The sequence below is a fragment of the Amblyomma mixtum genome, chromosome 5, assembly GCF_055824585.1.
Source record: "Amblyomma mixtum isolate Tamu chromosome 5, ASM5582458v1, whole genome shotgun sequence".
In the NCBI taxonomy this organism is placed as follows: Eukaryota; Metazoa; Arthropoda; class Arachnida; order Ixodida; family Ixodidae; genus Amblyomma; species Amblyomma mixtum.
In genome coordinates this window covers 26,672,405-26,744,493 of record NC_143016.1, presented here as the reverse complement: position 1 = coordinate 26,744,493, position 72,089 = coordinate 26,672,405, and the positions used below count along the sequence as shown (strand labels likewise).

Genomic DNA, 72,089 nt, shown 5'->3' with positions numbered 1-72,089 from the left:
AATGGTGCAGTAATTCTCTGCCATCTCGGTGGACACCCGAACCGCCCCGTAAAGGAAGGGAGGAACGCCACCACCCGTTCGGCGCGATGCCTTGCCCTTTGAACGCAGCGCTTCTCCCCCGGGCCCCTGTGCGCCTGCGCGGCTTTGCTTCGATGCGCGAAGCCCCTAAGAGATCACGTATGACAACGAAGTGTAACATGGCATTTATGTGCTTTTTGCACGCGTTATTAGAAATCGGAAATTATAATTCCGTGCATTATCAAACCCACAGCTCCACTGATATCTTGATAAACATTGAGAAGGCACTGGCAGCAGTTATTTTTTGTCTCGTTTGGAGACCAACCGGCGCTTGCATGCCGGTCGCGTAGGAGGGCTTAGAGAGTCTCGTTAAATCTCGTTAAGTCTCGTACGGTGCCCGGATGTTCTCGTTTCAGAGCCCGGATGACTGGAATTCAGTGCCCGGATGATGGCTCTCGGTCTCGGCGTGACGTCACCCCACTGCCGACAACGGGAGCTAAAAGCATTTCATGCTTAAAAACGCACTTCCAACAACCTGAAGAAAGGACTCCGCCATGCCAGCGCGATGGTTTGGAATGAACAAAGGCGCGTCTAGTGAATACGATGTCTTCGCTCACTCCCATCCTGCTACCTTCCCTTCCGGCGAGGTTTAGGCGTCCACCGAGGTATGAGAGACAGATACATTTCCTTTCCTCAAAAACCAATTTGCCGACGAGCGAGGCGTAGAACCGAATGGGCGATGGTGTTCTATGGACTCCCTGGCAGCGTTGCAAGACGCAGTCGCGTTCCACTCTTAGAGGCGAGGCTTAACATCTTTACCACACATCAGTGACCACACTTTAGGTCAAAAAAGTGCCCCCCTGAATTTTGACGGGTGTCCACCGAGATATGTGAGACAGTTACTGCGTGATTTCCTTTCCTCAAATACAATTTTCATTTTCTTCATTACGGGCCCTCTTTGTCTTCTTTCACTCCCACTTCCTCCCCTCCTCTACGGTGCGGTTCAGGTGTCCACCGAGGTGACAGAGAATTACTGAGCCATTTCCTTTCCTCAAAAAGCGTTGCGTTCAAAGGGCAAGGCATCGCGCCGAACGGGTGGTGGCGTTCCGTGGACTGCCTGGCAGCGCTACAACACGCTGTCGCGTTCCACTCCTAAAGGCGAAGCTTAAGCGTCATTAATTAGAGGTTAATTATTATTCAGGCATTAATCAGTAATTAACAATTAATTAGTGATTTGTCATCACTGAGTAATTAATACTCAATTATATGTGACGCCACCAGTGCCACAGAGGCAGTCAAAGTGGTGCGGAAAACGCTTTCGCCTCTACGCACTTTAGAGAGTCAAAGTGCCCCCTGAATTTTTTCGGTGTGCTTCGTTCGCTGTTTTTCGTCGACTATAGTATATTGCATCGACATTGAACTGCGATGGAATAGAGCTTTAACTTACGGCGAGCGCTTGACAGAGCTTGTGAGAGAGCTTTAGCCTCAGTCATATTAAGAAACCACGTTTTATAATGACATTAAGTTGAAAGCGGGCACTTTCATGTCAGGCTACCTCCGGTTCTCAAAGTTTTCAATGTCACCGCTTTTAACTTGTTCTTCTCTGGTTTTTCATCATATTGCATAGTGCATGACCTCGAAAATTGCTATGACGACCCTTTTCAGTTTCGTAGTATTGGTCGTAACGTTGCATCGCTTCAGTTACGACAACATACAACCAAGCGAGCTCGCAAAGCACTAGCAGACGACTTCGGCCGTCTCCGCCTATAGGCCATCGCTGGGATTGCAGACGGCAAAAAGAAACAGTGACGCAGGGTCATTTGAAAGCAGCGCAGTTTCCCAAGATTGGTTAGCAGCTGCCTGTGCATTCCATCTCCGTTTCCGCTGCCGGTACTACTGTAAGAATGACCCTGATTGAGGATGCAAAGCATGGCGCCATGTTTGTGCTTCATTTTCTTAGGTAGCAAAAATTTTACTTCCTTACACTCCTAAATACGTCCTTTGTATGGGGGACAAAAATCAGGTACTCCATATATATGGAGTAATTGAAAACTCTTTATGAGTGTGCGCTAGAGGACGAAGTATTTACTCGCATTTATGCGTTTTTTTTTTTTTGCTAACAATAAAGCCACCAAAGTGCGAATTGTTGCGTTTCTGTAATGACGGATCCGTAAGATCGTGGTCTCATCAAGCATGCCTCTCTTTCTCAAACAATTAACAGCTTTCAGGGGAAACTGTTGCTAAAACTGCTGTCCTTATGGACAATCTTTTTGAAAGTCAGTAATGGCAATAAGAATTGTTTTCACTGCTGCGCTTTCTCTCAGGATCTTACGCTAACGCCCAACATTTATCTTGAGCGACGAGTCTACTAATGAAATATAGCTCACTTAATAAATATTTCGACGTACACTAATATCGACTTTTTTCGGAATTTTTTTCACGTACGGCTCCTCCTTACTTGCCTGAGTTAAGTGTCCAGTTAACCTCTACGCCTGCTGCTATTGAGCCGCTAATAATTGCTGAGTGGGCGCTATCGAAAGGATTGCGGAGGCAACCCAGAAGATTGTCGGCACTGTGGAGCCTCCCACGAGTGAGTTCTCATATCTGCGACGTCAGACTCGGTGCGACGGAGGTTCCGAGTCACTGTCACGCATTGCGCTCGCAATGGCTTCGCATACGTGCTGTCACGAAGCAGACGGATAAAGTCGCACGTTAGTCGTGGTCTCCGCACGCGACAGATCGATATAGGAATGAAAAGCCTTATCGCCGACCACTGGTCGACATCTATGAAGCTCAATGCAATGTGGGCGTATAGCCTTCCTGATGTGCTACGCATTGCAGTTGAAGATATTTAAATTAGCCAAATGTCATGCTATAGATCATCAGTAGCGCGTAGAGTGAAAGAAAGATTAAAGGTGTAACACATGAAACGTATATCTCGAGGCACATCCCCGTCGTCAGCCCCATTTCGAACTGATCATTTGAGGCTGATTCCGAAACTTCAGGCAAGCTCACCATATGCGTTTTTACACGGGGCGTGGTTACACACGCCACTTACAGTCACGCATGGTACCACCCTCTGCGCTTTAAAGTCGCATTGAGCGAGGTCAGCATGCGTGTTAATGGAAGTTTTTATCCGAACATAACAGATAAGTAAAAGTACAAAAGGCCGCTGCCGTCTGTTGTGGAGCCGGACGCAGGAGCGCTGCTGTGTTACCTAGGGAGGCCTCCAAATCCTTCTCGGGTTTGTTTGACTCTCTTCACTGGTTCTGGTCAAAACCCTCAGCACAGTTTACAGCGACACTTAAGCCCTCTGACTTCGACGTTTATACGGTACCGCTAAGTGATTAACACTGGCCGTGTCGGTTATCCAGGCGTATGCGCCGTGAGGGCCACGTCTTGATCATCAGACGCCCACTAACAGAACTATTCACGAAGTCCTTCTTTTTACCATATGACTCTCCACCATTTCTTTCATTAAAGTTCTTTCTCTCTATTTCTCTCATGTTGCTGACCACGCATGCCACCTATTTTATTCAATTCTGAGGCATCTCTATTCATGCCCAAATTCGCACCGTCCCCAGCGAATTCGAGGTCGATGCTGTCGTTGTCCAAAAGCAGCAGGCCCAGACGCCTGCTCCCCATCGCCGAGCGAAATTACTCTATCACTTAATGTGAGTGTTCGGGGCATGTGTGGACTGTCACCTGTTTCACCTCTTACGTGCTCAGTCGGCATTTTTAATAAGTTACCAGCCACCGTAACTTTCGCTGCCTTTTCTCGGTAAACGATACCACGGACCGACTTGGTCGTTGGCCATGTCGCCTGTAATGCTGCGATGCGTTCATCGTACATAACGTTCGAGCCCGGGCAGCTTCATCGCGACGCGGACAAGTTTTCTCTCCATCCTCTGGAGCCGACTGACTCGAGTGATGACGACGTTGGGCCTCGCTTCTTCTACATTTCAGTCTTCCTTAATGCAGTCGAAGAACAGTGACATAACCCTTCACTACGACCGCTCATTGAAGGCCTCGATTCTAGAAACGCGATTGCCTCCGTACCACTGTTTGTTCCCCTTGATAGCACTCTTTAGTGTCGCAGTGTCCACTCTCAAGGCCCCAGTTGCTGCTATGGTGTCCGAGCGGCTCCGTACCGCTGTCCGAAAAGAACTCAGTGACCTGCCCACCGCTGGCCATCTGGGCGTGTCACGTGTGTATTATCCAACGGGTGCGCCACCGTTTCCTTTTTGTTCGGGTTGTACCGCACCGCGCCGCTACGTTTCCTCTTGTTACCTGTGCCAGTGTAGGAAAAGGCCATCTACGTTGCCTGTTGGTCCTCTTCCGTTAAGAAAACACGTTTTGGGGCTAGTTGGTGAAGCATGGTTTCTTGGAGAAGTTTTTTTCCGCACACCGCCCTGTCCTGTGTACTTCTTTCTGTGCCCTCGTTTTTGTAGCGCCGAAAAAACTTCGTCAAGAAACCATCCTCTTCAATTTATTGATATTCCCTCCAAACCTCTTTGTTCAGTTTGTCTCAACCTACAGGGTCGTTTCCCGACCTGCCCTGATTATGCCACCATGTACGCTAAACGCTTCATTTACGCACATGTTCCTGTATCGAAGTTGTGAAACTTTCTTCTGCAAGGCGTTATTCTCATCATGGCGTTCCACGTCAGTTATCTAACGAGGCCGCTGCTTTCGTCAGAAGTCGTCGTTGACGTGCTGCGTTCATGTTACGCTCTTCAGAAAGTGACCACAGCCCAACAGCCTTACCGAACACTTCAGCCGCACATTGACCGATATGTTGTCTTGTCTGAGGAGGCCGCAGTGATTGGGACATCGCTCTACCTCGTGTTGCGTTCGTGTACAGCTCTTCCCACCGCGACATCAGCTTTCTTTCACGTTATCTTTTCCTGGGCAAGCAACCTACACTGTCCTTGTACATACTGCTACTGACTGCTCCCGCCTCAGCCGCATAGTAAGCAGAAGATGCCATCGCACAAAATTATGTGGTGCGCCAACTAGTCAAAGCCGGCCTCGCGCCAAGAAGCCTACCAGAATTCGATTCACGACCACCGCCATCGGGCGGTCCACTTCTCTCCAGGGTGGCTTTCCCCGCTGTGTTGTGCATTTGCCTGCGTCAGACGTTCTGAAATTTCCCGTACATTCGCATGCTCTTACTGCGTGCTCCGTCAGGTGATCGAGGTAGACGATGAAATCTCCCCGCTCGATCCTACATTGTCGACCACCCGACGGGTAACTGACGTCGTTCACGTCCGCTTTAAGTGGTAGCACACAGCTAATACGCGTCCTACACAGTACCGGGGCGATTCTTTTGTCGCCAGAGGTTCAGGTCATGGCGATTGGTTCGTACAAAGAGGAAAATGGGGAGTTTCTCTCGTGCTGGCCGCCGCTTGCGCTCAGCTCTGCGCCTCTGCTGCAGATACACCGTCCTGTAACATAATTTTCGCTAAGAAGATTGATATTGTGATAGTTTGCTGAAATATCTTTCGTATGGCGGAAAGCGAGCAACAAAGCGAGGCAAGGCATCAGAATATAGTCAGCAGGAGTTGAATGACCTCTAGGCCACCGCACCGGATGTTCTCCGAAGGCACTGCGTATAAGTGGAGCCCTTGCGGTACCCCCAAAGGCCAAAATGTCTGGAAAAGTGCGAACAAATATTTTTCTTACCTTAAGCAAATTTATAGCTTAACGAGTGCCATAAGTGTTCTATAGATACTGCAGAAAAAAAAAAGAAAACCGTGACTTGGTTCCTTTCGGCAAAGGCGGTTTAAGGTGTCATCAATCGCGAATCATCACCGTCTGACGGCTTCACTTTTTCCTGAAGTCCTTGTTTTCCAGCTTGACTTGCGGGTATCTTTGGTATTTCCTTGCGTTTCTACTGCTCTTTCTTCAGAGCTGTTGAGGTGTGTGTGAGCTCAGGCACGAAATCACGCGAATCCTTCGCATTCTACAGAAAGCCGCCACTTGTGTACGTTGTGAATAATTTACGTGTTCTACCCAGGTTCTCCTTGAAAATGGGGTCATTCTCTCTGTAGATCTGGGCGACGTTATGTGCCTTACATAACGCAGAAATAAAGTAGGCCGTTGCTGTCATCAAATAAAGCAACAAAATAACCTGAACGACATTGGCGTCATTGCTAATGCTCATTCTTTTTTCTTGTGTTCACCTATCACTTACGCACGAAAAGTGTTACCAAATCTTTCCCTGGGATTGGCAAGGAAAACTCTGCAACGACGATAAGCTATATAGCATTGTTCGCCCCGTGCTATATCGGGAACTTCAACGTCTGTCCCTAGGCTGACTTCCAGGTAAAGGGCCATTGGCGTTTCTCTTTTGTCTGCTTTTGCACGTTGCAGGCTGGGGCACATCAGATTATCCGATGGGTGTGTCCTTGTGACGTCAATGAGAAGAGTGGGCGTGTGTGTCCTTGTCATGTACGACCGGCTGTCTATCAGGTGGTTATCGTGCCGCCTATGGATTCGAGAAGACCACCGGCCTCTCAAGTTCCAGGTGTCGTTCACTTCTAGGGGACACTCCAGATTTTGCCCTCCGACGCCGCTCGGTAGGCGTCTTTCGATCGCGGTTCGAAGTTTAGTAGTACCCGAATAAAACTTATGGGGCTTCTTGAGCACATTCTTCAAATAAATGCGATAGTATTTAGGTTGCCTGCTATGGTGTCTGCAGTGAGTGTCTAGAGTTCTTCTGGTAGAGATAGGGTGTGGTAGATGGTCCTTGGCGATCACAAACTGAACAAGGGAGGGGAAAACCTCAGGTTGCTTGAGCCAACGTTTCAACAAGAGGACTTGTCTTCGTCTGGGCAAAGCGTTCATCATTGGCAGGGATTAAATAGGGCCTTCGCTCCGAGGAGGAAGGCCCCGGGTGAGGGAAAGGCAGGGATTAAATAGGGCCTTCGCTCCGAGGAGGAAGAACAAGAGTTCTTGTGATTTTCCCACCAAAATTCATGTTGGAACCAGTTCCATTGCCCTTATATGGTATTCTTTAGTCATCATCTTTTAGAATGTTTGATTAACTTCCATTGGATTATCATATGGAATTATAATAATCCGACCCCAATCCACCGTAACCCACCCACTGATCCCCACTAATCCCCCCAGTTCATTTTATCGGTTAGGCCTACTTGCAAATTTTTGTGATTGTTAGATTTTCAAATTTGGAGGTGCCCTATGATTGATCTACTGGTGTTCACGTGGTGTTAATGATGTCACGACTCTCTCAATCGCATTCATAGATCGCGGGGAGTCCTCATACGACTACTGGTGCAGCGGTTAAGCGTTGCGTCATTGGCCTGGCAGGTGACTGTTTCAAACACAGCCATCGGTGCAGCTTGTGAGACCCATGTTCCCCTCCCGAGCTCCAATAATACGCAGCCCCTCGGTGGCACCTGGCAATGGCACTCCATTTATTTGAATTAATTTCATTGCCACCTGAAATTTTGGCCGGGTTTTGATGACGTCTAAAGTCACGTGATCTCTGGACCAGTTATTTAACTGCCACCTGCCACGGCTGGCACGTCGTGATAACTTCACAAGGCCACGTCACCTCTTGCGACCAATCAGGGCATTTCGTGACAGAAAAGCCGGGAACTTTTTTGTGAGATGGCAGCCCAAACACGATCTTCATTTTTGTTTAAGCGTGACTACACCAAAATTCCAACGCTAGCTCGAGCCAATACTTTATTCCAGATATTCAGCGTTCAAGTGTCGTCAGCATTTTCAGTGTCGAACGTTATAAACTGCTACAGTGGATGCTAATGGCATCGCCGCTGATTAATTTCCACGTGTTAGATTTGGGCCCTTTGTTCGCCTAAGTCGCCTCACCCAGGCCGAAAGGCGGATTCACACTGGCGAGTCGCTGAGGTCGCGCGACAGGTTTAAGCCGATTCGGTACGCTCCCTATCCGCTTTCCTAGTGCTCCGGAACCGTAATTAATCAGCCGAAATCGATCGCGCGACGTCTGAGAATCTCCAGTGTAAATCTTCCTGATGTCCCTGAGTCCGGTCTCTAAAGGCTGCAGCTGCGCCGTCGTGAGGTGGGATAGGCTTCGAGGAGAGCAGATTAAATATGGTTTATTTTACATATTTACCGGAGTTTAAATAAAGCACATCAGAAATAAGTAAGCCCGCTCTACACAGCCCATCCGACTGGTTAAATAGTGCTCGGTATCCCTAAGTCGAACGACATAGCCTTTACAGATCGCGAGAAAGCATTGTATTTCAGTAGTCATGCAGGAGTTGCGGAATCAAAGTGTAAGAGAACTTTATGTAAATACGGGAAGATATCTATATATAATGGCTGCACAGCCACCATAGTCTTCAATAAAGTCAGTAATCAAATTCCAATAGGGTGTCAGGCATATGCAGACAATCTCGCTAATGCTATTCATCGCCTGTTTACAATGTATTCAGCAGCCTGGAATGGGAGCTGTTGGGGATAAGACTTAACAGAGAATCCCTTGCCAATCTGCGATTCGCTGATGGCACTGCCTTGCTAAGTAACTCAGGACGTGAACTGCAAAGCATGGTCAATGAGTTGGACAGGTAGAACAGAACGGTTGGTCTAAAAATTAATGTGCAGAAAACGAAAATAATATTCAGCACTCTCGTAAGTGAACAAGAGTTTACAATTGGCAGCGAGGTGTTGGAAGTGGCAAGGGAATACGTCTACTTAGGGCATGCAGTGACCGCTGATCCGGATGAGAGAGAGGGAAATAACTAAAATAATAAGAATGGGATGGAGCGTATAAGGCAGGTTCTCTCAGATAATGAATGGCAGTTTACCAACATCACTCAAGAGAAAGGTATATAACAGCTGTATCTTACCGGCACTCACCTATGGGGCAGAAACGTGGAGGCTAATGAAAATGGTTCAGCTTAAGTTAGGGACATCGCAGTGAACTATGGAAAGGAAAATGATACATGTAACGTTAAGAGAGAAGAAGAGGGCAGAGTGGCTGATGGAACAAACGTGGATTAATGACATCCTTGTCGAAATTAAGAGGACGAAATGGGCTTGGCATGTAATGCGAAGGTAAGATAACCGCAAGCGTGGAAGGGGCGGCAGAATGTTAGGTGGGCGAATGAGATTAAGGAGTTTGCAGGAAAAGGGTGCCACGTCTTTAAGTAAAGAGATGTCGGAGAGGCCTTTGCCCTGCAGTGGGCGTAGTCAGGCTGAAGATGACGATACCCAAATCCCTAGCTGCGGAAATGTAGTTCATTAAACACTGTCCATTCAGCTCGGAATTTTCGAAGTCTTGGTGATCCGACTGAAGGGTATTTGTCACGACTCTTCATGCTAGTGTAATTTTTCTCACTTGATCATCCAAACTAACGAGCTGTGGTGTTCGATTCATGTGCGTTTATATATAGCAGGGTAGGTCATTGCTGCTGGTATGTTTCAGCACGTCAATTAGCGAAATTATGTTTTAATTATTTTTTTTTCTAAATTGCACTTCCGCTGAAATTCAGGGTACAAGGGGAAGAAAGCGGGGTTTCTTACAGGAAAATATTTCCTAGACGATGACTGTTTTCGGGCCGCAACCTGCTTTCCTCCGGCTCTGCGGTGTTTCTCAAGGCTCGTTGCAAACCCAAGCAGAAACCGGACACTTAAATATGCCCTTGAAACCTTCACCGAGAAGAATTGTGCAGGCTGTGAAACACGAGCTCCCAAATCGTTCGAGGGGAAAAATTATTCACGTGGACTCGATCAACCGACAAGGCGTCGTTTTTTCCAGCGAGCGCACCGCATGCGCGAAGTTACACGTGCGACAGATTTCTCTCACCCGTCTGTCTCACCGGAATACGTGGCTGACGCTGTCGCTAAGGCAAACAAGGCAAACATGGGCTGTAGATGTCTGGTGTATGCACGCCTTGCAACAACCGCGCATTTATCTGCTTCGTGTTGTTTGTTTCGTGTGCCAACCTTGCCAGGGGCACTATAGACTGGAGTGCTTACATAAATTAAGAATAAACAACATGCAGCGCAGCAAAGTAATTAGTAATACAGAAATTTTGGCTCCTAGTAATGCAATATTATCTAATGGGTTCTTGATGTGCTGGTTAATAAAATATAATACAGTACATGCAGTGCAGCAATACAGTGGAAAAATTGGCGGTACAAAATAAAAGAAATAGATGCTCCTACTTTTGCATTGTTCTCTAATGCGGTCTTGAAGCGTTGGTTGTCAACAATTTTTTTATTTATTTATTTCATATACCCTCAGGGCCATTGGCATTAGAGAAGGGAGTGGTTACAGGAAAAAAAAAAAACATCACAATACAATAAACGAAATGGGGCTATTATCAAAAAAGTTAGATATATAGCTAATCATGCAATGTTAGTTAAGGAGTTGAAGTTGAAGTTTGAAGTTTATTTCAGTATTATGAGTACTGAGGACACGCAGACAAAAAGCCATACTTGGCTTGACGAGGTCCGCGCTCCGTTACAGGGCATACAGCGTTCTTGAAAAGCTGGTAATCTTTGATGGTTGCTGTTGGTGCGGGAAGGTGATTCCACTCAACAGCTGTGCGCGGAAAGAATGACTGAAACATGGCATTGGTTTTGCATAATGGAATTCCGACTTTGTTATTGTGATCCAGCCTTGATGAAATGTATTTGGTAGGGGAGATCAGTTCGTTGCGAAGGGAAGGATGATGAATTATGTTGTGAAATCTCTCATTTCCTCGTTCTTTTTTTTTAGCCATTCGCTCTCTTGGCGTTGCGGACATCGGCGGGACTATACGAGTGGCTAGGGGGACATCACTAGCGCTTTCTGCTTAACTTCTTTTTTGGACGCCGGGTTGAGCATTTGCGTGTCTACAGGCTGCAAGACTGTTGGCTGTAGAGTGGAGAAATCCCATTATAATGTCTCATGTCGAAACTGAGTGACTAAAGCTTTCTGTAATCAAAAATATTCTTTGCACATAGCGAAGTGCACAGAAGAAGGTTACAGGGTTGGAGAGCGCGCAGGTGGTAATTGCTGTATTGAGTCCGGAAAAAGAAGAAAGACGAACACAATTTGTCTGCCTTCAAAGAAACAGGATGTAGAGTGACATAAAAATATAGGCAAACAGATTCCTAATTCCAGATTCCTAAGCGGAATAGATCACATGCACGGTAAGGCAATTATGGTACTGCAGAAATAATATTCACTAATAATGATTAACAGCTGATATATAATTATGTAAAGTGACCTAATGTGTTTTGGTCATTTGGTCATATTTAACATTTCTATTACTAAGAGAGCACGTAAGGTGGGAAAATATCTATCTTATTATAAGTGCAATAATATAATACAATAATATAAATATTATAATATATACCTATATTATAAACTCATAATGTGGCGTGACAGGGGATTAGATATTGAGATTTATGCTGGTATAACTGAGGACTTTTACCGTGTGTTTTATACATTGCTGTGACATACTAAATCTGATGGAACGTACATCAAATACAATTTTAGAATCTTATGCGCAATGGCACATTCATTAGGGGTACTGTGGGCTTTTTTGTGCTACCTCTTGATCATTGCAATATTCTTGGCATAGGTCATATTGTGTGTTTTCAAGTCTAGGAGCGTGAAAAATTCTTGCATGCATATTTTGCTCTGTTCATTATAACCTTTCGTGATTTTCTTCGCAGTGTGGTTAGACTCTTTCTGCTAGTCGCAATATTAATGCAGTGTCTGCAGCTTTTTGTTAATGTCCTTGGAGGTAGTATAGTTTCGCCATGAAAACTTGGGAAGCAGTCAGGTAAAAATTAAACAAAAAATTTCATTACACCCCTCCTCGGTGCTCTTTCAGGACGCCGGCAGTGCTGTTCCATGCATAAGCAAACGTTTCCTTGGACCCCAAAAATCTCTCTGTAGTGCATCTTTTTTCCTGCATGAGGTTGTAAAATCCCTGCGATATATTATACCAGTTTTTTCATTAAGCTTTACTTTTTGTGGCGATTAATGAAGGCTGAAGTGCAGCAATTTGCCAAGTACTACCTGTACCACGTATGACAGAAGCCAACAGCCACAGAAACCAAGGGGCACAGGCGCTGTTGGCTTCTGTCATATTTATAACGAGCCCCTCATCCCCTTCCCTTGTTTTCTGTACCACGTATGTCTGTTTTCTTTTCCGCTCCCGACCATGTATTTCAAGCACAGGTAACCCTTGGAAAAAATCGACCGCCGTCACCACCAAGGTTGCTTGTTAGAAAAAGTTGTTCATGAGCCAGCTTCAAGCCATTTTCATTTTAAAAATCAAACTGAATTGAAACAACGGAAACAAGCGTGTAAATTACTAGCATCAACTCCTATCTTGTACAAGACTTTTACAGCTCAGGCTAGTGCTAGCTTGATATGACTACCTTATTTACTTCCAAATTAGTCGATCCTTCGTATACACCATTTTACGAGGAGCGGGCAGGAGAGGGAGAAATACTCTCAAACACGTGCGCCGCGCGACGCCCCACTGTTGCCGGCCTCCCCTGGGCTGATAATCCGGCGCGCGGAGCAACGTCCGCGGCTGCTTAGCTACCGGTCAAGCGCGTGTTTGCGTCTGTACAACAAAAGCAGCAATGTTGTACGGAACACCAACGTCTTCTAGACATCATTGTTTTATTGTCCGTTGCGGAAATAGTCGACGAAAGTAGAAAAAAAAAACAAACGCCGCCAGTATGTATACGCGCACCATGATATGCGAAGGTCTCAGCACGTCTGCGGTGTGCATTTCTTCACCGCTTTTCCACCGGTCCCGAGTTGCACTGGCAGTGGACGTAGTTGGTGAACAAAAAATACTTGCGCCAACAAAAAGCTTAAACGTTAGCGCACTTTGTGAACGAAATGCGGACAGAAACAAACCCACTGCCTGCGCCTAATATCGGGCGCGGAACGAAGCGCAGCGCCTGGGCTACCAAACTATACTCTGTGCATAATTTTAAGAGATCAAGTATTTCAACGGCCTTGGCAGAGCTCTTTTAATTCAGCAGTAGACTATGTGAGGACTTCACAAATTTGGCCACAACTTCGTTTCGCCGCCCCATATGATCGTCAATATCGGGAGGATGTGGAAATCGCCACCTGAAAAAAATAAACATGTCATTAGTGCAAAAATACTAATTTAATTTGCACAACATGGCATGAATAGAAGCGGCGACATGAACTTTTACCTAACTGCAAAGTGAGGAAAAATGCAGCCATGGCAACGGAAGATGAAGAAATACATGGCATGCACAGGACGGTAAACTCTGCCATGCTTTGGAATAAATTATTCGACTGAAATCGCATCGAATGCACTGTAAAAAAAAGCCACACTATGCATAACCGTGCCAGAGATACAACAAATGCAGCGACTGGAGCAGTGCCCCTACCCGATTGAGATTGGAATTCTCAACACAGGTGAGGCGATTTTGTCCTGTCAGTAAGTGGTAATAGCGTTCCATTAGCGTACCAACCTATTAGATCGTATAATTGCACATTTTCTGGTATTTGTGCACCAGTGAGTACTGGCTGGAGCGGAGAACGCGAGAACGCGAGACTGCGAATTGCTTTCAGTCAACTGGCTTGTATTGCTCTTAGTACGAACTGCACTACGCAAGCGGCAGGACGGGCCGAATTTCAATTTCATCGCGCGTGTCTCCGCAAACAAACATTCTAATCATCAGAAGTGAATTCGTTTCGGTCATGTACTCGTTGTTTCCAATATGTTCAGTTTGTAAACGGGGTACTCTATAGCAAGCTCAGCATCTAAACTGTCACACTCGCCATGTCCAAGCAGGCAGCGAAAGCGTTCATAAAAAACTGCGCTCCACGAAAAACTAGATATTCACTGCTGTCCGCGACCTTGTGTTTCAACACATTTTGCTTTCGTTTTTTCTAACATGCAACACCGTGCCGCATTCGCCCTACAGGCAACCGGCGACAAAAAAGCACGCGTGAACTGCGAGCATGGCACTCACCGATGATGATCGTTCGCTGCGTCGAGGAATGGTCGCTTGCTCCCAGCAATGCACCAACTTGCCCAACAAGAAGTTCTTCTAAACTCCCAGTTGGTTATTGCAGGAGCTAATGGCATAGCACACACGAGGATGGACACGAGGCGAACGCCCACCCAAAATTTCTAGGCTTGGCAGGAATAAAACGGGCGAATGACACTTTCAGAGATCGAACGCTGCTTCGTCTGCAGCCCACCGGCTGCAAATTATCAGTCCAAGATGGCGTCGGCGGTAGGCGGCGCTCGAGTAAAACAAACATGGCGGCGCCCAGGTATCGAAACTAAAATCATGTATAGGCCGGCCGAGCTTTGAGAACTACAGAGAAAAAATTGGAGACGGAATGTGTCCAACGAAAGCTCTGAGACGTTAACATGAATTTGAGGTGACCGGCGCATTTTATCGCGTATCGCCGAAGCAGCGGTGCCGTTCGAAACGCTGCCCCGAAGGCAGCGCTGTATTTGCATCCAGCACAAAGACAAGCCTAAAGACTCGATATATAGGAGAGCGCGAGAGATGGCGCGAGACATAACATACTTTTTTTATTTACTAATGCTCGGCAGACAACATAAATGTCCGCAGCGTCACCGATATCGTACATTAACGGCAGTAGTTTATCGAGCCAGTTTGGAAAATCTCAAGGCGGAAAATTTCCCTCAGTTACGAACCAACTCTCAATTTAAAAATTTCGTGAAAACGGGAAAATTCTCCTAAAGGATGCTAGATGCCAGCGGAAGCTCTTAATCCTGAGAGCCGTTTTACGATTCTTATGACAGACGTTAGCTAGCTCGGTAAGAAAAAATTCGCTGTGGCATAGCTTGGTTAAGCCCGGTAATTGCGAAAGCAATATCCGTACCTACGCCATGGTACAGCTGGTAGTGTAGCTGGTGGTGGTGCTTGTGGTTAGACTTGTGATGATGCGTCTGTTATACAATCCAATCCAATCCAAACCAATCCCATCCAATCCATTCCATTCCATTCCAATCCAATTCAATCCACTCCAATCCAATCCGCTCCTACCCAATCCAATCCAATGCAATGTAATCTCATGTAATGAAATGTAATCTAATCCAATCCAGTCCAGTCCAATCCAGTCAAATCCAATCTAATCTAATCCAATCTTATCCAATCCAATCCAATCTAATGCAATCAAGGTCAAATGAAGGGCAATAGTGGTCACCGTCGCGGCACGATGGTGGTCACCGCCGCGGCACGGCAAAGGCGTGAAAGTGCAAGTAGTATTGCTTTCGCAATAAAAAACTCTGCATGTTGGATGATGGTGTGGCAGTTGCTTACGGCCAGAGCGGCGGGTTTTGCGTTGCACGTGCTGCCGGGAGTCACTGGCCTCTCTGCTTTTCCCCGAACCCGTACCCCTTTGTCCCGAAAGCGGGGTAGAAGAGGGGTCGGCGAACGACGCGTAGGAAAGGCTGCAGCGAGGCCCGCTGATGGGAGGCCGACGAGTCGTAGAGCAAGACTAGGAGAAAGGAGCCGAGTGGACGAGGAAGGACGCACAAAGACGGGGGAGCAGAGGAGCGGGACACCGCTGGAGGAGGCTGGGCCCGCATCGCTTCCAGGGACAGCTAACCGCCGAGTATAGAGATGGTTCCGAGTCCTGCCAGCCGTTGAAGATAGCTAGCCTTGTCGCGTGAACCATCGTCATCTACGCTGCAACAACTGTGCTCATCTCCAAGCACCAGATCACCGAAGCGGCTTCCGAACGCTGCCTCAAGACGTTCGGGTGAAGGGAGTCATCCCTATTTTGTTTGCGTGATTCCTGCTCTTCAACCCGAAAAGTGGGGGCACCACAATACTATTGCGCAACAGTGGTGTTGCAAAAAAATTGGCCAAGAATGCTCCACGTCGGCGCTTGCGCAGCGTTACGCACTGCCGTATTCACCTCCTGAAGAAAAGTTATCAATCTACGTCTTTCGTAAGATTAGCTTAAGCGAGCTGGCCAATTAGTGCTACCGCGGTTGCGTAATTCATAAGTTTTGTTTTATTTTATTGACATCACTGGCAACCTTATACTTTGCCCAGTTTGGACGCTCCACGTAATTTGGTTGAAGGCGATGCAACTGCTTTATGGCTTAGAATATAGCTGTACTCAAAGGGCACAAAATGCAACAGCCAAATACACCAAAACGCGGTGATAAAGAACCATGAAACTCATACCGATCACCTTTGCAGGCCTTGCAGATTTTACGCGCGAAGATTCCAGGCGTTCGCGTACGCCGCTTATAGTAATTGGGTGGTTAGTATAAATGGTTATAATCAGGACCACGCCAATAACAGAAAGACCTCGCCCTATTGTGAACTCCAAAACGCTAGAATGAGCGCGAGAGAGGTTGCAAGAGGTAAAAGGAACGCTTGTATGAAGCCGAAAAGAAAATAATTTATGCAGATATTTTCTCTGCGACAAAATTTTTTTGTGCACAAGTCCTGGCCAATCACGAATGACATAAGCACAGTAAGCAAATAGAAAGGAGGCCGCCGACCGAAAACAACTCTTAGGTAAAGAAAGCTTTTTGGACTTCACTCCTGATATTAGGTCTCCTTCGATAGATATAGAGAATACGCTTATTCTTATATGTTCAGGGCACGGCCGTTAAAAACGCTGGTATACAAACGCATGAAAGGCGTTTTCAGCCGAGCACAAGTGCTCACCGAGGCCAGAAGAAATATGATGCACGAAATAGCATGGCATTCCAACAGCGACTCCGTTACAGTCGAAGAAAGGCTCTTCCCTTTTGTCTTTCCAAACTCGCTCATTTACGTTTCATCAAGAGCATCCTAATCTGTATCTGTTGTTTCGCTATGCGAAGCTCCTAATAATGAAGGACACAGCCGCGGTTGCTCAGTGATTGACCCGAAAGACGCGGGTTTGATCCCGGCCGCGGAGGTCGAAGTTCGGTGGAGGCGAAATTCTAGAGGCCCGTGTACTGTGCGATGTCAGGGCACGTTAAAGAACCCCAGGTGGTCGAAATTTCCGGAGACCTTCACTACGGCGTCTCTCATAGCCTGAGTCGCTTTGGGACGTTAAACCCCAATAAACCATAAATCTAATGATGAATGTCCTTTAGAGCACAAGAAATGCTTAGACTCAATGCACGCTATAACCTAGCTTCATAACAATCGGCGCCGTGCGTGTAGTGATATGGGGCGACGAAAGCTGGTGCTGCGCCGCGATAAGTCCATGACTACAGTGGAAACTGCCCAGAGCGACAGATTAGGGTCAGTGGAACCAGGAAAAAATGAAACGCATTAAAAAAGGACTGTGTCGCACAATAGGCTATGGAAACATGCCTTCTAGATAACCTGTAGGCAGTGCATTGCGAGCTTTACGTCCGAAAAGGCATCGTAATGTTCTATGCATTTCCTTGTTTTCTTTCAAGGAGGTGAAAATATTTTTGCGGCCTTTTATAGTTGTTGATCACGATGTTCGCGACCACTATGGGCACTCCAGATTTTGCTGCCATCAGTAACTTCAAATAAACGTATCAACAAGAAACCTTTCGAATTGAACTGCTCGTTTTTTATTCAAGGGCTGAACCGGAATTTAACTTTGTTCCCTGACGCAGAACAAAATTCAGAATAAAAAATCTGAGGGCACAGTTAAGCATCGCCTTCAGGGTATGACGCGATAGCGTAACGGGTTAATTCCCCTGATACCTGGGAGTTTTCATACCCCTCCTGGCGCAGTGGTGCAGCGATTAAGCGATGCGCCACTGCCCTGCGATGGCAGGTGCTCCCAGCGGTGGGCCTCGTGCGACCCAGGTTGCTATTCCCGGGCGACCAATGATTAATTTAAATAGCACCTGCCACGGTGCGCAGTTTGCTCACAAACCGGTGGGTAGGTTGTGATGACTCCGCAAGGTCACGTGACCTTGGTGAGCGACCTGCCTCCTAGGCTAAACTCTGGGCTCCACCTGCCAGAGCCATGCTCGTGATTTTTCTCTCCGATGTGATTGTTTACAGAAATCTGGGACATGCGTTGATGCGGAGGCTCTCAAAACATATTTTTACACAGCTTGCCCACGGGTTCTTTGTGACCCTCTGCCTCCGGGCATCGAGTGCTGCAGTATACGTAACCCTGAAACAGAAAAGCTACTTTATCTCCGGAAGAAGCCGAATCGCCTTTCCCCGCGTTCAGGCCTGTCCGGACGGTACAATGACTTTCAGCGGCCGATAGCACCCCTCCCTCCGAGCCACTCTCGAACATTATGGCCTGCGTTGTTTGCCTTGGTTTGCCGCCGGCATGCCGGGCCGAGGCCCGTGAGGGGAAAACAAGCAAGATAAAACGTCTCTCCTTTGTAGGAGCAACGGCTGTAGAAGCGGCATCGCACACACACGAATGGCCGCCGGTTCGCGCCGTTCGCGGTTATCCAAGAGCGGCGAGCCAGTGCGAGGTCATGCACGTAAGTGCGTAACGCGCTCTACGCTCAAGGAGCGTCCTCTGGCGTTACGGCTTCACTGAGGACGTCATCAGACGACGTCATCATTGTAAGTCGAGTGGCCGGCACGCAGGGTGCTTGACCGTTACGTTGAGCCACTTGTCATGGCAATTACTGCGTGAAGACAGCTCTGAGAACAGCTTCCTCTCGTGACCAGTGCCCGCTTATTTACTTGATCCAGCCCTTTATTGTCGGTTTCATGGCAGACTCCAGAAGACTGACCATTGTGGGTGGAACATTAGCCGAAGTGTCTTCGTCGTTTTCTTATTTCGGAGAGAGAGACAGAGTAGAGCACGTTATTTAAGCACCGTTAATTACTTGTGACCGATGTCAGTTACGAGCCTCTGAACAAACGAATATCGGACACAGGATAAAGCTCTTCTAAAAGCTCTCTTCATGCAGTAACTTCTACGAAGAAGGCCCTGCCTCTGGCTATCTCGTTTTCTGTAGGGGCCTTGTGGTGCATGTGTGAATGGCCGTTTTTAACATTTGAGACGCAGTTGGCTGTTGCTGCCTCAGAATTTGTTTTCGAGGTGCATAAAGCTTCCACATGTTTTGAAGTAGTTTTGGTATTCCCTGGCTGCAGTGACGGGCACGCTTAGCTGCCCCCTGTATAAAGCTATTCAGACAAGTACTGAGGCACTCAGCTTCCTCGTTCGTCAGCTTTCACCACGTGGAGGCAATGCCACGCTTTTTGTTTTGTATTCTAAATTAAAACGTCGAAGGCTATAGTGTGCGGCTTTCGTTTCATCCCTTGCTTGCGCCGGCGCTGACTGGGGCGTAAAAACAACGGATGTTATTAAGTTCCTGCTACCAGATATCGACAGGGATGCCAACCACGACCAGGCGGAAGTCGGAAGTTAGTCCGGAAGTTAGCAATCGTCGCCCTCTTCGGCTGTAATTTTATAAAGTGAGAGTAGGGTCAGCTGGGTCGCTACTTTGTAAGGCAGTGCTCTAAAAAACCAAAACAAAGAACAAAACCTCTCCGTTTAGCTATCTGACTGCTCTTCGTTCAATGCACCGTTATAACTGCGGGTTCAAAATACTCAGTATCCTTGAAGGAAATCTTGGCAGTGCGAATCTGAGCAAAGGAGCGAGATCGGTGTGTAATGTGTACCATGCTGAGATAACTCGACAGGACGGGTACATTTCTGTTCAAACAAAGTATGTATTTGTCCCTTGTCACAGGTGAGTGATCTCATCACCTGCGACTTACATCTCGAGGTAAGTGCACAACTTGCACAGCTTCCGTGGAACAGCTTCCGTGAGAGGAAACGCATTTCCATTGCGAGTCAGAAACGGCTGAGGTTTGCACATACGCTGTCTTTTTTTTTTTTTTTTTTGCAAGCTGTGTGCAAGGAGTAATCGTTTCAGCTCGCCGTTCGTCACGTGTGCGGTTTCATAGCTTGTAGCTCAGTAGCCATGTTTACGTTTGCATTTTTCTTGCGAGCAAATAATCACGTGACAGCACGCTGAAGTATTAACCCACTCGTTCGGCATTCTGACTAAAAAAAAAAGTAACCTTGGCAAAAATTTTGCCGAAGAATAAAGCTGGGGATGGCTGGTTTATTTAAAGTTATTGTTAGGGCTGAAGCGGCCGCCCCTAACTAAACGCCCTCATAAATCAATCAGCTGACGCCACTTCTCTTACTGCGGTGCACTTACCTGATAACGCGTGGCTAGTGGCGCTATCATGATCTCGCATTAACTACAGCCTAAACTAAACCTGCCTTCAAGAGTCGTAATGCCATTTCAGATAAGAGAGCACTGCTAAAAACGCAAAGCACAAAGAGGAAGAAGCGGCACACACGGTGCTAGAAGCGTGTCGCTTGTCCTTCCATTTCGTGTCTTTGCACTGTTAATTGTAACTAAATGAAGACAATCTAGCTCAACTCTCCATCGTATAAGACACGATTACGTACGGTAGTATATTATTCGGTATATAATATTACGGTACGGTACTATAATATTCAACTAACCTACATACTAAAAGCGCAATCAGGCGTTTCCACGCGTAATGAAATACCAATCAGGAAGGATACCATACAAGAAGACTCTCTCCAGTCCTATTCAGCGCGCGTTTACTAGAGGTGTTCAAAAATTATATAAACATTCCCTTATGCCCCTTGGTTTCGGAGACTATTGGCTTCCTTCATATGTATGCCGTAACGAGCCCCTCTTTTCTCTCCCCTTGTCTGCTTAATAGCTTAACGAGGGACTTAGTTCTGGCAGTCTTGATTCCGTAGGTAGCGTAAGAGGGTTCGCGCACAGCTTCCTCCCTCACCGTTCGATGACGTTCGACGTCACACTCAAGGTAATACAGGGCGTACTACCGCCGCTATGGATGACGGAGGCGCTGGTAAACACTCTCAAGGTTAGACTACACGCAACGTACATACATACCACCGAAAGCAGAAGAGTGCACAGCCGTCGCTTAACTCAGTTGGTAGAGCACCGGACGTGAAATTAGGAGGTCGTGAGTTCGTACCCCACAGGCGGCATTTGGTTGTTTCTTCTTGGGCTTTCTAATCAACTATATTTAAGCGATAAAATAATTACACTATTAATTACACTGTCCCATTGAACAACACCACACATTAAAAAAAAAATAAAAACATTACCCTATGCTTCTATGTTTTGGAATCTGTTAGCTTGATTCATATGTATGCCATAACGAGCCCTTCATTCCTCTTCCCTGGCCCTGGTTTAACGACGGCCTCGGTTCTAGCAGTCGGGATGCCATAGGTAGCAGCATAGGTAGCAGCATAAGACCAGGAGATGAACTGCAAAGCATGATGAAGACCTACAGCATGATGCCACTCAAGAACACAGCGGCGAATGTCTCCCAAAGTAGGCCCTCAAGCCGCCTTGATTGATTCTCATGGCGTCGCGGTTAAACCTCTATCATGAAAATACGGGCGACTGGTGAGTGCCCTTGTGAAAGGGCACCTTCAACGTCATGACAATCGTCGACGTCATTGGCTGTTGGACCTCCTTTCAGGGGTATTTGCCGCTGCATTCTTGGCTTGTATCCTACTGCAGAGAAAAAAATAAGGTGGATCTGAGAATTAATATGCAGAAAATTGAACGTACAATAGTCGTTGAAGAGAACAGCAGTTTACGATATATGCAGCTAAGCGTAGGAAGTGGTAAAGGGATGCACCTCCTTAGGGCAAGTATAGTGACCGCAGATCTGTACCACGGCAGTGAAGTAACTAGGAGAATAAGCACACGTGGTGGGATACATTTGGCAGGCCCTCTTAGGAATAGCAGTTTACCAGTATATACCAAGAGGAAAGTATACAACAGCTGTGGCTTACCTGTACTAAGCTATCGAGCAGAAATGTAGAGGCTAACCTAAAGGGTTGAAATTAAATTGAGGACCGCGCAGAGGGCTATGCAGAGCAAATTTATATGTGTAATGTTAAGAGGCAGAAAGAGAGAAGAATGGATCTGGGAACAAGCGCGATTAAGTGACATCCTATTCGAAATCAAGTAGAAGAAAAGGGCATGAGTAGGGCAGGTTAATCGACTGTTCGTTCGGGGCAACGGAGTGGATTCCAAGAGAAGGCAAGCGTAGCAGGGCGATCGAGCGTCTCAAGAGCAACTCTTTACTTCGCACGACGCGATGCATTCGAGCTAAAGAAGAACCAAAGACCACCGCGGTGCTTTCCGGTAAGGTCACATCCTTGTACTCCTTCCTGTTCTTGTAGCAATCACGGCCGATATTCCATGTTCATTATAGTCCACATGCGTCTCTGTTCGCAAATAAGTACAACAATAATAATCTTACGAGTGACTGTGGCTTCTTGTCGAGCGCGGCGTTGTGCCGTTCACTTTTTCGGTGGCGCGAGGTGCCGTCCATTTCAGAAGGTAGGAGACGCGATCTCGAATTTATCCCGTTTGAAGATGAAAAATTCGCATCGATAGAGTCAACCGGACTTCAGCCAAGGTACTAGGGAGCGATTTCATCGTCTCGTGAAGTACCGCCCAAACATTTTCCGTTAACCGTCACTGAATAACAAAGCACTGAAGACCACACACTGTCGAGCCGAACCTTCAGTTAAAAGACCAGCCATGTAAATTTTTGCCGGACTTCGCAATAATAAAAGCTGCAGCGATAGCTACGGCACGCTTTGTATGGAAACTGGATACCGATCCCCGTAGAGGTTTAGAGCCTCTAAATAGCAGCGGACAGCCGTTCACGTGCCTCTAACCATATTTTTATTAGCGTTATTTCCGGCCTATAAATAAGCTGCCATTTTGTGTTGTTAAATTATTTTGTCAGTGCCAGTGGTGTCGCGTGTCTACAGGACAAGCGGGACAGTCACTACTAGAACATTCGGAGGATTTAAAGCAGTTTTATTGCAGCAATAAAAACACTCCCCATCAAATGGCTGGTGATCTCCGAGTGCCGTACACATGGCCCGCAGCACAGTGCGCCTCTTTCCCTCAGGTCAGTTGGAAGTTTCAGGGCTCAGATATTCGGAGAATTCGTAACAGCTCTAGTGCAGAAATAAAAATTCACTTCGTCTCATACGGGTGATGATTTAGACGAAAGTCCTGGCACATATGCGAGTCGTACAGGTACGACGCGGTTAAATGGGGCGCAGCTGTGAACTTCAGTTCTCTGACATCATGCATGATAGTACTAGAAGCAGTGGCCGGGCCACACACAACAGAGCATTCCATGAACAGTAATTAAATGATTAGCCGGGCAGAAAGCATGCATATCAATCCCTTCGTTTCAGATCTGATGAGACCTCGCAGAGTTTTGATAGCATCATGCATATTGTATACGCTATATATGATAATCCATGAGCGCTCGGGTTTTCTTTGCTTTCTTTTTGCTTTATTTCCGGAACGTATAGCTTTTCCGCTAACGGAGATTTAATGCTTTCGCGTTCGAGCGTCGTTTTTGTTATCGCTCAGCAAGGCCATGGAAACAGCTGTGCGGGGAAAAAAGGATATTCAGAATGGTCGCACTTCCGACGGCGTGGGTGGCGACGCTCGAATATTTTTTCCGTATCTGTCTTCCACGCTCTCGTAAATGGAGAGGAATTTTGTTGTCGCGCATTCCACAGTCCCTGTTCCTTTGTTTTCATCGAGATTCTCGCATGATTAGCATTCCGAACCTTCTATGGAGCACACGCGCGCTTCTGCTTCAACATCGCACTTTTCAAGGATCACGGGCCGTGTTTCGCGGGAATTCATTTCCACCCGGTCACCATCTTTGCGCAGCTGCCATTGATCGCTACTGTCTTTGACGTCACAGTTGGCAGCTAGAAAGGAATGTCATTCACCGGTTTCAATATCAAACAGCGCAAAGGTTTGGGCAAGTTGGTGCGACATGCTCTGGGAGGAAATGGCGCGGCAGTGAAAGACGTGGGCGAAAGAAACAAAACACACACACAAGCGTTGTGGGTGCGTGTTTCGTCTCTATATTCACGTATTTCCTTGTTGACATCAAAGACGTGGTGTGCTCATGGAGAAAGAGCTAATACAACCGGTCGTAAAAGTGATTTCGTTGTAAGGCAAAATAAAATAATTACCACATTTCGCAACTGACTCTAGATGAAAGTATATATACACTGACCGCCACCCGCTACCAATTTATGGCTCGTGTTTGCCTAGTACGCTTGCTGAACAACGCATGCACTAAAGAAAAGAGCGTCGTTTTGTCTGCTGTGTGACGGGGCTCATTCGCTGAGCTTTGCAACGAGCGTGTGAGCTCGTTCTCTGCATACTAACCTGTAAGAAAAGGCTGCCCAATTCTTGCTGCCACTTGGCCTTGTTCGCGAAGCAGCGTTCTCCTGCATGAGAGCACAGAATCATAGACGCGCTCACAGCATAGGGGCTGAATGGTACACACGCTTTCTGCATCCTTTAGTTCGCCATTATGCGAGCACTGCGGTAGCCAATACAAAGAACTGTCTTTTGCATGGTCACACATAATTGCGCTTTTGAAAAAGGCATGGGACAACACAGGAACGACACAAACACTGGTGCGCAAGCTGTAAACTGAAGTGCGCACCAGTGTTTGCGTCGGCCCTGTGTTGTGCCAAGTCTTTTTCAAAAGCGCAATTATGTGTGACCATGTTAACTACCAACTAGCCCAATTTGAAACCCTCTTAATGTCTTTTGCTAAGGCGGCTAAGTGTGAGGGATCAAACACTTACATCGTAGTGGCCGCCGCGGCGGTTCAGTGGTTATGGTGCTCGGCTGCCGACCCAAAATACGTGGGTTCGATCCCGGCCGCGGCAGTCGAATTTCGATGGAGGCGAAATTCTAGAGGCCCGTGTACTGTGCGATGTCAGTGCATGTGAAAGAACCCCAGGTGGTCGAAATGTCTGGAGTCCTTCACTACGGCGTCTCTCATAGCCTGAGTTGCTTTGGGGCGTTAAACCCCATAAACCAAACTAAACCAAACTTCCATCGTAATCCCGAAAGTAGCATTTAGGCGACTTTCCTTTCCATCAAAAATTTACATGGTGCTATTCACCTTGTATGGTTTAACATGTTTGCCGGCTCCTTACAAGTATAGATAGGGCCGTAGCGTGTCGAATACAGCTTCCATCAGTGGCGGCAGTGCTGCGTTTTTTTTTCTGAATTCAAGACTTTACGGAAAGTCGGGCAGCATGTTCAATGACATCGGAGCAGATGACTGTGACCACAATAGCTAAAGCTCGGAAAAACTTGCTCCACGTGCCGTTGCAGAGAGTGCCCCAAGTGCTGATTTTAAGCCAATAACTGCTGTCAGGCAGGAGGCAGTGGTTAGCACTAGACGCGGTCCCCACATATACCCAAGGGTACTTAATTCTGTGCGAATACGCGGACTCGAAGAGCTTTCAAATCCACCTGCACTCATATGAGCCAGAACATCGCTTTTATTTTTGACTTGCTACACCGGTGGCTCTTCACCGTGTACTGTAAACGCTGTTAACAAATAACTGCCACTGTAGGACCAGGAAGAGAAGGACGGCATCGTTCGATGAGAAACATCCGAAAAAAAGACGTAAGACGAATTAGAAAAATGGTTAATACTGTTTCTCCTCGGGTGAGCGACAATCACATTCTCCTACTAAACTGGTCAGACTGAGCTTGTATAGTTGCCGCGAAACATGTTTTGAGCAGGGAGGTCGGACGATGACAGTAGAACTGCGCTTGAATTCGAAAACAACGTGTGGCTGTTCACGACTGCGGAAGAATCTCGGCAAACAGTTTTTCAGCGCTCGCAGTATATGAACTGCCCCAAAGGCCAGCTTGCGTTCCTGTAAAATCCCCCACAGCGGAACCCGCGTAACCCCTGAGCCACCAGGGCGGGTGTCCGTTACCTCACCCGTCATGATCTAAAGTAGCCAGTTATAAAAAAAAAATGCAGCAGTGGAGAAGAGGGGTGTTCTCGTTGCTACGTTTTCCAAGGGCGGAAGAGAGTTTGCACGAACGCGCTCCCTCGCAACGCATTCGCGTCAAGCGCCCCTCCGCTATTTCGCAACGCTGTCAATCAAAGTGGCAGCGCGAGCGGTATCATCCCACTATCCGCGCTTCCTGATGCAAAACGAAATCGTGCTTCCGAAGGAGACGCGCGCAGCCTTCGCCCAGCGGGGTGTGTAGCGCGCATCGCGTGTGCAAGCGTAACACACACACACAGTGCAGCGAGTCAAACCTCGTATGCACGCGTTACAATAGGTGAACGCCGGCGATGCTGCGAGGTGAACGGGCGAAGCTCTCGAGTACGCGTACCATCTCGCTTGAGTAAATCGAGGCAGTGCTGTAGACGCTGGAGTTCTGCTTCGTTCGGGAGGCAATGAAAAAGCATGTTTGAACGAAGTAACACATTGCGCAGCTTCGTGAAGCCATTAAGAGAACCCCAAAGACTTCCTTCCGTCACAATCCATCAGCACACGCGCAGAATATTTCCGAAAAGTCGTTTCCCGGGCCCTTAACAGCGGCGCGAATGACTTTCCTCATTATAACATCTGCCCATCGATTATTTGATACCCTTCCTCGCGTCACCATCTCAAGTGTTCGACGTTCCACTGAATCTCGGTTACCCTTTAACTTTTGTGGATCTACATAAGCTTCATTTAAAACAACCGTTCCACTGATTTTATCTGGAACGAGGCTCGTTTAAGCATTTCTTATGCGGAACACAGACTTCTGCAGCCTCTTTCTCGCCTTTTTAAGCGAATCTTATATAGAACACGTTGATATTACTGATATTTCAGACCACTACCTCAGCCGCCGCGGTGGCTCAGTGGTTATGGCGCTCGACTGCTGACCCGAAAGACGCGGGTTCGATCCCGGCCGCGGAGGTTGAATTTCTTTGCCGTGTACTGTGCAATGTTAGTGCACGTTAAAGAACCCCAGGTGGTCGAAATTTCCGGAGCCCTCCACTACGGCGTCTTTCATAGCCTCAGTCGCTTTGGGACGTTAAACCCCATAAACCAAACCAAAACCAAACCAAGACCGCTACCTCAATCATTTGCATTGCTATTGTGTCATGGACCCTTGGCGACGGTACACTTTTCAAAATCCGGGAGCTTATAAACACCTGGACGAAACTTCGCCCTAATAGTACAGTGATTGAAGCTGTGCGAATGTGGGACTGCACTTCTGAGCTCCGGAAGGCGCTTGTTTTGGCCGACCAGCCGCTTTAGCTGCACTGCACTGAACTGGCCAGACCGAGCGGAGGCTCTAGCGCGGCGCTGTACCCCGGATGCGCTGGGCGCGTTTTTGACGTCGGTTGCGGCGGTTCCTGCTTGAAAAGACGGCTAGAAAAGCAGCGAAAAATAAAGTGGATGCCGGGAGGCCGGCCGCGCGTTCTCCGTTGCGTGTGTATTGCTGGGCGCGTCCCGTTCGACAAGGTCGCTTCCATGAAACTTTAAAAGAAGAAAAGCGTAACAGGCGAAGATAAACGCTGCGGTTTCTGCGATGCCTCGAGAGGGTAGAGAACTTTATACCGGAAGAGACGAAGAGAACTTCGCCTATACCGGACCATTTCGCTTCCTGGTTGATTTGCGTTCTTTCTTTTTTTTTTTTCGATACAGTGGTGGTCTGCCGAAAAATTTCGAGGCATCAAGAGCTGACGGTGAAATGGCTGGAGGTCAATACATCTTGTACGGAGTAGCACTGGAGTTTTCGTAGCGCCGAATGTTCGACCCCAGGTTGCTTTGGCGGCAGCTTCTTTAAAGCGATGTACTTCAAGTTGAAATTTAAGTTCATTTCCAACAAATGCAATGGAGGAGAGGGTCGAACAAAAAGGGAAACAAGAAAGACATCGAGCATTGATAGGTTTGCAAGTGTACATTCGGGAGTAGCACGAAGTGAATAGTGTACGCGTAAATGGATAGACAAAGCAAAATATGGAAGAAAGTGACACAAAACTTCTTCCGCAATTATACAAGTCATTTGCAGAAAAACAAAATGAAGCGGAGAGGAGCAACTGAGGAATGGCATGCGGAATGGTAATCGAGGAATTGGGAGGAATTTATCGTGGAAGAGACTCCTGTGCACATCGTAAGAATACCACATGAACCACCGTGTTACGGCTGAAAACCCAAAGCGCTGCTATAGGTAATGCATCTGAACAAATCGATAACAAAACCATGTGATTTCTTTTCCTTGAGAGTGTCACTTGTGTTTCTCTGCTAAGCATCTGGGCGCCTGCGAGGTGCACTCTTGGATAGTCTTGGACGCTTAAGACTATTTGCGTGCTGTGAATGCGAAAGTATGCGCGTGGAATGTTCGGCTGCGGCGATGGTTTACTACTTTAATGCAGTGGCCAGAGAAGCTGGTCTTTTCGCGCCGCCTGAGTGGAAGTTGTTGAAGACGACGATACCCAAACCCAGTGCGATAAACTTGCAGTTTAGCGCGTGGGGTGTTGTGCTGCGGTGTATACCATGCTGAAAAAAAAAATGGGGATGGCGCAGTGCTCTAATGAAGTGGAAGGCGAAGCTGATCCGTTCGCTCCGGCCTGGGTCCAAAACCCGATTCGGGAGAAATTTTATTTCAGAAATTTCATTTTTCTTTCTTTTCTGATGATGTAGACACCACCGATGACGTCGTGAGGTCACGTAGGCTTTCGGTTCGTCCCTCGCAGACGCTGGACACCGGGTTTGGTGACTAATCCCTTATAAAAATGGTCTATAGACAGTCTATAGACTTCTTATTGACTCTATTGACTTCCTATAGATATTGCTTTTTGTCTCTATAGATTTTCTATAGAGAAAAATCTACTAGAAGTGTATGGCTATAAATCTATAGATTGTCTATAGACTGTCTATGGCATTTGTATTGCCTATAGACTGCTCTCTAGGATTTGTCTATAGACAGTCTATACTTTATAGACAGAAGTCTATAGACACTCTATAGACTGTCTAAACTTTTTTGTAAGGGGTGAGCTATGTGAGGCTTTCGCTTTAAAAACGGCACGTGCACGAGCTTCGGAGTCTAAAAATAATGCAGTGTTCCTCGCGAACTCTGTTTAAAATTTATGCGGCATTATCTTGCGAAGGAGGTGATAGGAGAGGCGTGAGCTTTATACGCTTAAGCTGAAACCGTTTCAATCATCACCCTCTTTCATTATGCACCGCGCCTTTCGGTTGGTAAGCGTCTTATACTTTTTAATTGATGACAAGGTTGTAAAAGGTGGTTCCGCGTGAAGGAGAGTGCCCGCCTCCACTGGAAGATATCAACCTCGATGAACGACCACTCAACAGCAGGACCGGGTCAGTGCGCGCATTCTGTACTGTACCACGAAGCTGCGTCAACACCATTGCAGCGATTAGCGGCAGCTGCCCAGTGATGACGCTGCAGTCGTGAGCGCCGGCTTAACGTTCCCTTTTCAGTTGTACAAGCTTACGGTCTCCCGGCCTTTCTCTGCTCTTAGCAGTTATGTCGGGATAGAGGTCAGCACAGACGTCTTCAGTCGCTAAGCAACTATTTCTCTTTGTGGTTTCTTTAGGTGGAATCACCTTCCTGCAAGGCAGGAAAGCTTGCGTCGGCTTCCTGACGCAAGCCCTTCTTTGTTTGCTTTTGTTTTGTTTTTCTTCTTGACGTGCACGTAATATCTGCCCAGACTCAGGCGCTCAGGAGATACTTTTGTACACATCGGCGAACTTCGTTGGCTGTACTCTTCCTAAGATGTTCCAGTGGCAGAAATAAACGGAGTTAGCAGAATTTTTAGTTGCTTGCGAGTGTCTCCGCACATGTGTCGATGGCAGTGCGGCATTGCCTTACCCTCTATCTCCGGTGTTCCGGATGAGAGACAAGGAAAACGCAAGATGGAAATCTCACTCCAACCTCGCAGTATGGTTCCATACAGCACGTGCGCTTTAAGAACAGTTTTTTCTGGCTACGTGGTGGAATATTCCACGCTGAGTCGAATGCATCAGGGCCCCATCAGACGTCAGGCGAAATGACCGACTCTTCATAGATGTTCCCTTGTTACAAATCAGTACGATCAACGCAGTCGACGCAAGGCGTATTTCAAATAATGAAAGACAAAAGTAGCCGCCATGGTGGCTCAGTCGTTATGGTGCTCTGTTGCTGCCCCAAAAGACGCGGCTTCGATCCCGACCGTGGCGGTCGAATTTCGATGGAGACGAAATGCTAGGCAATGGACGTTGAAGAACCCCATGTGGTCGAAAATTATCCGAAGGCCTACACCACGCCGTCCCTCATAGCCTGAGTCGCATTGAGGCTTTAAGCCATATAGGTAAAAGTCATCATCGCCATTATCAGCACTATTCGTACTGCGTCCACTGCACGACAAAGGTCACTGAGGCCCAAATAAAGGCTTCAGTACCCACGGCAGGAACTCAATATTCGCGTCAGACACTTGTCATTAGTCAACCCCGTGACGTGTCGTGTGTTGATGACTCCACATGCACGACGTTGGATGACAGGAAGTTGGCGACGCGCCTCGAACTCGCAATAAACAAGCCAATATGAAGAACAGCTAAACAAGAAGATGCAAAAGTGACATACGAAAGGAAGAGGGGGAGAGAGGTGTATACAAAGAAGCAAAACATGCATATGGCAAGCGAGCAGTCTGAAGCGTCTAGGCTCGAGGAAGCGGCTGCCTCCGACAGCTCATCGGCCATTCGGAAGACGCCCATCCACGCATGCAAGGCGTGCAACAGACACGCAAATGTATGCGCCCCGGCCATACGCTCGGAGCAGCGCGGCTTCTTCCTCGCGACTGCAGCGTCGCGGCAAGCCAGCATGTGAGCACGCACACTCTTTGCTGCTCACGCTCGATTTTACAGGCTAAGAAAGGGCAGGCCCGTCCCAGGCTCGGAGAGGAAGGTGCGCGCCTTCTTTAGTGGCGCGCATCTCCAGACAGGATATGCGCGGGATAAAAACAAACAGAAATGAAAGAAGGCCCGCGCCGGGGCTGCTTCTTTTTGGCGCTGCGATAAGCGGGTTGCGGCTGCCGCACGCGGTCCTCCCGTTCGCATCCACTTCCTGCCTGGTTCCCTGCGTCTCTTTAAATTATTCTACGGAGTTCAGGGAGGGGGGCGAGCCGCGGAGTCCTGCTTTGCATGTGCCTTAGCTCCAAAACTTATTTTTATTACGAACGAAAAGGAGAAATGAGAAAGGGCGAGACGAAGGCAAGGTAACGGGTGGCACTGCTCCGGACGAGGTTGATGACTAAACTGAAGTGGTGACTCAGAGTGGGGCGTCCCTCGTGTGTGGTTGAAGCACGTCCTTGCACTGTTACGGCCGAAAGTGTAACTGCGTCCATTGTGCCGGTTCTGACAGGCAATTTCGGAGAACCGAGGGCTTGTTTATTTCGGCCTAAGAATAACGGTGTAAGGTTCAGCATCGCTCTCGGTGGTGAATGAAGAGGTCGTAAATAACAACGACGTCCGAAAAGGAAAAATAACTACGATATGCTCACTGCGAGCGAAAGAGGAGACGAATGCTCCTCCCGAAGTATGACAGAAGCCAACAGCCACAGAAACCCAAGGGGCACAGGGGATTTTTTTTTTAATTAATTTATTTATTTTGTGGTGTTGATCAATTTAGAATATTACTGAATATGTTATCGCTTAAAGCTAATTGATTAGAAAAGCAGAAGAAAAAACAACCATATGCCGCCGGTGGGATCCGAACCCACGAGCCGTCGCCGTAGCTCAGAGGTAGAGCACCGGACGCGTAATTCGGAGGTCGTCGGTTCGGATCCCACCGGCGGCATATGGTTGTTTTTTCTTCTGCTTTTCTAATCAATTACCTTTAAGCGATAACATATTCAGTAATATTCTAAATTGATCAACACCACAAAATAAATAAATAAATTTTAAAAAAAATCCCCTGTGCCCCTTGGGTTTCTGTGGCTGTTGGCTTCTGTCATATTTATAACGAGCCCCTCATTCCCCCTCCCGAAGTATGACAGACAGCAAACAATGCGCGCCGTTACGCGAGTTCTGGCCAACTAAACTTGTGCAGGGACTAAAAAAAGGCGACGTTCCTAAGGCCACAACCTAGAGGAAAGAACTCGAAAGAACGTGAGGAACCTTTTAGGTTTGCGGTCTTTCGCTGTTAGCGCTTCGGGCTCCATATCCGCTTATCTGCAGACGCTCGCCTTCTTTTCAAGAACTGTGTGGGTCGCAGCGGATTGCGCAGGTTCTTAAAGGGCCCCCGCGTCATCGGTTCCTCCGCCCTTCATGCATTTTTTTTTCTTACTTCCCCGCCAGTTATTCTGTACAAGTTCAGTCGTTCACGCATTATCTCCACGAGAGCCGGAACTGCAAAGAAAGGAGACTACATCAGTGTACACACAAACGAGCTCGGACAAACACAAAAGCGAAGAAGCTTGCGGCCACCGCGAACTAAAGACACGTAGAAGACCCACGACGCCGCGCGCTTGAAAGGGCGGGGGAGGGGGGGGGGGGGGGGGGGGGGGGGCAGCAGACTGGCCGTGTGTGCTCCGGTCGCATCCTGGTCGACTGCACCACATGGCGGGACGCAAAGTCTCCGGGCCATCCCCACGTCCGCCCATGCTTCCTCCCAACTACAAACAACGCCATCGGCGCGACCACGACGCTGACCAAGCGGGAGAGGGAGGAAGGGCGGCCTCTCATAGCGCATTACCGACCAAGAAGAAAAGAAGGGGGCTTCCGCGTGCGCGCGTGCTCATGCCGCGGCCGGCGTCGGTGTGCGCAGCGACAGCAGGTCCAGTGGCCGCCAGGGCAGCAGGCCGCAGCCGCCGCAACCGGCCAGCGGAGATGACCACGGCGTGCGAGGAAACTGCGCAAACAAACATGGCCTCTGGGCCGCGTAGCGGCGGTAGCAGGCACCTCTCTCCCATGAGCGGAAGATACACTGCCTCGTCGGGACATTGGCGGTCAGACGTTGGCCGTTTCTTGCCCGGAAACGAATCGCAGTTGAGGGTGAACTTGTCCTCCTTGTTTTCGAAAGCAAAAGAAAATTATTTACTCAGGAGTGGACTGGGTTGGAGAGTCGTGCGAACGTTTGTGAATGACGCGATGATGCCTGTCTCCGAGCCAGGATGTGCAGGACGTTGGCATATAGGCCGGAATGGAAAAGTTTTGCTACTAAAATAAAAAGTGACCACTCTATCCTGCGTGGTTTCTTTTCTTTTGCGGTCCTTGTCTTCGGTGCTGCATCCACCGGGTCCAAGAACTTTACATTTACGAATGAAATTAAAGAGTTTAAGGTCGCAACGATTACGTGTCCACCCCCAGATATTCTTGAAAAATGTCGAACAGGTGCGGGTATTCTTAAAGCACTGATTCGCAAAACTGTGCTTATCAGCGGCTTCAGTTTACTTTTTACTTTGGTAGATATCCGAGACAATGAACGAATGCGCGGGTTATAGACACCACATAAAACGGAGCTCCAACTCATGACCCTGTGCACGACAGCTGACTGTGCGAGCTATGGCGATTACCCTTATTGAGCGGGACGCACGTGCGAAAGCGTTGGAGTACGCGTACACCTCGGCTGCGCGCCATGCCCACGCCTCCGTAAGCCCGTACGCTCTCTCCGTGGTCATCCTCGGCTGGTCGCCTTGCAAGGCTTTCCATTCGCACCAGCCGGCGGCGCGCTCGCCACCGCCCTTCTCCAGAGGAAGAAAGTAAAAAAAATAAATAAGGCCTCACAGCTCTCTCTCCCGCTCTCTTCCTTTCTCTCGAGGGAAAGAAGTGTCCCGTGATGGCCGCGGACGGGCGAGCGAGCCAGGCACGACGACCACGCCGAGCGCGCCAAGGCTACCAAGGCCGCATGCGCGTCTCTCTGCCTGGGCACCGTAGTTGTTGTGTCCGAACAGCGGGAAGTCCCTCCTGCCCTTGGCGCTTGCTGTCCTGCTCAGGCTGTGTGCTCTGCAGTCAACTCTTGCCCTTCTGACTGATTCTTTTTTCTGGCTGCCGTGAACAGCTGTAAGCAATCAGGGCACAGTTGGTGCTGGACGTGAGCGCCAATCTTCTTAATTACTGCCGATTCAGTGCGCGATCGGCCGCCAAGAATGGTAACATTGGTGCCAAAAGGCCACCGTTCGCTTCCAGGATCCGATTTCGAAATTTCACCGGAAGGTGGACGTCAGAACAAATGAGGCACTTACATCCACGATCATCTTTTGTGCGCTTCGGTTGACTGCAGGCACTGCTTAATTACTGTAGATATGTAGGTTTGTTGGCACATTTGGAGCATGAACAGCTTTTCTCGTGATTTCGCTACAAAGGCAATAACTGAACGCAGTTCTTGGTGCCTGATATACAAGGAGTACTTACCGTGCATTCTGTTTAGGCGGCCTGGGAAGGAAGAATGTGGTATAGATGACCGCGATTACAACGAAACCGGCTGATTACGCCGTGCCAATGTCGTCACTGTAGTGGTGCTCTTCCCAGAAAATTTCCAAAGCACTGATGCACGCGTACTACACCCCTCTTCCCTACCGCTCCTACTTTGCTACTAGAAGTTTTGCTAAATTATCTATCCTACTTTCCAGTCATACTAAAGCTTACGTTCTCAGGGATTTTCAACCATAATCATAGAATAAGGTAAGAAAATATTTCTAACCTTTTTTGCGTCGATTGGATCCTAGATGCATTGAACACAATTAATAAGCGTCATTAGTGTTTGCAAAGAAAATAAGAACAGCGGTACAGTAAAAACTCCACAATGCTCTAACTCCTTCCTTCATCCACAAGTATAACCCCGCTTTTCACAGCCAATTCGCTTCCCTGAACCAATACGTCCTTGCGAATGCCTCTTTCCGTACTGAACGCCAAAGTTTGGTGCAGCCGCGCTTAATCGTCTTGTTTCTCTCCAGCCGGAGCTGTTGCGTGATTCTATCTCCCGACAGCTCGCCTTCTCTTTTGTCTGCAAACGGGCTTCGGGAGCGCTTAGTCGAGCCTTCCCAGAAACGCCGAACTGCGCCCAGTCTGCTGCTGCTGTCTCTGCTGGCGCACCACGCGTGACGTAATCGTTTGTTGCAATTTCCGCCCAAAAACCTTAGCAGCTGCCCGTTCGCGTCGAGTCGGTGCCGACGGATAACTCGTGCCAAAGGGAGTGGTCTCGCGGTAGCCGCCGCCAATCACTCGATCAGCTCGGGCGGTGTTTGGCGCCCCGGTGCTGTGAGCTTTGGGCGTGAATTGCGCGCAGAGCAATTCTGTCTAGCCGGAGCAAGTGAGAGTCAGGCCGGCTCAATGTAGGCTTTCACTTTGATTCAATCACGGATGCTATTTGACACGCGGTCGTGACAGATCTCCCTCTGCTGCCAGGCTTTGTTTTCAATGACAACTCCTGCCGTGATTAAATTCCCTTTGGATTGCCGTACTTTGCATTCTTCAGATGCTGACACACAGGGAAGCTATCTGATCGAGAGATGCCTGGGGAACCGTTTTCTGAACAAAAAGTAATTTGAGCAGAAATTTTTAATTTAAATAAATAAACCCAGTATTGACAAAAAAAAAAGGCATGCTAAAGCGGCATTTCTAAACAAGTTGAAAGGATCAAGGCAATGAACTTAGCTGTTCAGTGCTTGCGCTCAGAGGATCGACCAAGATGGCTCAATGGATTTGGCATTCGGTTTGCTGATCCCAAGGTCGAGGAATCGACGCGGCGGCGCATTTTTATGAGAGTGTAATGCGAAAAACACACATTTTTAGTGCGATGTTAATGCACATTAAAGAGTTCAAGGTGGTCAAAATTAATTCGGAGCCCTCCACTACGACTTCGCTCTGAGTCATAGGCAATACATCTCGCTTCGGGACGCAACAAACGATCGAAACTTTACAACGCCCGTGGCAAGACATTCATATCTGTCCGACTCGAGTGTGCGCCTCTTTTTGAGTTCATCTGTGCGAAGAACCCACAGTGGCCAAGCTCTGGCATGTACATCAGCAGCTGTGCATTTTAGTGCGAAAGCGCCATTTCATGGGGTCAAACTCAATCAAAAACCTTGTGGGGTTCCTGACCTTGAAGAAGCAAAAATAAAATAAATATTGTCGCAATTGTGTTTCGAACACGTGGCGGCACCAACAGATCAGCTTCGCTGGCACTGCACGAGAGCACTATGCTATCGCCGCAGCTGATCATACCTTCTGTTAAAATGCAACACACTCTCGCGGTGTGCATTGCACATCGTCGTCTTCTTCAACTTTTATCTGCGGCTCGGACGCATCCGATCAGATGACCCTCGATCAGAGCTTAACCTGAGTCTAATATCGTTGCTGGGCGTGCCGACGACCCAGCAAAGCAAAATATATAAGCCATCCAGGCTAAGCACTTGCTTTCGCACGTCTGCTCAGTTTAAGTACGTTAAAAACCTTTTTTCCCCGATTTCCAAATTAGCTGAATATACATTAACTGCATAACCATTGAAGAATATGAAGGATATGGAAATGGAGAACAGTAGCCTCATCTGCTACCCTCCTCAGCGCTGTGACTGTGTCAGTGTTGCTGAAAATTGCGGAGCGTAAACTCTATGTATGTGCTAATTAGAGAGTGCTCCTGTACAAAGGGGTATTACGCGCGTTAACGGACCGCCTCTTCCGTGAGTCACGGACGTCAGGCAACCCGCTGGAAGACAGCAGTAAGCGGCAGTCAACGTCCACACCTGCAATCACGCCTCAGCAAGCACATATCGCTACTGCTCGTGGACCACGCTTTTAACTGGAACGTTTGCATTACTACGGGCAGCAAAAAGTACAGATTTCATTATTTGAAAAGACGATACAAAACTGCCTGCAAATAAAGCCTTGTTACTCAATGCGGCTTCCATGGCGTCCTTGTAGCACACACACACACACACACACACACACACACACACACACACACACACACACACACACACACACACACACACACACACACACACACACACACACACACACACACACACACACACACACACACACACACACACACACACACACACACACACACACACACACGCATATATATAGCTCTCTCATATATATATATATATATGCGAGAAGCCAACAGCTACAGACCCGCCGCGGTGACTCAGTGGTTACAGCGTTCGGCTGCTGTCCCGAAAGACGCGGGTTCGATCCCGGCCGCGGCGCGGCTGAATTGAGATGAAGGAGAAATTCTAGAGGCCCGTGTCTGTGCGATGTCAGTGCACGTTAAAGAACCCCAGGTGGTCGAAATTTCCGGAGCCCTTCACTACGGCGTCTCTCATAGCCTGAGTTGCTTTGGGACGTTAAACCCCAATCAACCAAACCAAACCAACAGCCACAGAAACTAAGGGACAGAGGGGATTTAAATTAATTTATTTTATATAGACAGACTTCTGAGACCCTGTGTAGGTAAGATGACTGAGTTTTGAATGTACTGAGGCGACTGCAATGGCGGGGGAAAGCCTATCCATTCACCTTGCACATGCCTTTGTGCCTTCCGTTCATTAAATTTTCCCCCACGTTGCTCGATAAAGTGGCAGTCCACACCGACTTCGTCAAAGTGGCGTGCATCCGCCGCTTCCGCTTCTAAAAAAAAAAAGAAGAAATAAAGCCGCTAGTACAGAAATCGCTGATAGGCGCAGTACCTGTCAAACCACTTAGGGCGCAAGTTGTCGAAGTTGCGCCAGGCTCCGACTCACCGCATTTGATTTCTTTTCTCCAGCGCGTTTACGCTCCTGATAGACACGTGGTCTCTCCACGCTTCCCTGTCCTCTGGTTTGCCCGGAATTGCTCCGGGGGTGGGGGGGACTCCCCGGCAGTACGGAGCGGGCCGCTGCTCGCGTGGCCGAGTGGCACGGGCCGGGGCTGCTGCTCCTGCTGCCCCGTGGCGCAGGTGGGATCGCAAAACAAGATAGGCCCCGCTAAAACAGAAGCGACGCCGCCGAGCGCCACGCGAGACTGACGGAAACTGGTCGCGGCAACACGTGCCGCCACACGCAGGCACGCACGAAAAGCAGGTCTTCCCCGTCCGGACGGGATAAGAAACGTCGCGGCGGCTGGAAGGAGGGGGAGCCCCCTCAACGTCCAAACGCCCAGCCTTGTACCCCAATGGCCGTTTCACCCCGCGGCCATCTCCACCACGGCGCCTCCGTCTCGGCTCCCCTCGCCACCGCCGCCGGCTCCCGGACTGTTGCTGGACGCCGGCTGCGCCGCATTCTTCCATTAAGCGATCGTTGCTATGGGCCGCCTGTTTACATTCCTGGGAAGCCTCCGTCGTCTCCTCCCGGGCTGTCCGCGATTGCCCCTGCATGCGACCAGCGGTCAGCGGCTGCATCCGCGTGTCCCTCTGCTCGCATTGACTAGTTCCGGCGTGTACGGCGAAGTAGCGCCAGTACGGACTAACGCGATTTGAAGGTGGCCACTTCAGGCCTAACGCACTTGGACAAAACAGCTTTGACACGGTTGTTTTTTTTTTAGAAAGCCGCGACTAATACATAAGCACCGCCAGCTGCACAGAATTTATTTAGTACATATAACTAGAGGAAAAGCTGACGGCGCCACACTTCATCCACCATGGAGAGGCGCAAGAATGCTGGGAAGATGAGATTTCTTGCTCGGCTTCGCTATTCTTGTGCATAAAACGTGGATTCAGCGGTAAAAATATGACTCTTCTCGAGGCAAACCTCCAAAAAATGCTGTGAAAGTTTCGATACCAGCCTAACAACGAACGTTCACTTACTTTAAATCTATTGAAGCACTGGGAAACGTTATTTCGAATTACCTTAATCGGCGCAAAAAAGGAGAGCATCGCGGCGCAACTACCAATTTCGAGGTACAATGCACGCTTTCGGACTAACACTTGCCAAGCCAAACACGAAATCTCGGCTTCCCGGCATTCCCGCGGTTGATGAAGTGCTCTTTAAGGAACTGACCTAGACGGTAGCGCCAGCTTTCCCTCTAGGTAATATTTAGAAACGATATGGCTAGCAGGATGATGCCTTTATTCTGCACCGTCATTCTTGTTGCGGACTAAGTCACCATCAGGTGAGGAAAAACACATTCTTGGTCCGTTTGAACCGGAAAGAACGTGAGAACTTTCAACTCGTGCTAGATTGTACGTCCGCCCGAGATGCCGAACCGAAGCCTCTCCCGACCTGTAACAAAAAGCTATCTTTCCTCTTGACGATTAATAGTCCTGCTGGCCTCGGCGACGATTCAGGATGACCCTGGACCGCAGCTCACGTTGATGGTGCCACCTATGCGGTTAGACATAAACAAGCCCCGTTTACCAGCTCTCGCTTGCTTGTGGCGCGTATGCCGAACAAATTACAACAAACGAATGCACGTCAGATGCTTCAACGCAGGCCTCCGAAAACTCGCCGGCTTTCTACTCTTTCTACAGCGCTAGCTGTTACTACGAATGCGGAAAGGGTATTACATGTTTGTCGTCGTCGTCGTAGTACTATAGGGGACAAAAGCCTCCAGAACGCACAACTGACGATTTTGGCTCATGGATGCAAATATGTCAATGTTGGACTGATTTTACTAGCACATATTAGAGAGAGAGAGAAAAACTTTATCATGGCAAGTGTGTTTAGACCCCCCTTGGGTCCCTGGACCACCGCACGGTCCCACTCTACGTCGTAACGTTCATGCGGTGTTTGTCCATGACGTCGGCACCCCGAAGCACCGCAGCAAGCTGCGATGGCGGGTCCGGAGACGAGAGCACGACCTCCCAGTCCTCCCAACTTGATAACGCGGGCTGTCCCTGCGGGGGAGGATCAGCAGGGCAGCCGAAAAGGATGTGGGAGAGTGTGGCGTGAGGGTCGCCGCACAGGGTGCATGCAGGGGAGGTGCCACAGTAGAGAGATAGCAGCTGAGGGGATGAGAGAGAGCGGGTCTGGAGGCGTCTCCAGAGGATCTGTTGGGAATGGGTAAGGGAGGGGTGTGGAGGAGGGTAAGTCCGACGGTCCAAGCGGGGCATTTGCGTGAGCTCTGCAAAGGTGTGCGCCCGCTCTCTCGAGAAACCTGGACCGAGGCCGTCCTGAGCCCGGCAAATCAAACCTCGGGCCAATTTATCGGCAGCCTCGTTTCCTGGATTCCCAGAGTGAGCCGGCTCCCACTGGAGCTCTACCCTGCGTGGTAAGTTTTTGGAGGGGGTGTTCAACAACTTCCAAGCAGGGGCGTGAATCCTGCCTCTCGCGAAGTTGAACAGAGCCGTTTTGGAGTCGCTAAAGATGTAGTTTGCATTGGAATGTACAAGGGCTAGGGCGATGGCGGTTTCCTCTGCCTCCTCAGACGTACAGCCCGAGGGAAGGCGGTGTGTGAGGGGCTGTGCTAGGGCTGGATTGTAACCAACTGCTACAGCTTCATGAGTTGTGCACGCGGCGTCTACCCAAATGGCGTCCTGGGCTTGTCCGTAATACTTGTGTAGGGCCGTAGCGCGAGCCATGCGGCGAGGGATGTGGTACTGGGGATGAATGTTCCGGGGAAGGGGTTTCACAACGAGGGGGGTATGAATGTGTCGAGGAATGGCTATAAGGGATGTCTGATTAGCGGGAATGTTGATGCGAAGGGAAGCGAGGATATGCCCGCCAGTTGCGCTCGCGGCAAGTCTTAGATACTGTGTCTGAAGGTGCGCGTCTACTAGTTCCTGAATGGTGTTATGCATGCCTAATTCAAGGAGCTTGGCTGTGCTAGTGCTGCGGGGTAGGTTTAAGGCTGCCTTGGTTGCTAGACGAATCATGGCGTTCACGCGCTCTGTTTCTATGCGGTTCAGCTTAAGATATGGGGTGGCGTATAAAATGCGGCTAAGTGTAAAAGCATGCACTACTTTCATGCTATCCGCTTCGTCTAAACCTTTGTGCAGGGAGGATACGCGGCGTAGAAGTTGCAACACGGATTGCGTGGAGGCCTTGAGTGTTTTAAGGGTATGATCATTGCGTCCGGAATCCTGCAAGTAAAGGCCAAGGATACGGAGGGTGGGGGTGACGGGGATAGGGGTTCCTTGTAAAGTGATTTGAATGGGCGAATTAGCTGCAGATTTCGGTCTTATGAGGAGAAGCGCGGATTTAGAGGGGGAGCATTCGAGCCCAATAGATGACGCATGAGCGGAGATGGTGTCAGCTGCTAATTGAAGAGTTTCCTCAATTTCTCCATCAGATCCGTGAGTGGTCCATGCCGTAATATCATCAGCGTACAAGGTATGCCTTAGGTGTGGGATGAGAGCGAGTTTATGAGCTAGGGGGATGAGAGCAATATTAAATAGAAGGGGGGAGAGGACAGCGCCTTGGGGTGTTCCAAGCTCGCCGAGTGTATAAGGTGGTGTGCTCAGCTCAGCTATGTGCAGGGAGGCAGTGCGGCCCGAGAGAAAGGCGCGAACGTAGTTGTAGGTATTTGAGCCTACCTGTAGTGCCTGTAGTTCTCGCAAAATGGCATCGTGTCGAATCCTGTCAAATGCCTTTGTGAGGTCAACCGCCAGAATAGCTTTAGTGAGGTGGGGGATCGTGTCATCAAGCACGTCATGTGTAATTTGTAGTAGGGCATCCTGTGCTGATAGATGCGCACGAAAGCCCACCATGCTGTGCGGAAAAAGGTGGTTGTCTTCCATGTACGTGGTTAGTCGGGCAAGAATGATGTGTTCGAATGCCTTGCCGAGACAAGATGTCAAAGAAATTGGTCGGATATTCTCTATGTTGATGGGTTTGTGGGGTTTAGGAATAAATATGATTTTTCCATGCTTCCAGGTGGCAGGGAGTGTACCTGACTTCCAGCACTCGTTAAAGTGGGTGACTAGATGAGATATGGAGGCATCGTCAAGGTTTCGGATGGCAGCATTGGTAATTTGATCTTCCCCGGGTGCAGTATTGCGTAATTTCAAAAGGGCTGCCCGAAATTCCGCCTCTGTAATAGGGGCGTCAAGCTGGGGTTGAGGTGGACCCGTGTACTCGGGGTGCTTGCAAGGGTCACCTGGGGTGGTATATGTTGATTTCACCTGCGCGAGGAAGGTGTTCGTGTCCTGCCTGTGGTTATGAGTAAGGCGGCGAATGCTAAGGCGTGTCTGGGTTTTAGATTTCGTGGGGTCTAGCATGTGGCGTAAGAGGTGCCAGGCACGGGTTGTGGAGAGATTGCCGCGGAGATTGTCACAAATCTGATTCCAGTTAGCTTTGCAAAGAGTGGTACTGTGGTGTTCTATCTGGGTCTGAAGCTGTGCCAGTTTGAGTTTTAGTTTCCTATTGTGTTTTTGAGTTTTCCATCTGTGTGTTATGCGTTCTTGAGCTTGAAGGAGGTGCGCGAGCTTACTGTCAATTACGGGGATGTCTGGGGTAGTGTCTAGCGTTTGGGTATGTTGGCGAATGTCCTGTAACTATTAGAGAACCCCACATATTAGAGAACCCCAAGCCAACGCTCACCTCCTCAAATGCGGTCAGCAACTACCGGCTGATAGCAAAGCTATCTGCTTTGGTTGCCGTTTGCGTATTCTGGGGACTTCTGTACCCGAGAGTACGTGTCGAAAAGCGTTCGTGACCTAGCGTGACCAGAAGGAATGTGGAAGGGCCAGGAGGGTATCCCGCGTGAGCACCTTGCACGGAATGCCACACGAAAAGGGGGGGGGGGGGGGGAGGTGATCATATGACCTCCCGTGCCTTGAGCGTCACGCTAACCTTGCTGAAGCAAACAGAGTCAAGGTCTCCGGGAAAGGCATGTTTGCGCGCAATGATTATCACATGCCAGCTAGCGTTGATTTTCCGTATTGCCAGTCGTGTAACCGACATTCGGTTTTTCATTTGTCTTTTCCTTTTTTCACTTACAGGTTGCTTCGCTTCCAGATCGCCAATGCATGCCACGTGAAGAAGAACAGACCTGCAAAACAGCTGCGATAGAATCTCATCGCCAAAAGTTTCGTTAAGAAAGGACCAAATGATCAAGGCTGCAAAGTACTTGTCGGGCACTTCGTAAACCAACAATCTTGGCTTGTCTGCAGCACCTCCTACTTAAGTCCCCAAGCACGTTGACCAGCTGGCGCAAGCGCTCCAATTTCCTGGTGTTACGTCCGTTCATCTAAGCGTCTCGTTTTGTCTCGGAAACAGTCCTCGATGCAGCCAAATGGACCCAGCCGGCAACGGGCAAGTGACGCCCCTTGAACTCGTCTGGCTTCCGGATGAGCACATGAATGTTAAATGCTGAGGGCGCCGCTCCAAAGGCAAGGCGGACCCACATCCATACAGCGCCACACTTGATTCCTTTAACTCTTCGTTGCTGTCTTCTTTTTGTTTTTTCTTTCCTCGCCTGTTTTCTTATCGTCATCTCTGGCACATGCCCAGAGAAGGCCCATTCTCTCGTTTCAGTGATTCCACGGCGGCCGAATCTCGCGGTATGTGACTGATTCCGCGACGGAGCAAAGGGCAAGGGTGAACGAGAGGGAGACAACGAGATTATATCTACTTTCTTGAACGTCATCGGGTGAAGAGCGCCAACATCATGCTCTCGCAGACGCTTGTTTCTCCGTGCACAATTGATAAAGATGCGAAGGCTGCATTTCCATAAGCGCGTATCTCTGCTCCTATGACCATAGCGTTCCTTTGTGCGGAGTCGTCCTTCCAGCGTTTTACGTCAGCATTTCTTTCGTCAACTCAACTCGTATTGAAAAACAAAACCAGCGCGAGGAAAGGTAGAGAAGAAAGGACGGCAAACAACAACCGGGAGCATTCCAATGCTCGGGCCACCGGTGACTTTGAAAACACGCATATCGTTCGAGCGGAGTTGTTTGTCCACCAGCGCTTTTCAAGTTGGATGGAGGATCCTATGCAGCAACGACGTCGCGAGCAGCTTTTGTAAGACCTTGAAACCGTCGAAACCTGCTTCTGTCCGAAGTGTTCCTGTCAACACTGGCAGCACGAAAAGCACAGGCCCCGGCCAGGGTACATCAAAGCCCGTCAGTTTCGTTGCGTTCTAACTAATATTTGTGCACGCGATCTTCGCACCGAAAACATCCCGTAAGTTATCTCGCTCCAACTCATGTTTTTGCGGGGCTTTTGAGTGTTAAACGACCATTAAAAATGTCGCTTTTGGCCCTGACGTGAAGTGTTTTTGATGCAGCCTGAGCAGCGCACACGACATAAAGCGCCAAAAGTACCGGACAGCTATGGGAGCCAGAGAGCTCTAAGTTGAGACGTGCCTCGCAGTTGCAGTTTTTCGTGTCAGCGGAGAGCACTCCGAGACATAGGACGTCTCGCCATATTAGCATGCCATTACGACGGCGCAAAGAGAAGCTGTGCGTCGTAAAACGCTCGAGCGCAAGACCGCGGGAGCTCATTTCGAGTAAGACAAGGTCCGTGAGGTCAACGAATTGACCGTTTAACTTGTTTTGGGGTTATCAGCGCCGACTGATAACACTGGAAATGTTTAAAAAAATAGGCGCACACTACGTCGTAAATACAATGTGCAGTTTTCTCAGGGACAGTTCTCACGAAAGGTGGGCCATGAGAGCGCACCAACTATAACAGCAAAGTAAGCAACGGGGAGTGACATTCCGTTGACAACCTTCCGTCGTGTTTGGGAGCAAGTTAAACTTGACAAGACAAAACAAATGTTGACGAAGGTCACACATTTTTTTTTTTTTTTCTGAAAGCCGGGGACGAAAAAAGAAACGCGAAATCGGTAAAGCGGCGTCGGTAGCGAGTATAGCCTGATGTGGTAACACATGCAGTTACTGTTCCTTTGCAACTTCGAGTTTTATGTAGCCGCTTCACATCATGTCCGCAGTCTGTCGATGTTTATGCAACACAAATAAACAATCTAGAGAAGTAATTGTCGTAAGCAGAGCAAATCTTAATGCTGCTGATCTACAAAGAAAAAAATAAAGAATTTCTCCTCAGCATAAATAAATGCGGGACTTCACTTCGAACATTTAAATTAAACTGCGTGCCCTAGCGCTCTTCCTTTAACGAAGTTCCCGTTTATTCGTACTTCGAACATTTAAATTAAACTGCGTGCCCTAGCGCTCTTGCTTTAGCGAAGTTCCCGTTTATTCGTACTTCGAACATTTAAATTAAACTGCGTGCCCTAGCGCTCTTCCTTTAGCGAAGTTGCCGTTTCTTCGTATGTTCGTTAATTTGTTTGCATGTTTGTTTTTTGTATTTTTATGTTTTAAGTATCAGCCCTCCGAGGTCATTAAGTAGAGGTCCAATATAAACAATACTGACAAAAGAAAGACCCATGACTCGACTCACGGCTCCAACTAGATACCAGTAATATTTTTCTTTCGCTTTATTACGCAGTGACATAACTGCGTGATGCAACGTGGTGACGTAATTCGCCACGCCGTGACCACTGGCTGGTGACCGAGCCTGTTCCTAAAGACGCTCAACGCGACTAAGAAAATACGTTCGGTCGATAACTGACGCGCATTTTCGCGTTGAGCGAAGCAATCAAATTTTGAAATGCTGGCGCCCCTTTATTGTTGTATTTCCTTTTACACCTCTTCCGTTCTCCGCGCCGAACGTTTTTGGTACAACCAAGTTGCCCACACAATAGTACGCGAGCAACAATACGCCGGAACCTCGCCCGTCAAGCCCCTGTAGCAACGTAAACCGCCATCACAAGTCAAAACAAACTCACGGAAGCGTGAAACGCAGTCAAGGACATCGTCCGCCCTGCCGCCCGCAGGCTCTACTTCTACCCTCACTATCCGACGGTATAGCGTTTTCAATGCTTCTCGGCTCTCACGAAAGGTTCAGCGAATTTCTGGAAATGATTTGTGGCCTGTGAATTGCGCATCAGTATGAAAGAGAACAGGTAAATAATATTCCTCTTCCTCTTCTAGTCCTGTCGTTTAGCGCTGTTTATATGTACTTTCGCCATGGAACACCAACTCGCCCAATCTACTGTTCTTCTAAAATAATATTGAGCCGAAAATCGCTATGCCAGTATGAGTTCGAGCCTGTGTTGTCGGCTCGCCTGTGGAGTACTTTTTTAATGCGAATGCACTAGAACCTCTTTAAGGTCAAAATGCGCCGTCGCTGATAAAATTTGCCTATTGGCTGGAGGAAAGCGGCGTCATAAGACGAGAGAATTCCCATTGGCTGGAGGAAAGCGACGTCATAAGATGGGAGAATTCCCATTGGCTGGAGGGAATTGACGTCACTTCCGGTAAAGGTATCAACAGCTGCTAATGCTATCGCATTGCCAATGCATAAGTGAACTAGGTGTCCACGTGATTTTGTTTTTTCTCTGAAGAATAAAGCTTCATTAGACTTTTGGAGCTTCACGAAAATTAAATTGGATGTGTACTCCCGAACGCACACATTGGATTCTCATTCGCAACCCGATTACCTAGATTGTCTTTTTTTTTTTTTCAAGTTGGCAGAGGTTGACAACAAGCCCCGAAGCTGTCCATTGCTAACTCGTAACTAACCATTGGGCTTGAGTTCAAACAGTGTGCACACGTGAGATAAATAAGCTTGTGTTCAAACAGTGCATATATGTAAGATAGATAAACTGAAACTCGGAAAAGAGCAGAAGTGTGAAGTCAAATTTCAGAAAGAGTGCACCGCGAAAAAGTCTCCTCTCGTGTATTTCACTATAGATGTGTAACGACGCGGGAAGCATTACCTTCACTCGTTTCTTAAGGCAATTTCGTCGCCTTGATCCACCCCGGCGTACGCTATATACGCAATGCCATTTACCAATGCTCTAGACGCCCATCAGTTAATCGTCCGCGGCCAGTCTCGCAACGTGGCTCGAACACGTGGCTCGGGTCGTCCAAGACGCCGCCGTCCGCGGCATCGTAAGACCCCCGCCGTGAGGGAGCGGACAGAAATAGAGGTCAGTGAGTATAGTGAATTCTGCCGACGCCATTAAAGCGCGCAACTGGGCAAACGAAGAATTACCCCGCTCCGCTGCGCACGCGCGGTGTATGTTCGTTCCACCAGCGGTGCTCCGCCTCTTCGCCATCGCCAGAATCAGCGGCAATTTCGGCGTGGCCGCCATTGCCGCTGCTGCGCTCTCATTTTCGCGTGAGGAAGAGACGACGCGGGCCTTAATTGGGAGCGCCCTGCGAGTCTCTGGTCTTATTTTGGGAAGCCGCTCTCTCGTGTCTAGGATGGGCGTAGCACTGGACCGCGTTCCTGCGGGTGGGCCCGGCACCTTCTCCCTTGTACGATAGCAGCCCCCCCCCCCCCCCCCCCCCCCCCCTCTCGGGTGCCCTACATGGGGCTGTGTGCAATTTTGCGGAAGGCTTTGCTCCGTGGTCGCACTCAACGCGGAATCTCGCCGCAGTAGTGTCTATCCTCGCCCCAAGGAGCTGGAAGAATGCTCGATCAAGAGTCTGGCCCGGGCTAGTTGGTCTATGCTCATCTTGACTGTATACGGAGCAAAAAAAAAGAAAATACGAGACGCGATACCGTTATCCAGATCCGTTCGCATTGTCTACTCAACACTCACACAGTGACCTAATTCCGAATTAGCGTGCTGATAATTAGGTTTGGTTTATTCGGGTTTAACGTCCCAAAGCAACTGAGGCTATGGGGGACGCCGTAGTGAGGGGCTCCGGAAATTTCTACCACCTGGGGTTCTTTAACGTGCACTGGCATCGCACAGCACATGGGCCTCTAGAATTTCGCCTTCATCGAAACTCGGCCGCCGCGGCCGGGATCGAACCCGCGCCTTTCGGGTCAGCAGCCGAGCGCCGTAACCATTGAGCCACCGCCGCGATTTGTACTGATAATTACTCATGTATGAATCAGTACGTGTCTCTAAGACAGTTCACTAAGTCAAAGGTCGCAACGTATTCACTACGTCCACCTTTATTCAGCTTGAACTAACAAGCCTTCAGATCACTTCAGCAGAATGATAATGCATCACTGTATGCCCGGACAGGGGTTGAACCGGAATGGCGCTCACTATTAGTGATGTGCTCTGCATTGCCTCATTTCTAGCGCTTGGTTGCTTAGGCGTGTCGTGTTATTCATCGTGGTGATTTGACACTGTTTTCCTAGTGATTTGTACATAGTTGATGTACCACATAGAACATTCAATTCAATTAATTTATTTCACCACATATATACATGCATTGCATCACGTGCATTGCGTCACCGTAATAAATATCATGCTAAAAAAAATGAAAAACCTCCTGCCCTATGGGCGGCGCACCCGTCTCGCGATTCGGAGGCCTGGGTTCGATTCCTGCTCAAACCCAAACCAACTCAAATTTCTTTTTAGCTCAATTACTTTTCTATGGTTACGTGGATCCTCGTGAGAGATTTCGCGTCAATCCGAACATTCTTTGACCTGTTCCTGAATTTGATTATTTCTTTGCGTCCACGGGGATTTTTCGCTCATGACCAACGACGCCGGCTTTTCTGCGGCACGCGACCCTCAACTCTGTCGCGTTAAATTTCATAAGAGCACGCACAACGCGTTCGCCGCACCGGTTCGTCGTTCCCGCATGTTTTGCGCCACAACAGTGACGACGAGTACTGACTGCGTTCACGTCCCTTTGTGTGCTGTAAGAAGAACAGTCACTGCCATTGCTCTGGCTGAGGCGTTCTGCTATCGAGCACGCGTCTCACGCTCGATTCCTGGCAGCGGCGGCCTCGTTCCGACAGAGACAATGTGCGAGAACGCCAGACAAGTGAGTCTTCCCTGCACGTTAATGTAACTCAGATGCTTCAAACAAATCCGGAGCGCCCCCACCTAGGCGTTGCGCCTCCTTCTTGCAGGGGTAGTAGTGAGCATGTGAAAATCCGCAAACCAGTCAACTGCATGGAAGACTATGATGGCTGACTGCTCGCGTATGTGGTCAGAGGTTTGCTTAGCACTGTTCATTTAGTAGATTTCATTGTAGCCGTCACTGAATTGCTGGAGTGATATTTAACTCGACAGCCGAAAACTCTAGTTTATCTACCTGCATTCCTCTAAATATTGGACTAAAGCTGCATACATCTGTGCACGGACAACAACACCGAAAATTCTGCTAATGCTCCACTTTGATGAACGCTGGTGAAGAAAATAATTGCCGAAGTACGACGCTCTTGCTAAGAGGGCATTGCCTGGCAACGAGCTTTTATTGAATATTCCTGCGCTTTAGATGTTGATCTTCACTCGCTTTGTAGACCGTACGTCGCAATAGCCATCGTATACAGCAGTACTCACTCGTCGCAAGACATGGCCTTGGTTCGAGAGAGGAGACCCGGCAATGAATCGGGAAAAAAAGCAGTCGCCCGCTGGCTAGAAAACATGTGCAGAGACGCGACAGCGCGTTCTCATAAGCAGGGATTCGAGTCACGCGTGCCGATACATCACTGATGTGCCGGAATCGGCGTCGCTGTTGACATTGAGCTCATAAAGAGGCGCGAAGACTGGTCGCTAGAGCAAACAGTGCATAAATCATCGCTAGCCACGAGTATTTCTTTTCTTATGCACAAAACCGGTGGTCTCGCGAGTCCCGCAGCCTCGTCCGTCGCGTGCGGACGTGCACTAAACCGGGCCGGTGACCTGGTAGCGCGATGCTTGCTTCACGCCTTTCCAGCCCGATGCCCCCTTCCCCGAAGGTAGAGAGCTAGCTCGGAAAGGAAACACAGGGTACCTCACTTTTTCTTTCTTTTTTTCGCTGACGTATGATGTTTGAGGCACTGGCTCTTTACAACGTAGATCCAGAGGTACTCTTACGCATAAGCCAGGGAGCATCGAAGCGCATCAACATTTGTAACCACTGATCCCTGGCATGCTGCCAGCGTGGCTTGTTTTCTGTTCAGGTTTTTGTCGTCTCGTTAAAAGTGTGGAAATAGGGTTTTACGACCGAAACACACAAGTGTGATGTAAGTTGCTGTTTCGTTGGAGGGCTCGTGTGCGTACTGATGCGCCGAGCGAGCTCGTCATAAATTGGCTCATCTGACAGTTCTCGGTACTTCGTTTAAATTATGTTGCTGGCGTCAAACCTTGTGAGTATAAAAACATCTGCTGCAATCGCTGCGCCATCCTTCGCATCTGAAATTCTTTTTAATATTTAAACTTTATGCACTTTAGAGAGCGGGATCGAGCTCCGCCTTGTTCCCTGTAATGCAACACCCAGATTTTTCTGGGACCAGATGATCTTGTCCGCCATTTCATGCCCTTACTTCCATCTTCAATTTCGCAAATTAGCAGCAGTTGCTGCTGCTTTAGGGGTATGAAACGAAGAGAGAATAACGTTTGGGGGAACCAGAAATCCATATCTCCCTGCACAAGCGTCGTTCTCGCTTTCTTCATACCCTATGAAGCTGAGAACTGCTGTGAAAAGTCACGTGTAAAATGGCTTCTCGCCTCGCAAGGCTGCCGTGGCAAAGAACATAACTTTGCCACTGTCCTGGAATGATCTTTGCATCACCGTCTGGAAAACACTACCGTAATGACTTCAAAATTGCTCGCTGCAAAAAATTTTTCTCTTTGCCACAACAGTCGTAGTTCACATATCACAGAATGCGCCTCAGTAGGCTCTAGGCACTGGCAATCGCAGGCGTTGTCGTGGAACGTGATACGGAGATACCTGAAGTCCTCCAAGGTTCCACAGCGGGCGAGAAGGGTATCAGACTTTTTTAAAGGCGACGGAAGACAAGAACAGCGCCGGGAGTGGAATCAGATTATCTACACGAATCATTTTCCCAGCGATATACGTCTAACTAATTGTTTATTTTATTGTACACACCTAGCACCGGCACGCAGGTAATTTCTGATCAAAAAATTCAAGCTGTGCATTCAGCCAACTGGCTTGGAGTTGTCGCAACGGAAGTTCACTTGTTCATTTTTCTTATATTTCTGCGTATTTCTTATTTTGTTCGCATCTATAACATCCTTAAAATCCTTAAAGCTCAAACCACCATTTTGCTCTATAACATCCATGTAATTTATAGACAGTCCCTAGAGCACAGGAGGTTTTATTGAGACGAATAGTCAGGCCGTTACGGAATCCAAACATCAGGAGGATCAGAACTCCTTCTTCTCCCTGTACGGAGCTTTAGAGCTTCTAAAAGGCATTTAGTGTCCTGCTGCACGCCTCATCAGCAAAACCTGTGGCGTCGAAATGCACAGGGCATCATACGATATGAACATTAAGTTATAAGCAATAGACACGTGCAGGATATCATTGTAGATGTACTTACATGTGTAGAAGATGCGTAGGAATTCAGCAGGACATCTGTAGGACAAGATATGTGGCCGGCGTATGATATGTACACCTATATAGACAGTAGATATAGCAGGAGTGCAGAGAAAGAGTAGAGTAGTAACGCTTGCAACAGTGCGGCTATGTCCCAGCTATGGTTGCAAGTGTTCTGGCTTCTCAAACTAGTGAGGCCAGAATGGAAGACGATGAAAAAAAAGGCACGCTGAATAGTATACGCGTGCGTTGCGGCAGTCACTTACAACGTGCTTCTTGTCAGTGATTTGAACGAAGTGTGGCATAGTTACAGCAACAAGGTCTAAGGCACGTCAGTCTCACGCCCCAGATATCTCACCTTATCAGTGGCATCAGCTTGGACGGTGCATCACTGACTTCTCCAACCGTTGCCCGTATAGCCTTTCTTGAGTGCTGCAATAGTTATGTCGCTTCCGGGTATCAAATGATTGATGTTCCTCTCATGCTTTCCTTGCAATAACTAGTGCCGACATACACTACGTAGACAGACGCTGGAGATATGGGCCCCGGATCGGAAGGTGAAAGCGAAAATAGAAAAGGGTGAGCGCCACCTATAGCAAGCAGTGATTGGCCTGTCGATGTTCACCTTGCTGCAAAGGCAGAGGAAGCCTGCAACTTGGACGTATATGACTGAACTACAATCCGCTCTTCGTCCCAGATTTGTTGACAGAACAGCCTGCAGTCGTGTCATTGACTTTGATATCTTTGTCGTGTCATTGACTTTGATATCTTTGATATCTTTGACTTGATATCGTGTCATTGACTTTGACTTTGCAGGTAACCACCAAAGGCCTTCCTTTGACATTGTGTTCAAACAAGTCACTGTACTCAGATATTTCTGGAACTCTGAATTTCGGTTCCACAACGTTAAACCAATCCCATTAAGAAAAGTTTCTCGATATATTGTCCCTGCAGTGCGAACTCATTTTGGTATGTCTATGAGGTCATATTATATCCCATGTATATTCAATGAGATGCCTGATAATGTTTTCAACTTGAACACTCGCAGACAGTTACGTGATGCTATTGCCGAGCTTGAACAGCTCTAGTGCATATGTTTTAATGTACACAAAACAAAGAATTGATTTGGTAACACAGGTTGTTGCTGCTGCCGGACGGCGCCCTACAAGCCCAATTGAGGCTTTGGCGCGTCCGCGTCTTGTATTGTTTCTTTGGTGTGAATAAAGTATTTATTATTATTATATGACAGATGCTGTCCTGCCGACTGACGACGATGGCAATTTGAGGTGCACTAGTGATGAGAGCAGCACTGTGTCCAAGTGTCAAAATGACGCGACATGTGACAGCGAAACGCATCGTTCGAAGGAAGGTTACAATTGCAAGCTCGCGTGACTGCTTATTTGTGCCTTAATATTCTGTCGTAACTCGTAGTTGTTCGTTGCAGGTAACCACCAAAGGCCTTCGTCGTTTCTGCAAGCTCAATGACCAAATAAGTACAAACTCCAACGAAGCGCGTGTTGATATGTCGTCCCTAATATTCCTTTCCCGCCTATAGTATTCGGGCATAACGTGGTATTGTGCCTGAATATTAGTTCTTCTTGTGGAGCTCAACTTATATTGTATGCATGTTGTGATATGAAATGATCACCCTAGCTCCCTCAGTGCTATTAAGTCATTTATAGTGCTGCGTTACTGCATAATCAAAAAATTGGAGGCTTATCAAGGTAGAGCCCAGTGGATGCGAAGCATGTCCTTAGCGTTTGGAGGCATCTTGACCGCATACACGCAGGGTTGCCAGATTGGGCTATTAATAGCCAAATTGGGCTACTTTTTGTCCGAGTTGGCGTCAGAAATTTTGTTTTGGCTATGTGGCTACTTTTGGGCTACATCTTTTTCATGCGTGAAAAAAAAAAACAGTTAAAGTAGTTATAATGTGCTCTGTTACAATTATACAGTGACCGAAATAAAAGGAATGCTGGAATCAAAATGCAGGCTATAGCAGGTTAAAGAAATTGAGCGTTTCTGCTACAAAATGACAATTTGTAAACGCTGTGTTCGAGGAAACTTATGTGTTTCAGGCGGTCAAGGATTATGGCCTTTCGATTTCTTTTATAAAGAGTGGACACTACGTGAAAGTTGCCCCTCGGAAACACGTCACTATAGATTCCCCTTAATCCGCGAACTAACGCCACCCGCGCGCGCGCGCCACCGAACATAGACTGTTGCTGTCTGCACATGTGAGCGTTCTCCCATCGACGGTGCACCACGGGTGACCATGGCACCAGAATAGAGGGAAAACACTAAGAGAACTTAAGTCTTCCAACGTGGTGCGAATGCGTAAGCATTAAATGCTACTGTTTCACTTCGGTTGCCTGGTTTCGTGATCCTCACATGTTAACCGCTAACCGTGGACGTGGCCTAGTGGTTTGGGGCATCCGCTTCGGCTGCGGTAGGTGGCTGGTTGGAAACCCACCGCCAGGCATGTTCTTTTCTTGTATTGTTTATTCTGGTTCTGCAGACACATTCTGCTCAAGATACACATTGCTTACGCATTAATAAGGTCTTTCTGTTTCTTCCTATTCTCGTGGTGGACACAGCAAGCGCGCCACTCGCAAGAGCCTACGCTTTTTCTCCAGCCTCAAGCGGCACACGTGCAGCCCTCGAGATTCATTGCGAGCGACGCGAGAGCGCCGTGTCCGTTGCGTAATCTGCGTGCACTCATGCGGAGCTATGGAGCCATCCTTCGGCGCGGCGCGGAACCCACTGTAACTAACGAAGGCGGCGGAAGTTAGTGGCATGACATGGCATTAGATCCGTCGCTACGAGAACTTTAATCAGAATGTGCAAGTGGGCGATGTACATCCGGAACTCCAAAAGGAATGGAAAAAAGAGCCGGAATTCAAGGGCAATATGTTTTTCTCATTATTGTGAACGTGCTGTTAGACTGAAGATAAAATCGACACAGATTACCACCTAATGGCATATATCCTTGATTTATTCTGAGCTCATGCATATCGTAGAATGTAGCTTCAAGCAGGCGCATGCTGGATGCTTTGAGGTGACGCTCTCAGTGAGAACCTTTCTCTTAAAGCATAAAATTGAAATGTGAGGCTCCGTAAGCATACAGTAAAGTAATTTCACTGTCGATGTGTCTAATCTGCGCGCGAACATTTAAAAGGTGAAACATTCCTAAACTAGAGCTGTGATTACGTTATATAGCGCCGCCGTTCTTTTCCGCGTACTGGCTGTCGACACCTGCCTCAGGTGATATGGCCTACTGCCGCACCTGCAAAGTGGAACTGCGGCCCCATCTTTAGGACCTTGTTAGCGCACCTGGTTAGCCGCACTGGTTAGCGCGCATGACGGATGCGAAATGTAACAACGGAAAAAACACGCCGTGCGCACCCCCTCAGACATCATGTGCGGGAAAGAAATCTAATATGTAAATATTCTTGCCGGAAATTTATTCAATATGCTTAAGAAATGTCGTCACAAAAACAAATATTTTTGGCTACTATTGGGCTACGCAAAAATTTCGCTTTTGGCTATGTTTGGGCTACTACGGAGGCCGATTTGGCTACCTGAGGTCGGAGCCATCTGGCAACCCTGCATACACGCCCGGCGCAAAGACGCTGGCGCGGTTGCGGGCACAGAGACTGACGCGACGGCGGGCGCGCGCCGCCTCATCCCTGGCGTGACGTCACATATCACGTGATGCAGCGATGGTGGCGCCGCCGCCGCGTCGCGCGCGACGGCGCGAACAGAAGCGTGGAGGCCTCCGCCGAGCGACGTCCGACGGCGCGATATGAGGCCCCATCTGCAGCCGGTGTGACGTCAACACGTGACGTCACATCATGTGATCTCACTTCAAGGTCAATGGTGGCCACCGCCGGGCGTCGCGCGAAGGCCCGAAACCTACGTTAATATGCTTCGCATAATAACCTTCCAAGGTGCAAGACTTAATCGTGAGCAACCCCTTCGTTGCATTAAGACTGTCGCCAACATGACATAAGCTGTGCCTTTTCAATTATTTCCCCCTCAGATGATGCCCAACTGAGCACGCTCTAATTTGCTTCCACTTGTAACCAGCATGACGAATTAAGCGTATTTGCTTGCGCTCTTCCTCCGTCATTTTTTCTCGTAATTTGCAGAAGCAGGCAATGTGGAGCATTATATGCGAAGCCCCCATTTTTTTCTTCAAAAATTCGTATTGCATCCAATCTAACATTCACCATTCATTCTCCTAACTTGCAGATGCAGGCAATATGCAGTACTATAAACGAAAATCTAACTTTCACTCTTCAAACAAGCGCGTGGAAAAAATTCAGGGGGCACTTTGACTGTCTAAAGTGCGTAGAGGCGAAAGCGTTTTCCGCACCACTTTCACTGCTTCTGTGGCAGTGGTGGCGTCACATGTAATTGAATACTCATTACTAGGTGATGACAAATCACTAATTACTGGCTAATTACTGATTAATGCCTGAAAACTAATTAACTGCTAATTAAGGACGCTTAAGCTTCGCCTTTAGGAGTGGAACGCGACAGCGTGTTGTAGCGCTGCCAGGGAGTCCACGGAACGCCACCACCCGTTCGGCGCGATGCCTTGCCGTTTGAACCGAACGGTTTTTGAGGAAAGGAAATGGCGCAGTAAATCTCATCTCGGTGGACACCTGAACCGCACCGTAGAGGAACGGAGGAAGTGGGAGTGAAAGAAGAAAGACGAAGATGGCCCGTAATGAAGAAAATGAAAATTGTATTTGAGGAAAGAAAATTACGCAGTAACTGTCTCACATATCTCGGTGGACACCCGTCTAAATTCAGGGGGGGGGGGGGGGGGGGAGTGCACTTTTTTGACCTAAAGTGTGGTCACTGATGTGTGGTTAAGATGTTAAGCTTCGCCTCTAAGAGTGGAACGCGGCAGCGTCTTGCAACGCTGCCAGGGAGTCCATAGAACGCCATCGCCCATTCGGTTCTACGCCTCGTTCGTCGGTAAATTGGTTTTTGAGGAAAGGAAATGTATTTATCCCTCATATCTCGGTGGACACCTAAACCTCACCGGAAGGGAAGGGAGGAGGATGGCAGTGAGCGAAGACACCGTATTCACTAGACGTGCCTTTGTTCATTCCAAACCATCAAGCCGGCATGGCGGAGTGGATAGCATGCTCGTCTCGCACTACGAAGACCGGGTTCGATTCCCGAGCTCGACCAATTTCCTACTCGGTTTTATTTATTTATATGGCCCGACTAGAAAAGTTAATTAGGCTAATTGGGTAATTAAGCAATTAACTAAGCTCAGTCCCACTTACTTGGAGCATCACTATATGATCCCTTCAATTGGTTGTATGGTTACTAGCCAAAGTACAATTGGCCCCGTTTGAAATTGGCGCACTGTGACGTCACGACCGTTTCGAGCAACTGAAAAGCGTGACATTCTCTGTCGACAACTGCTGCTTACAACGATGAGACATTAAAGGCTTTCGCCTTAATAATCTGAATATTTCAATATCTTCATAGCAACCATTCTTTCTATAAACATGACTTCATAGCAACGGGCCAGAGACTCCTCTATCTATTTTTAGTTGTTTATATTTTGTTGTGCCACATTGCTTAGTAGAAAGCGGATCTTTGCGGGAGTTTATAATTCCGGAATGAACTGCACATGAGGCTTTAATGCCAGCCTTACTGCGGAACCAACGTCTTATGCACACGCGCAGTTTCCCATCCTCGTTTTTTCCCCCCCAACTTTAAGGAGGACAGGTCACCAGAGTGAACAGCGGAGCCAAAACTTGCAGGATCTATATGCCTCTAACTCCATCTTGAATGACTTCCCAAAATCAAACAGGCATTATTAGCAAGTGTTGACACTTCATAACGTAGCCAGCAGTCGCCTGATGAGATTGTCTTCCGTTGCCGAAAGCTGTCTATTGCTGAAACGATGATCACGTAACGTGGCATGCGGCTTCACGAAATCCTTTATGTTTAATGGCCAACTAGTTCGGGTGTCCAACTTGTCCAACAAAGAAGATTTAGTGGCAGACCGGCGGTCAGCACAGGGAAGACTGTGGACAGCAGCAGAAGAACCTCTCGAGTCCCCACTAGTTTTAGTCGGAGTATGCGAGATGGGAAACGACTGGGGCAAGTACCGCGATGAGGATTGTGGGTGTGATCACCCTGTAGTGAGACGTACTGAATACTTTTTTCTTATTCTCTTCTGTTTCAGTGTTGATTATATTTGCCGACGAGAGGGAACTCATATTATCGGAAAGCATTGTATAGGCCTCAGCGCAGAACTTCTAACTGTACAGTTCACAAACTGTGGCTCGAATAGAAGGAAACTGCTTGGTGATCGCACTCCAATGCTCTCTGCGCGGTAAGGTTAATAAATCAGGTGCGAACAAGTGTCCTCGTAGAGTTGAACACGTGGAAATGGAGTTTTCGCCTCTTTCCCCGCGTGTGCGCTTGGAGAGCAGTTTCGAGATGTGCACCTCGTTTCACGTGGCCCCACGCGCTCCGGCTTGCTCTCCTCCCATTTCCGTTCTGGCAGACTAACTCAAAAACTGAAAAGAAAAAGTAGAGCAGGGAGAAACCGCACCTGTTCGTATACACGTTCGCAGTAACCTCGGCATTACACGTGTGTTCCCCGTAAGCAGCGTTGCGTGCTTAGAGTTTCGGCATCAGCATTACCAACAGAAGATTCGTACGTCAGTGCAGAGGAGAGGACAGTATATGTAGGAGCTGCAGAAGAGAAGGGGAGGATGTGATGCGAAAAATTGTGGAGCTCGCATTGATGCTTTCAGCGAAAAAAGTAATTCTCCGGGGTAGCAAAGCACGTGGGTCGCTGCGTACGCACAGGTGCGCACAAAAGTTTTCGGAGCAAGGAAACAACAACAAAACTTAACAAACCCAGCTTTTTTGAGCATTTTTGAGCGGGAAATCGTTTACGAACGCAGTTTTTTTTCATATAATGTACCATTTATCTGTAACCATTAATATATCCGCATATCACCCGAAGGCAGTCTCGTTTTTTTTTTTTTTTTGCTATTAACGTTTTGCTATCGTCAAAAGCGTACTCCATTGGTTTTCTATGACAGTCTGAACTGTTCGATGCGATCGAAGGAAACGCTTTAAGAGAAAGAATTTGCTACATATCAGAAGAATGGACCATGGTCTTCAATATTTCCATGACAGTGCCTTACAATTTTCTAATTTTCAAAATTTTTGTTCGAGAATATTGGACGTGTTTTTAAGCAATTTCAGCATGCATCCACGAACTAAAGGATGAACTCCGTACTTTCCTCCGCGAACAACACGATGCACTTCTTAATGTCTGGCTGTGCCTCTACGTAGTGAGAAAATTAATGCTATTTTGTGATTTCGGCGTTCCGAAACCTTTTGTGTGCATTTAGAAGAACGCCAATTTGGGCTAGATGGCGCATTATTTGAGACTGAAAAGGCAATAACGCTACAGCGAGACATACACTAGAAACGACTGACGCAGGACATACATAACTTCATCTTAGTTCATTTACTGCCAAGGCAACAAATATACATAAAATTTAAGGCATGCGCAAAAAAAAAAGCAGGAACACAAGGCATTAACAAAACCGTTCAAGATATGAAGATATGGTACCTCGATCTTGAAAATTCGGACCATAGTATGGCTTACACAATCTATTCCCCTCTTTTTTATGTGGAACGTTTCCAAAACCTCCCGTGCTTTCGTATCTCCACTCCTGCCCAGAACTTTTTTCTCCTGTAGTCGTGGTTCACACTTGTTGCAATTCTTACGTCTTTTTTTTTTCGTTGTGTGCACCTGTGGGCACCTGTACGTACATACATCAACCCTGTGACGCGAGAGGCGCCAGGTTGCCCGGACCGCAAGGCGCCTTCACCTTTCAATCCAGCTGCGCTTAAAATGAGAGCGTTGCCAATGCTAAAGAGAGGTTCATTTCTTGTTTATCTATTTGACGTTGTTTCGGTCGTTGTTCATGTGGGTTTCAGTTCCGTTGTAACTGGTTCATGCCGTCAGGTTCACTAGCCTCTCGCAGCTCCTCAGCTGGCCCGCTTAGCCTAAATGTGCACGTGTTCATTAAGTCGAACGAGAGTGTGCTAAACTTGCAGTGCGCGCTTTGTTGCCGTGGTGACTGAATCGCTCACGCGTGAACGATTCAGAGACTGTATTTTCTTGACAGAACATTGGGCCGGTGCAGGACCAGCGGCTTTATGCAGACGATAGTCGAAAAAACTCCTTATGCTTGGTATTAGATACTAGATATCTTTACCCGACACCATCAAATAGTGTATTTCCGTTACCGATGCTAGACACCAAACCAAAATTGATTTCTGATACAGATACTCGATGCTGTGTCGTCCATACTTTGTTACACGTGTCACTGAAATCGTCAACATTAATAAAGCTGGCAATATGATTTGCTAAGGTAAGAAATCTCTCGGTGGTTTCGTGAGTTTTTAGTGTATTTGATATAGCGCACTGCTTTTGAAATGATTTAAACTAGTGGTTTTAAGCCGTTTAATGTCCCAGAGCGACTCAGGCTATATGAGGGACACCTCAGGGGAGAGCTCCAAATAATTTCGACCACCCGGTGTTCTTTACCCTGCACTGACAATGTACAATGCTCGGGCCACCTCCATCGAAATGCAACCGTGGCGGCCGGGATCGAACTCGCGTCTTTGGGGTCAGCAGCCGAGCGTCATAATTACTGAGCCACCACGGCGGCTGTTTAAGCGAATCCGACCGCATGGATTTCTGCAATTTCTTTACGCTCCATTGTCGGCTCTACTGGTTTATTTAAAACTTTACCATTGCAATGAAGCCATGGTAACATTGCAACGATCACTTCCATAAGCAGCCTGGCAAAGTCATTTTAAAGCTAACGTTCTTCATGCGAACCGGTCTCTAAGCACTTCACTAAATACGAATAAACTTGAAACTGTTTCTAATGCTCTTCGTTTGTTGCTGCAGTATTTATCGGTTGCCTATGCCTTTGACTTGTGGTAAAAAATGCAAGCTCAGTGCGACTGGGAAATCCGGACAGTTATTTCCCCATCACTACGTTTAACACACGCTTGAAGTTGAACATTCTTCGTTAAAGGCTACAAGGAAAACATCAAAATATCAAGGGGCTAAAGTTTTTATTACACAAAGCATATCGGCTAATCTGTGTCGTTTGGCGTTTTTTTTTTTTTTTTGCAAACTGAAGTAAGTAACAGTATTTCCTCAAGCCGTCGGTCCGAAAAAGCCTCGCAATGCGGCCGTATTTTAAGTGAAGCAAATGAAAAAAAAGCCTCATTATGCAGGAGCACACGAGCACGTTGTCATGCTGTATTTTGAGCAGAACGCGACAGCGTTACGGTTCAGTTGAGCAGAGAAACTGCCGTAGTTATCTAGTTAGCGTGGCAAGAAAATTGGGATTGGTCGTGGGTCGTGACGTCGCAGCCGCATGACCTCGCGCGGGTAATTAATCCAACAACTAAAGCACAGTAGAACATTTATGACTCACTACAAAATTTGTTATTGGTTTACACGGTCATGTCGTTTTTCCACCACCATTACTCAGTGCCTCTGGAGGAAGAAAAGTCATGACGCTGGAAGGAAAAATGGTCGAGCCGGAACTCGAACCGCTGCCCCTTGCGTCGTGAGCCGGACACGCTACCACTGGATCACTGAAGGACTTCTTTTTATGCGAAGCATACTAGCCGCACAACCGAGCTCTTCCTTGCTGCGCCGCGCGCGGCCGCGTAGCTACCACTTGACCTACATCGGCGCACCACGTGATATGACGTCACAACAGCTGTGAAAGCTGGGGCTCAACTCGTGCGCTCGCTTGGGGACGCGCAGCCTCCACCGGCGGTATGCTTCGCATCCTAGGCTTTTGTTTATTGCGTTCAAAGGCGTGGGAATACCATGCAATACAAATCAGGTGATTATTGAGAAAACTGCATCACTCTTAGCTGGCAGCGAATATTCCAACTTTTTCACCTGTACTAGATTTCGAAACAGCCATGCAATTTCAGCATCGCAGTCTCTGTCCTTCATCACATCTTGAATTTTTTGAAGCTTGTTGGACTTGGTTTAAGGGAGGCCTTACCAAAATAAAAACTTTAAAATAATAAAATAATGAACAAACAAATAAAATAAAATAAATAACAGGGTCCGTGTCTGCGAAGTGGTATGCAAAGATGACCCCAGGCAGCTGCAGGGACCTATTGACGCTGCCTTGTCATACCGTTACGGCGGAGCTTATGTGTCCCACGAATTTTTATCAACGGAAGAGAGCGAAGCATAACCGCATCGATTCGAGGATCCTCGAGGTTCAGTTGAGAAACTCAAGTTTCACTAGCGCATCTTGGGTACTATGGCTTGTTGTAGCGTTAAGTGGAAAACCAGCGGAAAGGACGTGTTCACAAGCAGGGGAAGTACACATGACACGAACTGGCCCAACAAGCTACGCTTCTTCAATACAATGTTGTAGCGTTGCTCCTCGAAATAAAACGAATGCGTCAGCTGATGCATTTGACGCTGCCGGCGCTGATTACCTCACTGACCCGCGCGTGGAAGAGTGTATGACTATAATCGTGCTGATAAAGTAAACAGTAAATGTTCTGATCTGCTGAGCATGAAGCCGAAAGTCTTCCATTCCTGCTGGCAACCAGCGCAACTTAAAATAGCCGTGGAAGGGTGTTGTTTCTAGCATAACGGTGAGTCTGTCTCCTTGTCCTTTCTCTCACAGAGTCTGCAGAAGCGCAGCATATATGTCATCTGTCAGCCAAACAACGAACCTAGGAAGACAGACGACTGACCAGGCCAATGGCATTTAACATCATCTCTTCCTCATTCTTCCATTTTTTTCAGTGCGCTACAGACCAAGCGAGCGCCGCCGGCCGAAAGTCTGAATCGCAGCAGCCTCAAAATCTGCAGCATATTTTTTTTTTTTCAATATCAAGTACAGTTAAAATACACGACGCACTAAAAATGCATTTTCGATACCGATACTCCGATACTTTTCGGCAAGCGATGCCTAATACCGATACATATAATGTATCGAATGGTAGTATCGAAGTTACATGTATCTTCGAACCTTCCCATGGCTGCCATGCATGGTCTATACCATGCTAGGCCATGCCACCATCCATGCTACCATCCAGTAGTGCTATACTATTTAACTTTAGCGCACCTTTCACAATTATAGACGGGGCAAAGACTTTAAACCTTTGCCTATAGCATGCATGCAAAGTACAAATTTTAGCGCCATATCTCCCACCCAATATAACCGATGCAGCAATCAGCTCTCCATGCAAGCTCCCATCCGGGTCTAGCTGCACAGTTCCTCGCCCATTCCATTAAAAGGTAAATTGATGTGACCGAGCGGCGCGTTATGTGTCCTCCTCGCCTGCCCGTCGTCTCTCAGGGCTGCACATACCATAACGTTATATAAAACTTGCGCCGCAATCGCTTTTCTCTTCGTCTCAGTCCCACAGCTTCATGTTTTCATTTTGTCATGTGTATGTATGCTCACACGTGCCAATGTTATCTTCTCTTTGGGCTTTCATTTTTTTTTCCCCTCTGAATTCAGCTACTGCGGTCGCTATGTACCGCGAAACACACGATCGGACTTTCTCTTTTCCTCATACCAGAGCGACGCGTTTCATAAGTCCGTTACACGCTGCTTTTGAAACAAGGTCGTCTGCCCTCCGGCTGCATACGACGATACAAAAACAAGCTACCTTCATTTCGATTGGCGTCATATTAAAAAAGAAAAAAGAAAACAACGACGCATCGAAGCTGCCCTTCATCCACGCGCCCGTCGAAGGTGACTTTAAGAGGCAGACATAGAGGCTCCATTCTTTCTCTACTTACTAATTTTTTTCGAACCACTTTCATCGAAACATCCTTTAACTCACAGTAACTTGCGAGAAAAGCACAAAAAGTAGAAAAAAAGCAAGTTCAACTAAGATAGCTTTCGCCTAATTCCAAAAAAATGAAAGTTTTAATTTATTCTTGTCGCGTAGAAAGACACCCGAAGCATCGAGAGGGAGTTTACACTTGAGCTTTGCGGTGTGGTTGTGACAGCGTCTCCTACTTCTTTTATTTTTTCGTACCCGTCGTCCCCGGATGCGGAGGTTACTGTATCGCGCAGCTGTCAATGCAACGCAGTGAAAGCTTATTCAGTTTACGTTCAGTGTGGTGAAATGAAGCGCAAGGCTTTCCTCATTTTAGTTAGCGACGTATCTATGACCCTTCATGTGACATGCTTTGCTTAGAACCGTAAATTAAGCGCAGTTACGTGCCTGGCGCTACTAAAATGCAGACTCGACAGTTATAGAAATAATTGGACAGAAAATCTCGTGCGTACGTCTCATGAATTTCCTTGATTACGTGCAGCACTGTAGCTGTCTGGACACGCAATGGCTTAAACTTCGAGCTCATGTGCGATGTAGTTTCTCCTGACAAGAGTCGCTTTTTCGTTTTTTTAGAATTCAACGAATAGGCTCGATCGGATTACTTACAGGGCTATCTCATGCGAAGTTCGCATAGCGAGTAAATTTACATTACCTTTCTTGAGTCCGGAATACTTCCGTGGCCCAACGGCATAGCATTTTCTGCAAGTTAAATAACCTGTCCTCCGCAGCCACCGCTCTCACAGATCACCCGAAGGACGTAAGAATACAACTTGAAAATCGAAGAAAAAAACAAACAAAGAGAGCACTCTGTACGAAGCACGCCAGATGTCCTAAATAGCAGAAGAGGAGAAAAACGCATCCTGGGTGCAGCAACGAGCATCTTCCGACGGTCTCTCAGTCTTTGGCACGCCTTGCTGTGGGAGAGTATACATGTGGAGGTTTTGCTTACGTCTACGTGCACTGCCATGTGCGAGTGGCATTAAGAGCAAGAGTAACGGAAAATGCAAAGAGGGTGGAGGACATAGACAACCCCGCGTCAGGCAGCTCTGCTTCGATCGCCGCTGATACCACGCGTGCACACATTTCGCCTGCCGTTCTGTCGATGCCAGGATTCCACTCTAGCAGCGGCAACAGCAGCCGTCGTCTTGCTATCAAGGCCGTCCCCCGATGTAGGCCACGAAGGAGCCGCCGGAGACATTGGCATCGCCCTGCCGCGAATCTAACGAGGCGAGGCAGCATTGATATTATGTATACGGAGTCGCGCACTCGTCCTTCGCTCCAATGGAATCGCACGCGTCCCTGCGCGAGGCTTTTATATCGAAATAAATTGGGACTATGTAGCATTCTAGAAACAAGGTCGAAGGTTAGGAGAGGAGGAGGAGGAACGCTGATGAGTGTTTTGTCCCGGCGCATGTCACATGGCGTCAGATTGTAATGCGTGCTACTAAGCACAGTTGGTTTGTACTAAGCGAGCATCTACCAAGTGCGCATCCGGGACACAGAAAGCGCCGAGGCAAACCGCCTTTCTTCCTGCAGCTACAATCTGCATGGTGATCAGCCCCAATGGCACATGGGGATTCCCCTCAAGTTGAAGCGGAATTGAAATCACAGAACCTCTATAATTAGTGTCCACAAGAGCAGCGCCGTACGGCTGCAAAGGAAAGCTATACAGCGCATTCTCCAATCCTCCTAGTTGAAGAAAAAATTCTATCAAGACGGCGGCCAGGTGTTTGCGTATTGTAATTATTGTCTTGTTACACTACTTAACAAACGCTACATCCTATTCAAACATTGCTCACGTGTTAAGAGAAAATTTTTGAAACGTTTCTAGGCTAATTCAACACCCGACGAGGAGTTAAGGTTTTACAAACACGGCGTGCGAGTTGAAAATAGAATGTTGTGTGGTTGCATGAAGAACTTAAAACAGTCGCGATCTGCCCGACTTACAACGAAAATTAACTTAATAAAAAGTCCTTTACATACTCCAAAATGAAAAAGAAAAACGGACAAACTCAGGAGTACACTATGGGTGAAAGCTTTGCTACATACTGAGAAAAAAAAGCAGGGAAAAAAAGGCTCAGGGGATGAATTATCAAACAACTTTGCACTCCCAGCTTGGCTTTTCAATGCGTCTAAGCTTTTCATTCCAGAAGGCGCGAACGTCAATCCACACACTTGGTATGCTTTTGCTGCGCATATACGCGCTGACTTCCAACAAAACAAGAGGGTAGTGCGGGCGCTTAACTTATGGCTTGATGCAAACCGTATACAGCCGAAAGCCTATAAATTTATACCTAAGCTTCTTTCAAGGAAGAAGTATATGAAATCATTGTTATCCGTGTGTGCAGGTGATGGGTGCATAAACCATCACGCTGGCAGCTCGCGGCGTTCTGAAGCGCTATCAGTGATGCGGCGTTTAGCCAGAAAAAGATGCCTTGACCTATAACATTCTGAATGTCCATAATTTTTCCTTATGGAAGGTCATCTTGAATTCTTTATTTCAGTCGTTCATGTACACATACGTCGACATCGTTTTCACGGCCATCAATCATCTCGCAGATGTGTTTAGCGGCATTGATCTGGCTCAAGTTCATATTTTTTGGCGCGCGAATAATGGCTCCCACTCATTTAACCGCATTTGCCAGCGGCTTCGTCAGGTGAGTTCCCCGGACAAATTCCTAAAATAAGGAACAATGCACTATGCACATGAAGCTCTGCTGTCCTTTTAAGCCACGCACTGTTAACATATATCGAGCGCCGCTAAAGGTGGGCTGTGTAGCGCCTACCACCTTGGTCTCAAGACTAATGCAAAGTGCTCAGGCGATGATCCTGACAAATTTTCTACACTATAAGATAACACGTAGAACAACCTGTTGCACGCCGCACGATGCGGAAGAGTGTCATCCCAACCTACAGCTCCAAGAGCACTGGCAGGATTTCACTTGGGGAGTTTTCAAATACAACTCTCAGAATGGTTGTTCGATGTGCCTACTTTAAGCCGGTGCTCCAGGAACACGGGCACCAAGAGCTCGTTTTGTTTTGGAATGACGCAGATGAACAAGTCAAGCGCACAACTGAGCTTTCTTTAAACCCTTCTGTAGAAAACGCTGAAACACAAGCGTAAAAAACGCAAGCATGGATGTACAAGCGCGTGCAGAAGTAAAGGGACCAGGGCGAGGCATTCCAACTCCGCTCACAGGTTCCGTAGAGGAGTTTGCGAAATGCAGTTTGTGCTCGAGTAGCCACATCAATGATACCATCGCATGTGAGCACACTGTCCCCGTTTCCTTCATGCTCTGCTGATTGCGCCGGCGCAAAAAGTAGCACAACCTATTTTGCAGCGTTTTCATTTACTAAAGCAAGCTGCGCACATCTTTCGTAAATACGGCAAGGGTAAGCCGGCATTGCATTTATTTCGCCTTCGCAGAAATCGCCGCGTAGTCGTTACAGCCTTGTTTCATTGGCCGTCGACGTATCTCTCATTACATTCAGCTTTCGCATGCGTATGGAGAGGGAGCATCCTGCAACGTGCACACCGACCCCTCTTGCACGCCAAGGCGGTTACATTAGTGGTCTTCCCCAACGAGCTGCGCGCAGTTGCTCTTACAAGAATCGTCGTTTGTATAGGATGCCGGCACCTTTCAGCGTTTATAGCTTTCCGGCAGTATAACTGCGCACCATTTGTTGCCTGCTATATGCTAGCGGAGCAGACACGAAGAGGATACGCAAAAGGAAACACAAAAAAAATGCACCGCGCAGAAATCAGAGCACGCTCTTTCAAACCTTATATCCACTCGACCTCTTTCCTGCCTGGAGGGTTCGCAGCTGGAAACGGGTCTTTTAGAAGCTGCGTCGTTCGCATCTATAAAGGAAGCTTTGTAGCACACTCCCGGCACGAAGCGTACGTGCCGTGACGCGCCAAACGAGCTGTTGCCAAGCGAGAAGCAAAAACAAAAAAGGAAAAGAAAAGAAAGGCAGTAGAAATGGACCTGCTCGTAGTTCTACATCCTGGGCGGATGCAATGCGTAACAGACTCGAAGACATAAGCGGAATTCGGGGACCTGCACAACTTGCATGTCGTAAACGTCAACGGAAACGCCAATGTTGGGCTCTGAACAGCCAATTTCAAAGTAACTTCAGCAAGCTGACGTATTCACTGAACTCCTGTGAAGTAAAAGTAACCTGTGACTGGTCATTCACATAAGCCTGTATTGGGCGACAACCGGATCATTACGGTGAGCCAGAAACCCGCTGTTTTATCATCAAAGGTACTGAAGTGAGATTTCTACGAATCAAGACCAAGTTTCTTGATTTTACCCTGAAAATATTTCACAAGGTGCCTCCGGTCTTGCATGCGTAGATACACATTTGTGCATGTAGTTTCATTGCAGACGGGACTGCCCAGCACACTTCATCTTTCTTCGCTGCCGATGTCGAAGTAAGTGACCTGCGATTTATGTCGCACAGGGCGCGTTGAAGAACATTCGCTGCAAAGATGTCGCGCAACGCGGAAGGTATGTTTGCTGCGTGCGAATCACTCACGCCAGTCAACCACGTTCACAACGGAGAAGCATTCTGTCCTCAAGTGGCAGTGTGTTGGCTGAAGGTACTTTTGATAAATCTTATCAGGCGCTCACACAATGGACGCATGACAGATAGCCTCAGACGAAGTAAGGTGCGCCCTCTAGCGCGTAGTCCACTAGCCCGCACAAAAGTGACGCTGAATCCAAGTTTACACGACTGAATTTATCGTACTCTGCTCTCTTATTAACTCAAGTTATCCTTGTACCCTATTCTGCAGTCAATTAAAAGCTAACCATTTGTTAGATATTAGACTAAGACACGGTATGAACACGAAATTGGCAGCACATTTGCAGAAACTGCAACTTCGCACGATTGGGCCGGGTAATAATAATAGTGAATCAACACTGCAGTTTCGCTATCCCGACAGTTTCAGTCCGGCTTAATTGTTTTGATGGGTAATTTAACTTGCTTTAAACTGCACCCAGTTTAATGCAAGAGCTTTGCACTCAACGCTCGAGCAAAAAGGAGGGGCATGTCCAGGAAAAGAATTGGACCGAATGCGCAGCGTAGTGATAGCTAGAAGGCCGACCCGATACCGAAGTTGGCCGATATTTGACCGATAAGGGCAATCATGGGCCCATGTCATCATCAAACCTCTCCCGTGCCAAGGCCCAGGAGCAAATAATACTGATACTGCGAGGCATACGTGCTTGCCTGGGATTCTTTGTTGTGTCGGCTTTGTAGGAGATAACGTATCGAAGCTGTTGCGACACGCTTACATCGGGTGACAACCTCTGCGTGCAATACCGACAACAGTGTAGAACAGTAACGAAAGTTCTATAGACTAGCTTTGCCTCTTCCGCTCTTTTTAGTGTACAGAGACGACGTATCACGAGCTGCAAGCAGCCTCGCAGTATTCAAAGTACTATCTAGAAAAAAGATTTACGCTTGTCATAAGAGTGAACCCGACACAGTTCTGATAAACGTCAGGTCAAGCAGCCGTGTCAAGCGCACAGAAATGAAGGCAACGAGATCATGTACGCCATGAACAAACATCCATGTCTTTAATTATCATCACTTCTTCCTTCCTGTACAATTCCCGCATATGGGATGACTTCCTAGTCGGCGTCCCCGACTGGCAAAATAAAATAAACACGACACAGAAGACACACAGTTTGTTCTTGCGCTCACGCTGTTGCGTCGGTCTTTCCCGAAATCAGCCATGAGAGAATCTTGAGGAAGCGCACTGTGCGCGCCAACAAGAGGAGGAACTTATGCTGAACTCTTTGACAGAGCTTCAAATACTGTTGCGAGATTCGTCAATCGCTAAAGCAAAGCGGGTGACCTCTCAAAGGGCCGGGCACTATTTAATGCAACACATGCACAGAAAGCGAGATAGCCTTCGGCAGAACTCTGCGAGAGGACAAATGTCACTGCCTCTACAGATTTGTGTACTTACAAAATAATTGGTGCCGCGAGGTGGGGCTGGTTTTCGCTGTACCTTTGTATTTTTTACGACCCGGGACGGCTACACAAACACTCACACAACATGCACGCACGCAGACAGACAAGGCACGCGCACTGGTCCAGAGCCTCGGTCTACGGGGACAACGAAACGACAGTAACGATAACAACGCTATTTACAAGTTCCTGAGGAGGGGGGTGGGATTTTGATCCAACTCTCCAGCACTGTACAATTTTTAGAGATGGAACAAGCTCCCTCAAATCTTCTCTTCCGAGTAACCCGACTCGTCCGACACGTTATCCGATTCCTCGTCCACGGTCTCATCGATAGAGTTCAGAGGTCGCCTGCGAAGTTGAGGGTTGGGCATGTCTTCCACCGAGTCCGAGTCCACAGAGTCTGTCTCACGAACACCAACACCAAGCATGAAGTGATCCGACAACGAGTCCAAGTCGGCGTCCGTCACCACATCCGAGGTGGATTCGTGCTCCGAGCCGGTGGTGATGAACTCCTCGTCTTCGTCGCCGAAGTCCTCGTCCTCTTCGTCTTCCTCGATGGACGTGAGCTTAGGCGCGCTCCGTGACCTCTCGAGCGGCGCCCTGAAGTTGCTCGACCCGGTGCTCAGGAGCTGTTTCCTGCGGGGCATTGCGGGCTGCTCGTAGATGCTGCCCAGCGAAAGCCTCGCCTTCTGTCGGCTCAGCTTCTCGCGCTTGAACTCCTGGAGCGCTGCGGCCAGCTTCTGGTTGAGCTGCGTGGTCATCTGGCGAGCCACCTCCTCCTTCGAACACAGGACGGCGTGGCAGCGCAACTCCTGCTTCATTTTGCGCCCTTCGTGCCTGTAGATCCAGCAGAAGATCTTAGGGTGGGTGGGCACGGAGGTGCAGTGCGTAATGCGACTGGCCCAGTACTCCGTGAGGCCGTGCTCTTTGGTGACTGCTTTGAGGCCCGAGTTGCACACGGTCAGCTTCATGTGGATGTCCTGCTTGACGTTGGTGCAGTAGTTCTTCCAGAGGGTGGCCAGAGGCTTGTCCACGCAGCCTTCGCCTTTGGCCCAAGGGGTGAGCACATTGCCCAGGTAGACCACCTTGTACGTCGGGTCGTACTCGGTGATAGTGACGGACTTTTTGTTCCAGAACTTATTGAACATGGGAGGCCACGAAGAAGACATTGTGGCCTCACTCGCCGTAAAGTTGCTGCAGGCAGACGATAATCACTGCTTCGAGCGATACGCAATGCACGTCCTGGGGCGGCGAGCTCCGGAGAAACGCGTCTCCACTAGGAAACGCGCGCGGCTTCACGCGCTGGCGCCGCAGAAATAGCCACTTGTCTCGCCTTCCTGTGAGAGCGAGCGTTCCCCCCCGACGAGCCCCACACAAGTCGACGACTGCGGCAGCAAAAGCTGCCTGCGCGTGCTGCCACCGAAGACCACCTGCGGCCTCCCCCCGTATTCGTGGGTTGCCGCCGACGCACTGTCGAGGAAGGAGCAGCCGAAACACGAGTCGACGCAAATCCTTTGGGAGATAGTCCCCGTGGAGCGGCGGCGAAACAGTTCGGCGGTGCGACGACCCAGACGGTGCGAATCCAGAGATGGAGGCGAACTTCCCTTGCTGCCGCTGGCAGGCGAGGTAACAGAGGAAACCGGCTCTGTGGCTAGCGCGCGCGCGCGCTCTCCGTAGCGAACTGGCACAAACACAAACGAGCGTGCGAGAGAGACGCCGAACTCCGCGCCGCTCTCTGTTCCACTTGGCTTGTGGCCCACGCCAGAGGTGCAGGCTGTGCGACTTCTGCTTGTACCTGCCGAAGGGGCGCACGTAAAACTAGAAACGAGCGGCGCGACGTCACACTCAACTCGCGCTCTCATTGGCCGAAGGCAGAAGTGAGAGAGGAGAGATCCTACTGCCGCGTTTACGCGCTCTTCCTTCGCGCTCGCGCGCTGCCTGGGACGCGGCGCGCTGCGCGAGTGCGCGAACGCGTGGCTTTGTGGCTTGTGTCGCCATCTGTCGTCTGACGCGAAAACTGAGGATTGAAAACCGCGCCTTTATCCACGAGGGAAGTCACTTTCAACAATCACTGTAAAACTCCAAATGTTTTCGTTTATGGAAGCATTAGTGTAGGAAATGCTTACATTGTTGCACAAACTCGCCTTTCTCAGCGCATTAGTCAACGGAAAGTCAAGAAGTCAACTGCCGAAGATACAAGCCGTACGCTTTAAAAAAGAGAGAAAGGTATTTTAATGAGGAAAAGGTGGAGAGGTGCTACATTGGCACGTGACAAAGTGATTTTGAATTTCGTTATTTGTTTGTTCTATGAGCCACGGTATGTGTGCGCTGTTTTGTGCTTCTTAGACTTCCAGAAATTATCCAAATTTGTTTACGTTAACTGCGCACAAGTCATATTTTTCTTTATAAATATACCAGCTTTATACACATATGATATATGCAGTGCAGGGAGGGACCAGTAACGAAATAATATTGGGCGTACATAACTTTCATCTGGCATTTTCTTTGCACTTCAAGGGTGTTAATGAACACTAAATGAACGAAATCATTATGAGCTCTCCACTATTAGCGTGTTGAAGTCCATTCATTACCGCCATAGTCATCGTCATCAGCCGAGATTGCCCAACTGCAGGATGAGGACCCGTTCCAGTGGCATTAAATCTTTCTTCCTTCTTGTCAGCCGTAGATATATGGTGTCCACGTAACATGCCCAGCTTTCCCAATGATGATACCGGAAATTTCTACGTGACAGCTGTGTGGTGCCAGGGGCCTGGTAAGGGGACTTGTTTCTCGCCTTTTGCCCCGACGTGGTAATACTGCACTGTGTTGACAAATAATCAAACTCAAACTGCCAATCTCCATTTCCATATCTGTACTGAAAATATTCTCGACTCGTATTTGCTGTAGGAAACTGTAGGAAAAACTGCTGTAGGAAAAAGTAAACTTGCTGCGGGCTATGCACACAGGTCTTTGCAGCAGCCGACGTCTGAGGTCCTGGGAGAGGCGCAGATATAGAATTAATCTGCCTATTCGACGCTTAATTGAGTCCGTGTTTTGAGCGCACTCTTCACCTGCTACATGCCTTTTGCAGAATCATGTTCTGTTTTCACCTGTGTCGTATTCAACGCTTGTACGTCGGCGTCTTAAAACGCGTCTAAAGCCTAAAGT

At 48.2% G+C, this 72,089-nt stretch overlaps 1 protein-coding gene and 1 long non-coding RNA gene across 2 annotated transcripts; one reads left to right on the top strand and one right to left on the bottom strand.

Moving 5' to 3' along the window:
- Positions 1 to 17,901: 17,901 nt before the first annotated feature.
- Positions 17,902 to 43,957, top strand: LOC149341571 (uncharacterized). Its single transcript, XR_016282939.1, has 3 exons — positions 17,902 to 18,534; positions 19,674 to 19,709; positions 42,693 to 43,957. It is a non-coding gene; the product is annotated as an uncharacterized LOC149341571 (long non-coding RNA).
- A 24,541-nt stretch (positions 43,958 to 68,498) lies between these two features.
- On the bottom strand, positions 68,499 to 70,721 carry LOC149341570 (protein FAM43A). The gene has a single exon (XM_089543661.1). The coding sequence runs from the start codon at positions 70,088 to 70,090 to the stop codon at positions 69,182 to 69,184; it is 909 nt and encodes a 302-aa protein (XP_089399787.1). The 5' UTR covers positions 70,091 to 70,721; the 3' UTR covers positions 68,499 to 69,181.
- Between the last annotated feature and the right edge of the window lie 1,368 nt (positions 70,722 to 72,089).

Bases quoted from the DNA above. Each gene is read 5' to 3' on its own strand.
- LOC149341570 (XM_089543661.1), bottom strand. From the start codon at position 70,090: ATGTCTTCTTCGTGGCCTCCCATGTTCAATAAGTTCTGGAACAAAAAG.